Source organism: Plectropomus leopardus, chromosome 7 (assembly GCF_008729295.1).
Source record: "Plectropomus leopardus isolate mb chromosome 7, YSFRI_Pleo_2.0, whole genome shotgun sequence".
In the NCBI taxonomy this organism is placed as follows: domain Eukaryota; kingdom Metazoa; phylum Chordata; class Actinopteri; order Perciformes; family Serranidae; genus Plectropomus; species Plectropomus leopardus.
The window spans coordinates 32,314,017-32,385,479 of NC_056469.1; the positions used below are offsets into that span (position 1 = coordinate 32,314,017).

General features: G+C 37.9%; 5 protein-coding genes across 6 annotated transcripts; 1 reads left to right on the plus strand and 4 right to left on the minus strand.

Moving 5' to 3' along the window:
* Window positions 1-17: 17 nt before the first annotated feature.
* Window positions 18-11,417, minus strand: ankmy2a (ankyrin repeat and MYND domain containing 2a). The gene is made up of 10 exons (XM_042490113.1): window positions 11,200-11,417; window positions 10,680-10,744; window positions 8,607-8,745; window positions 8,385-8,483; window positions 7,231-7,391; window positions 5,904-6,118; window positions 4,415-4,550; window positions 3,571-3,699; window positions 2,638-2,767; window positions 18-965 (listed from the first exon to the last, which is right to left on the minus strand). The coding sequence occupies exons 1-10, from the start codon at window positions 11,264-11,266 to the stop codon at window positions 850-852; spliced, it is 1,257 nt and encodes a 418-aa protein (XP_042346047.1). The 5' UTR covers window positions 11,267-11,417; the 3' UTR covers window positions 18-849.
* A 1,012-nt stretch (window positions 11,418-12,429) lies between these two features.
* Window positions 12,430-21,702, minus strand: LOC121945680 (secretory phospholipase A2 receptor-like). The gene is made up of 9 exons (XM_042489979.1): window positions 21,645-21,702; window positions 21,191-21,229; window positions 19,918-20,289; window positions 18,696-18,945; window positions 15,920-16,008; window positions 14,816-15,178; window positions 14,397-14,741; window positions 13,147-13,235; window positions 12,430-12,741 (listed from the first exon to the last, which is right to left on the minus strand). Exons 2-9 carry the CDS (start codon window positions 21,225-21,227, stop codon window positions 12,643-12,645), a joined length of 1,644 nt encoding a protein of 547 aa, XP_042345913.1. The 5' UTR covers window positions 21,228-21,229; window positions 21,645-21,702; the 3' UTR covers window positions 12,430-12,642.
* A 1,429-nt stretch (window positions 21,703-23,131) lies between these two features.
* Window positions 23,132-27,187, minus strand: pkdc (protein kinase-like domain containing). Its single transcript, XM_042490258.1, has 3 exons — window positions 27,051-27,187; window positions 25,613-26,004; window positions 23,132-23,826 (listed from the first exon to the last, which is right to left on the minus strand). Exons 2-3 carry the CDS (start codon window positions 25,981-25,983, stop codon window positions 23,235-23,237), a joined length of 963 nt encoding a protein of 320 aa, XP_042346192.1. The 5' UTR covers window positions 25,984-26,004; window positions 27,051-27,187; the 3' UTR covers window positions 23,132-23,234.
* A 1,460-nt stretch (window positions 27,188-28,647) lies between these two features.
* Window positions 28,648-35,091, plus strand: herpud2 (HERPUD family member 2). The gene is made up of 9 exons (XM_042490924.1): window positions 28,648-28,731; window positions 29,608-30,019; window positions 30,943-31,020; window positions 31,670-31,777; window positions 32,478-32,635; window positions 32,749-32,874; window positions 33,020-33,355; window positions 33,966-34,077; window positions 34,217-35,091. Exons 2-9 carry the CDS (start codon window positions 29,873-29,875, stop codon window positions 34,397-34,399), a joined length of 1,248 nt encoding a protein of 415 aa, XP_042346858.1. The 5' UTR covers window positions 28,648-28,731; window positions 29,608-29,872; the 3' UTR covers window positions 34,400-35,091.
* A 7,346-nt stretch (window positions 35,092-42,437) lies between these two features.
* tbx20 (T-box transcription factor 20) lies at window positions 42,438-59,585 on the minus strand. 2 transcript variants are annotated; one of them, XM_042490859.1, is made up of 8 exons: window positions 59,173-59,585; window positions 57,760-57,997; window positions 56,446-56,610; window positions 54,875-54,983; window positions 51,684-51,842; window positions 50,452-50,528; window positions 47,662-47,774; window positions 42,438-46,861 (listed from the first exon to the last, which is right to left on the minus strand). In XM_042490859.1, exons 1-8 carry the CDS (start codon window positions 59,300-59,302, stop codon window positions 46,533-46,535), a joined length of 1,320 nt encoding a protein of 439 aa, XP_042346793.1. In that variant the 5' UTR covers window positions 59,303-59,585; the 3' UTR covers window positions 42,438-46,532. The 2 variants fall into 2 exon arrangements, with proteins under 2 accessions (XP_042346793.1, XP_042346792.1); XM_042490858.1 differs by having other exon boundaries at window positions 47,662-47,777.
* Window positions 59,586-71,463: the final 11,878 nt, after the last annotated feature.

Below are 71,463 nucleotides of genomic sequence, written 5' to 3' on the forward strand. Positions count from 1 at the left end.
GTCAGTATAGTCAGAGGGCACTTCGATGACGTTGGTCTTTATTTAATATGATGATGCTCCAGTTGTTTGACATATTGTAGATTAGAGTTCGGGACAAACAAGGTCTCCGTGGACCACGTCTCTGTCCGTTCAGGCTGCACAATAAAAGAAAAAACATCGACACCATCCTGCTAAAACTTTAAAAACAAATGTACTGGTCACGGTATTCTTGTGCTGTGTACGACGATGCTCGATCAACAAATGATGTTGCATTTCGGAAAACAAACTCATTCAGTTACAGTTTTGGAAATCCTGAGCATTAATGTCATCTTCATAATACACTAAAAATAAATTCATGTTTGTGTTTATATTTAAAAATATACATTTTTGGTCAACATTGTGCAGCCAACCGTTCACTCACAGTCTGCCATGACGTTATCAGTACAAAAAAAACCCAAAAAACAAAACACCCCAATCATAAATCAAGTATATTGCAAACAAACTACAGCTCTGGTTGGCTACACAGTCACGTCTCCCCCACACGCCGCTACAGTTTCTTAAGGCAGAATCATGTTCCATTATTGATGTGAACCTTCTTCACATGTTCCTCTACCACAAACACATCAGCCTACGCAACTTTTACATTCACATACAACGACATCATCTGGAAAATTAACAGAAAAAATGAGAAAAAAAGGTGATGGCTGTGGCACAAAGCTCCCCTCGTACGCGTCAGTGTCTCCCACCTCTGTGACAGTCTCAGGCCGATAATAAATATTCTCTCCTGCTGGACCAGTTCCTCGTCTGGCTTTCAGTCTCACTGCCAGTGGGTCGGTGGTGTGTGGACGTCTCCCGCTGGCTGACTGCTCCTCAGTTGTCAGCAGCCGGGATAGACGTGGCGTTTGAGGTTGAGGCGACCTCACTGTTGGTCTCCACTGAGAGCTCCTGCATGGAGTCTGTGGCCTCCTGCACGGCCTGACTGTCCTCTGAGATGCACAGACAACACGGTTAGGTCTCGCCTGCTTTTATGGGCAGGGTTAATAATGAACAACTTTCATGTCGTGTCATGATGATTTAATGAACTTCCTTCTGCAACCTGGACAAGAAATCGACTTGTCTGAAATTGTTATGTCATTTAAAATTCAGGCTTTGAAATCAGTACATTTTTCAGGCTTTTTTTTTTTGTTCAGTTTTCACGTTAAAAAACGAAAAGCAGATGTGGCTGAAAAAGGCTTTTAGATGAAATATTTATAAGTATTGTGCTTCTGACTTTACCTTTTCATTATCACCATACATTATTTACTTTATGTTGTTATCAAAAATGGACTTATGGATACTAATTGTACATTAGAGTGTATCTTGTAAGTATTTTTTTGTTTTTGCCGTGCTGTGTGATGACTGAATAAAAATACTACTACTAAACTACTAATACTACTACTACTACTACTACTACTACTAAAACTATAAAATATCGGCAACAGCCCGAAATAAACATTTCTGCTGATATGATAGACTGATCATGTGAAGCTTTAATTTTTGAGACTATAGTCAAAATAGGTCAAATGTGACCACCATCCAGTGTATTAGGATGAAATTTTTTGGTTTGTTTGAAAAAAATCACGACTAGAATCACCTCCTCGTGGTTGTATGCAACCTAAAACCAGTTTTGAGGTCACAGTGACCTTGACCTTTGACCGTCAAACACCAGATTCTTATTCTTATAATCTATTCTTGAGTACAAGCGGACATTTATGCCAAATTTGACATAACTCCCTCAAGTCGTTCAGTAGATATTATATCCACGAAAATGGGAAGGATTGAACGACTCCTGATGATATAATGCTTCCAGCTACAGCTATCACCGGCACGGACGCTTAAAAAAGCAGATCAATCAAAGATTTCTCCTGGATCAAATGTCGTCATGCACATCAAGTTATTTATGATATTTCTTGCTGTATGAGGAGATTGGTGACTCAAATTTTAAGTAAACACAGAAAAGAAAATGCCAATGAGAATAGAAAGTGCATGGGAAAAAAATCAGAAGAAAAGACAGAACATAGTAATAGGGATGATAACAACTAATCTTTTTTTTTTTTTTCACAAATGACGATGAATTGATTGTTAATTAATCGATAATAAAAGTACAATTTGCAATCCTACGTCAAAAATATGTCCCACAATTTCTTTAAGTACACAAAAAAAGATAAATGATTAAACTATAATGATTGCAATAAGACATTTATAAAAATCTGACTTTTAATGGATTTTAAAACTGTTTAATCCACTTTATAAAAACTTTTTATTCACCTCACTTTGATTTTACTTTTTCTTAAAAAAAAAAAAAAACTGAACCAAACACTGACCCCTTTTATACTCATTTACTAGATTTTCTTTTTCCAATTCAAAAATTGTTTGCTCGATGTGCAGTTTCAGAAATTTAAAGCTTTTAAGTTTATCAAAGTTAAATGAAGTTTTAGTTTTAACAGCCAAAACATCTTAAACGTGATAGTCCGTGATGGATGGTTGCAGCATCCAAAATGACCTCATTTTGGATGCTGCATGTCTTTCTTTGCCCTTTATTATATCATGTAAAATGTGTTTACTCTGCTGTCGTGTTTTATTCCCTGTCACATTTTGTCTGTGGGACAGCTGAAGTACCTTTGCTCTGCTGCATCCTCAGCTTGGCTGATTCTGCCTCTTGTTTCTCTCTCTGCTCTTGGAGCTTCTTGCAGACTTTCTTGTGGGTGAACCAGTGCATCTTTTGGCAGGCCTGGTCACAGTAGATCACCTGGTGCCAAAAATAAATAAAGTTGACTTTACATGTAACGTAATAATGAGATTATCTATCTATTTATAGCACGCACACACGCACGCATGGGTTTTTTAAAAAAAGCAAGACGTTGTAATTAATTAAAGCTCTGAAATAAGAGTACACATGAAAACCGGGAACGGGAACTAGGAACGGTACCATAAGTGAGCAGGCTAAAACCTACAGATAATACGTTTTTTTAAAAATGATAATAATAAAAAAATAAAATAAAATAATAATAATAAAAAATAATAAAAATTAATAAATATAATAATAATAATAATAATAAAATAATGCTAAAAATAATAATAAATAAATAAATAAATTTATTATTAATAATAATTCAAATAATAAAAAGAAAAAGAAGAAGAAATACAAATACTCTATATAGTAGGTAAAAGATAAATAGAAGAATAACAGCACAAAGTATAATCGATAAAAATGTTAAGAATAATAAAATAATATACCATGTAGTAAAGCAGACTAAAACATATAAATACATTTTAAATAAATAAATACATGCAGTTCAATTAAAAGCCAGACTAAAAAGTTACGTCTTGAGTTTGCTTTTAAAAATATCAACCTCCTCTGCTGCCCTCAGGTCTCTACACACTCTCTGTGTAATAATGCCCCATAAAATGTTTTAAAATTATAAATATTATCATTACTGCTCTGGAAGATCTTTCGTTTTTTACTGTTAAGAAGCTGCAGTATAACACTAAACTAAACTTTCAGCACATGTTGAAAAAACATTGATATATTGCATTCGTTTTGACGCTCACCATCTTACAGACGGAGCATCTCTTCTCGGCTCCCTTCTCTCCACAGGAAGTACAAAACTCTGCGTCCATGAAGCCGACCTGACCTGTGATGGCCTGAGTCAGCACTGACAGAGCTGTGGGGTCGTTACCCTGAAATGATGTAAAACAATTTTAAGTAAAGCAATTAAGCATTGCACAATGAAATGCTAATGCAAAAATTTTACATTACAATGAGAATAATTAAAAAATCAATGTAAAGTGAGTCTTAAGGAGGATTAGGGCCCAGTTAAAGAAAAAAAATTAATTTTGAGAATAAGGTCATAATATTACAAGAATTAAGTCCTAATTTAGAGAATAAAGTCATATTGTTGTAAGAAAAAAGTTGTATTATTTAAAGCAACAAAGTTGTAATATTATGAGAATAAAGTTGTAACAAAAAATATAGTCGTAACAACTGGGGACAATGGTTGCCAAGGAGGCTGGCTGTGCTCCCACCTGTTTCATAGTTTGCTGGCAATATGTTTTTTTTCCCATAATATAACGTCCCCTTTCTCGTAAAACTACTACTTTATTCTTGTAATATTAAAAGTTTTTTCTCATTATATTTTCTTAAATGTATTCTCAAAGTCTCAAAAAACAAAAACAAATGTCCCCCTCAATGTGGCCCTAAAACTCTGTCATTGAGAGGAGTTCTCAGTTCATAACAAAAACCCAAAACTTCTATTCAAGTCATCAAACACTGTAAAAACACTAAATCTACACTAAAGCACTCTAATCTAAACAAAGAGGATTAGTTTTCAGATCTACTGCTGCTCTACATAATCATCTCCCAATCAGCAATTTGTAATCATTCACTCAGACTCACGATCTCTACGGGGGCGATACTCCTCACCAGCTGCTGCAGCAGAGTGGCGTCACAGTACGGGAACTTGCGGATGCACTCTCTGAGAAACTTCTCTTGGTACACGGGGAAGCCATCGCTGTCCCGACCCTTCAGCAGACTGAAGGACGGGGATCAGACATTTTAAGAAACTTTTTTTTTTAATGGAAATGCAAATCACTGTTATCATGTTAAAAGAAACTCTAGAGCTACATGAAAACATTTTTGTAAGATTAATTATAATGCTGGGATTTAATGTGAAACTAAAAAAGCCCTGCAGGAGTGGACAGAGCTCAGGTCAGGCTTCCCACCCAGATAAACCCGCTTCATACAGGCGATAGACTGCGTTCCCAATGCCAGTAGCAGACCTGTGAACACAGCGCTGCAGCAGACGAGTCGGCCTTTCTGTCAGCCTTTATGTGTGTATGTGTGTGTGTGTGTGTGTGTGTGTGTGTGTGTGTGTGTGTGTGTCCACAGCAGAGTCATCTGACTCGGGTGTGAATGCCGATCATACACATTCCCACTGCATTAAAAGGCCTGATGTTGGTGGTTTTTAGTGCAGTGGGAACGAGGCTTTAATTTGGTCTTTAAGTTGAAATCATAGCTGCAATGACAATGAATCACATCATCACAACCCACTTAAACTGGTGCCAGAAGTAAAAATGGAGCTATCTGAGTGACAGTATTGAGAGAGACAGACACTCAAAAGACAATAAAACCTAACAAGCTCCTTTAAAAGTTGCTTGAAAATGTTAAAATGCTAAAATGAGAATTTATTTAACCTCTCACCACTTATTTTACACAGAAACTGCACAGAAAATGCAAACTAGTCACCCCTCCATTTTGATACATACTGCAGTTAACATTATTACTATAAACATTAAGAGATTCTTTCAAGTCAGACACACAGAGGGATATTTACAAAACCTGCCACAAATTACCATAAATGGTGCAAAAGTTCCCGTTATGCATTTTTATTTATTTATTTATTTATTTTGAAGGATATTTAACAAAACTGCAGATGGAAATTAGTTTATCTAATTATCATAAAGTGCAACTAAATAAGATCATATGTTGGGCTGCCAGTCTGGAAAAAAAAAGAAAAAAAGATTTTTTTGGAGCAAGGAAAATTAGTTCACAGCTTGATCTTTTCAGCTCAATTTTAAATATCAGCAAATTAGTTATGAAAAAGTAAGTAGGAGATTTTTAGAAAAACTTTTAAAACACCTTTAACAAAATTGTTTCTTGTGTCTGTCAGTCTGTAGTGATAATAAAGAACAGCAACTATATGTATTCATTTCCATTCCCAGAATTGGTGGTACTAAGTACGGTGTACTGGAGCAAAACCTTGAAGTGGTTCTTTTTTTGAAGAACCACTTCAAGGTTTCAAGGTCCCCCCCTGAAAAAACCAAATTTGTCTATTCACAGCCTGAAAAGTGTCATAAATCCTCATGAGCATCCCCAACGTTCTCACCTCTTGATAAGGCCGTCCAGTTTGTCCTCGCGGTCCTTGAGGAAGGACGCACACTTTCCCAGCACGCAGCTGATGTAGTGCATCTTCATGGCCAGCACCTCGTTCATGTCCTGCTGCTTAATGCACTTCTCACAGATGAGCTCCATCACCCGGCGGCATTTCTCCAGAGCCTCCACCTCCGCCACCAGGGGGTTCTCCTTCACCAGGATCACCATCTGCAAAACAACAGAGACTTATCAGGTCCCACTGATAACAGAAATTCCTGCTTTCAACAAAACAGCCCTTGAGATGGATTGGATTAACTTTATAATCCATTAGATACAACAACAACAACAACAACAACAACAACAACAACACATGAGACAAGTACAGTACAACATAAAACAATAAATACTAAAATAAATCAGGCATTGTCACTTAAGGAGTGCAAAAGTTCACCACAATAACAATAGTAAAATGCTAAAAGTATTCATACAACTGCCTCTGAAAATCAAAACTAAATAGATAAATTAATAAAAAATATTTATAATTAAATAATTAAAAGGAGTATTTGCTGTCATTTCATCGCAAAATCAAGCTTTTTTTCATACAGTGCTGTTGTTCCTAAACTCAATTGAGTATGTAACCTGCGACTAGTGATCATTGTAATAATCAATTACTGTATCACTTTAGTATAAAACATGTCAAAGATATTGAAAAGCACTTATTACACATTTCCACAGTAGAAACTGATTACATTTGTGAAAATAGATGGAGAAAATATACTCAAGGATTTCCAATTTTAGCTGCAGCTGTCAGGAGTTTTCTAATTCTTCTCCTGGATTAATAGCAGATCGACAGTGAAGTATAACTACTTATTCAATTGTACTCCAAACTACTGAACATTGTCATCTTCAAGATATTATTACAAAATATAAAATATAATCAGTTTGAAGCAGATCACATTTGATGCTTCGCTTTCTAAAACTCAACACAATTCCAAACATCTGATTTTCAGGATCATTGCAGCGCAAATGCTTCATTTGAAGATATTCATCATGAGACTCTGTCAATATACTTTTGTGCAGAGCACCTCTTTAAAATGTTGCATTTCCCTTTATTATATGCATTTTATACACTAATTTTAACTGTATTTTTATATGATCTCAATGTCTTTAGTTTTCCATCTTATGTTATGCATTCTTTGGATTCTATACAGAGTATTTCTGTGCTGCTAATATTCCACAGAGATGTCAGATGAGACAATAAGAGCACGGTTGAAGTAGGGAGCTGCTGTGCATATTTACTGCCTCGTTCAACCTGACGTTTCTCTCCAGCGGTGTCCTACCTTGACAGGGTTCAGGTTGGTGCTCATGATGACCTTATGGAGAGGTCCGGCCAGTTTTGGCGGCAGCTTGGGTTCCTTCTCCAAACCCTGGGGCTTTGTGTAATAATCCAGTCTGGCACGGGAGAAGAAGTTGTTGATCACTGTGACACAGTCGTGTTGCCCTGAGAACAGAGAAGAAGAGGCGGTTCATGTTTGAACAGGAATGGAAATTTTGTCACATAATAATAATTGAATATATATCACCTTTAAAATAAGAGTTTACAAAGTTTTTCGACAAACAAGGCGAAGCAGAAGCATGAAGGGTTTCTTGCAGAGACAACATAACTACAAAAGCCACACAATAATGCTGAACTGAGGCCGGACAAAATTTAAAGCAGAATTAAACACAAGAGGAACAAACTACAAAATAAAAATAACAACAACCCATACCAAAAAGGGTAAATACAAAGAATATTAGCTGAAAACACAGAAATAATAGCACTAGTAGAGATAAACAGCTCAAGACAGAATAAAATAATGGATTTAAGGTTCAATTTTATTGTTATTTCACTGTGTATTCGCATACACAGAATGAAAGAGAACCGTTTGGTCCTGTTTGAAAAAAACACGCCGGGGGGAAAGACGATGTAATCCAAGCATGTTAATTAAAAAAAATAAAGAAATTCAAGCAAAAATTTGTCGTCACTGCTCTTAAACTTGCAAGGCTGCATTCCCGTTTCTGCTCTGTTTGCCTTAAAATACACGATTATGCAAGTGTAAAATGTAGCCTCTTGATCATTCACACGAGAAAAGCAAATCATCCAAACGACAACTTCACCCCTCATTTGTATATCAATCACTCACTCTGTGTGACACTTTGAAATCATTAAGAAAATGAGGAGTCCAAAAACAGATTAAAATTTTAGCGAATTAAAGTCACTGGCGACTAAGTTTAACAACAATAAAAATAAATCAAAACATGTGTCTACCAACTCTCACAGAGCTAGTGCAGTGTAATCCAAGTCTCATTATTTTCATTTCGTTAAGGAACAAAGTTAGAGGATAAATGTTCCTGAATAACAAACATGTGCTGCACGATCCCTCGTCTTTGTGTGTACGTTGACACAAAGCTTGAGAACACTTGACCGTTGTATGAATGTCACAAACAGACGTACCGACAAAGGCAGCCATCTGTGCGGCCGTCCTCCCGACAGAGTTGACCACGTCTGTTTCTGCCCCCGCGTCCAACATCATCCACGTGATATCAGTCTTACCTACGGGAGCAGAGGAAGAGGAGTCACAGCACTTTTTAAAACACCAGACGAGACTTTTAATCTGTGATCTCTGTAAAGATGGACTCCAACATTTAAAATATTTACCGTTACATCACAACATACCTGACAGGCCTGCAAACATCAGCGCTGTGTAGCCATGCTCATGTTCATTGCAATTTACATCCGCTCCGTGTTGCAGCAGCAGCTTGCACATTTCTGCTTTTCCTTTGTAAGCAGCGTGCATGAGAGGAGTCATCCCATACTGTGCACGAGAAAAAAAAAGGCGACAATCAGTACATTTACATGCAGTTAGTCAAGCTGCAGTTACAGCTCAAATAGGCCATTTATTTGGAGTACTGTCCTTCTATCAGTATATAAGCACAAAGGAAGAATATATTTATTGATGGTAGTGTGTCCGACTTCTCCAGTCTTTGATATAGACTGAATCACTATCACAACTGTTTATTTACATTAACTTTGGGATAGAAAACCACAGCATCACATACATATAATCACTTTCTTGTGACTTTCTTATTCAAAATTAATATAAAATACTACATTTTCAAGTTTTTCTCCTTACCTAGGCCAAAATAAAAAAAAAAAAAACAACACCGATGGAGGCCAGTCCGGCGACAATCAGCATGCTCAGGACACATAGTCCAGTTAAAATTCAACTAATGTGTTTACGTGACAGAAAAGCCTGACTTCCAGTCGCATTATCTGGGTGTGTTAGTCCAATTTCAAGAAATTCAGTTTAGTCCAATTTCAGTGACACGTTAACATGTAATTTAAAAGTCCAGTTTTAGTCTGGCTAACAATAATTCAACTTTTTCTAAAGTCAAACGTACTGACCGTATGATCTACATGACAATTATACTTAAACATGAGGACAAACACACAGTTTCCGTCACTTGACAGAACATCTGTTTCAAACACCTGATTTTGACAGGCAGACAGAGAAGAGTGACAGACAGACAGAAGGGAGGACATGAAGGACGTCCTTCAAAGCCCTCCAGAGTGGCTCTTGTCCCACACATATGTCACTGAACAAATGAAGCTTGGCTAAAAGATCCATGTATGTCGAATCTTTATGTAACATAAGCACCTACAGATACTTTGAAGGACAAGCCTCGGTTTGTGCCTCTGATGCGTTCATCGTTTTGATATCTCACACTTTAAACTGATGATTACATTCAAGTTAGAGGTGCAAGTTGATTGGTAACTACTTATTCTTTGTTGATCCTATAATTTATTAGGTTTCAGTAGTTTTAGTTTTGCTTCCTGTGCAAATAAACTAAAATTCACTAAACAAACTAACTGGAAGTCATGCAAAATAACTCAGATGCATCATGATGACTACATCCTTGTTTTTTCCAGTTTATTCTTTGTGCAACTACTGTCCAAAATTAAAAAATAGTATTTGAACCAAAAATATAGATTACTGTATGTTATATTTTTACTTTTATGTCAAAGATCCCCCCTTCTTTTTATACATATTTAAACAACAAGAATATTATCTCAGAAATAGGTGGAAAAAAATAATGGAAACAAAATTAAATTTTTACATTTTTTTTCAGTTAACAAGCTAATAATCTTGTTACTTCCAAAAAACAAGAGCAGAATTGTTTTCTATTAAAAACATTGTTGTTATTTTGAGCTAATAATCAGATTAAACAGGAAAACTGTGATATTACAAGACTATTGTGTCTTTATGTTGGAAAAAAAAACAAGATCATAATTTTGTTTTTCATGAAAACATTTCTCATAATTCTGATGATTTTAATGTTATTAATTCTTTAAAATCTGAACTATTTCCTATTTAAGTGTTCTTGTTATTCTGAGCTAATAATTTAATTAAACAAACAAAAAATCTGTGGATCTGCAGGATTATTGTCTCTTTATGTTAGAAAAATCAAGATCAGATTTTTATTTTCCATGAAAACTTTTCTCATCATTCTGATATTTTGATCTTTCTAAGTCAGATAAAAACAGCAGAATTATTTTAATAGAAACTTTTCTCACACTTACGGGATGACAATCTAATTGATTCATAAAAACAGAGCAAATATGCATTCATTTTCTCAAGTGACTGCAATTCACTTGAGAAAATGAATGTAGGGAAAAAATAAGATAGAGAAACTAAGGCTATCATCTTATGTGTCAACCTGTTGAAGGAGTCAGAAATGCTCTGTTTACCTCATCCAAACAGTTGACCCGAACATCCTTACAGCCCAGCAGCCGCGAGGCCTCTTGAACATTTCCTAAGTGCATAAAAATCAGTGTTATTGCAGGAAAAAATACAACACCAATATTTACCAACAGTTTATGCAGCCCTGAGGAGTAAAAACATCTCTTTTAGACAACGCTATTAAAAGATTTGCTCATAAATTTGTCATTTTTAATTAGATTATTACATAATAAATACATAACATAAACACAGACCACTGAAATAACGTTATAAAACATGCATGTTATTCTGCAGATAGAGTTCATTGAGGTGGGCAGCTACACATGCTGTCAGCTAACGTTAGCCACTATCAAGCTTGGCAACAAATAATTGCTATGATTTAACACAACAGAGCAGTAAAAATATCAACCTGACATTATTACATTACATTCCGTAATATTTATAACGTAACTTATCAAACAAGCTAACGTGAGCTAGCCCCTGTGTGTGTTTTCAGTGGGATTAGCGTTAGCCGAAAAAGGGGCTTACCTGCAGTGATAACCTCAAACAACTCCTTTTCGGTTGAAGACAAGTCTCCCTTCTTCGGAGCAGACATGTCGGCGGCTAAAAGTTTGTAATTACACTACAGGGGCACAAATAAAACCACAAGTTGTAGGTTAAAAGTCTGCTTTCGGTGGTTGTAGCAGTCTGTGACACTGAGGCTCGCGCATGAAGACTAACCCAGTTTGAGCTGTCATGTGGAATGTACCACTGTGTCACTGCTGGCGGGGATGTACTAAGTTAAATCTTCCAAAGATTCTTACAATTTTGGCAGATAGTTTACAAGTATTTCAAAAATGATTAAACTTAAGACGTAATTGAAATATGTATCAAGATATGTCGTATATATACGGAGCAAAGACACAAAATTTGTACAATTTTATTAGATGTCCCCTGTTCTTTCGATGAAATAATCAGTTCCATAGAAGTCTAGAAAGTTCATTCAGAAGCGCTTCAGCGTGGTTGACAGGTGACGTACATTAACCCTTTGGGCCCGCTTTAATACTAAAATCAATAAATGAAAAATAAAATAATATAAATGAAATAATATCAAGCTTTAAAAATATTATACATTAATATTACGTTCGTAAATATAAAAATAAATATTCATTATTTTTCAGAGTTCTAACCCTTTAAATGTTCTTTTTTGTCATGATGCCTCGAAATGTTTGGATGAAAAAAGAAAACACACAAAACAAATGAATTATTTTCAATATACTTCAGGATAAGTAGATTCTTTTTATTATCACAGTCTGGGATATGTCACTCTTAGCAGAATCATTGATTTTTATACATTATTATTTTTGTATGGTTGTGAAATATGCACATGCTCTTTTCAAAATCAGGCTATGAAAATATTATAAATTAATATGATTTTCTACATTCATTGAGTTTATTTTTTAAACCAGCATCAGTCTAGATCATAAATTCATTCATTAATTTTCAGAACCTTTAAATGCCAGGTATTTGTTATGATGCCACTATGTTTTTAGAGAAATATATATATATATACAGTATATATATATATTATCATCTAAAATATATGTATATATATTTCAATGTACCTCATTCAAAGGGGATTATTTTGTGCATAAGTGTAAAACAGAAACTTCTATAATAATAATAATAATAATAATAATAATAATAATAATAATATAATAATAATTGAAATAATTGAAATTGTATTTGAAAAAAAAAGAAAAAAGATTAACAGGCAAGTAAAAGCTAAATGAGAATATGACATAAAATAGTGCAAGGGGGGGAATTGTGAAATGTGCTGTAAAACCCAAAGAAGAGCTAAATAAACGCTCAGTAAAGCTGGTACTCTTGGTTCTGAGTGCGTTTGTTACTGTGAACGTCATTACGATTTAAAACACATTTTACAAGTAAAACTTAGAGTTAAAAGTGTTTCTCTGATTCTTCTCTTTCTGTTTAGCCACTTCTGTTTGGTTCCTTGATAAAAACTTGTCCATCAGGTTGCTTTTTCCATGAAACATCATTCACACTCGTGTTACTCAGCAGCTGCTTGATCTGAGGAACAGAAGAGAAAATTAACAAATCAAAAGCAAAGATTAAAAGTGCAATAACAGGTTTTGTTGCTTTTTTTTTAATGAGAACATTGACAATGACAAAGATTTGTCTGCATTGGGTACTATTACTTTTAATACTTTTACTTTTATTTTTCTGATTATATTATACTTTTAAGTAACATTTCTCATGCAAGATTTTTACTTTCTATTTTCATTATTTTTTTAATTATTATTTTAGGATGCCTTTTGACATCAGGCGAGGGACAACCAATGAAAACTAGCTCCCCAGCTAACTCGGTTGCATTTACATTTTTTTTTTTTTTTTTTTAATGTGGATTAATGTACATTGTCCCTTATTAAATAAATAAATTACAAAATTACAAATTACTTGTGACATTTCACTTACTTGCTTCAGTAGGTCATCTGGCACTGTAGGGTCATTTAGATCCAGGTCTTCTGAGCTGAGTCTTATCTTAATTAAGCTCATAACGGGACCTGATATTAAAAAAAATAACACACACAAATACACAAACAAACACACATTTCAATAAATTCATCATGACAGCTCAACAAGGATAAACTCAGCTGTTGCTCTCAGCTGACTGTTCACTAAATCAGTGGTTTCCAATTGGTCCACACAGCTCCAGATTTTGTCCTAAGTTTAGTTCAAGGTCCACAAAAGAAAAATGACCATATATTCAGTTTTATTTCACAAAATGAATACAACAACTCGGCTTGGAACACGATGGAATAAAATATTTGCGAAAAATAAAATTAAATGACGTAAAACTTATTGAATAAACAGCACTGCAACCAAAAAAATGCATATTGTTGCTTCAAGATGAGTGACATAAAATCACTGCCACGGCGCATTAGGTTGATAAAACAAATCAAACTAATAACAGGGCAAGAAAATAGTAGGAAATGACACTTCAAAATAAAGGTCCTGTGCCAGAAATTTAAAAAAGTGTGTTGTTACAAAACTTGCTGTCCTTTCAGAGTGGACCCGCGACCAGCGGTGGAATGTGATAATGTAATGTAATGTAATAAAGTACATTTACTCAAGCACTGTACGAATTTGAGGTACTTACATGAGTGCTTTCTTTTTATGCCAATTTATACTTTTACTCCACTACTCAGAGGGAGATATTGTACTTTTTACCTCACTTAATGTATCTGATGGCTTGAGTTACTCTATAGATTAATATTTTTGCATACAAAAACATAAGGAGTTTATAAAATAGGATATTTGTTATAAATTAAACAGCTCACACAACTATAACTATTTTGATGACAGTCTCTTTTTTAAAATGTGATTTTGAATTTTGGGGTAGGTTTTTTTCATCTTTTTTTAAAAAAGCTTAGCCTTTTAACATCAGACAAGGGACTATTGATGAAAACTAGCTCCCCAGCTAACTCATTTACATTTAAATTTATCTAAATGTGCATTAACGTACCTTGTATTTTCTTAGATAAATAAATTGCAAAATTACAAATGATTTGCAACAGAGTGTTTTACCAAGGCGGTATTAGTACTTTTACTTAAGTAAAGGATCTGAATATTTCTTCCAACAGCTGGGAACCACTGTGCTTAAACTTGATTGAAGATTTTAGTAAAACAAAGCAGAAAAGGTGTCAAGGTAAAAAGTTACTCACCGTAACAGAGGAACGGATGTGCTTCATTACATGGCTGCTCTGTCCATCGATCAGACTCATGTTTTACCACAACAACACAGTCTTCTCCTGTAGTGCTAATAGTAGGTTGTTTGCCCGCTTTCCAGTATCTAAACGAAGAGTAAGTGCGGTCAGACCACACCATTGGGTCTCTGTAGACACCGAGCCACACCCTGAGGTCACCTGCTACCTCCCGGATGAACTGGTTTTCCATCTCGTTCCTCATACTGGCCAGGTCTGTGTGATTAGTCCTGCAGTAGTCTCGAGCACTAATCCAAGCCATCTTATTTGCAGTAAGAAGATACTGTTCACGACCATCTTTCTTTTCTAAAAATAAAAAGTAAATACATTAATCACAGTGTTTTTGTTGCTAAGCTGAAGTGTGAAAATGAATGACTCACCGTCAAAGCAAACTGAGTATCTCTTGTTGTAACAGAAACTTGTATACAGTTTCCCCTCTAGGAAATATCCACAGTTGTCAGTTGGTGTTTCGCCCCAAATCAAATAGTTTCGTTCTCCTTCCTTGTAGAAATGTTTGTCTGCCAGGGACCAGTGCCACTCCTGAGTTTCCCCTTGCTGTAGTCCGATCCACACCTTACTGTATTCCTCCCCAATAGCCGTCAGAGCTGCTCCCATCTCACCCATGTCATCTATGGTGGCCAGGTCGACATAGCTCTCTCTGCAGAAGCTCTGGGCTTCATACCAGCTTTTTGGAGTATTGACTAAGACGTATTGACGAACACATGAGGACGGAGGAAATAGTCCTGTTGGGGGAAATGGGAATGAATTAATGAATATTTGGCAATTATGAAAAACTGTAAGTGATAAAATGCTAAACTACAATGGAGGATTAGGGCCATGTTAAATCTTAATAGTGAAATGAATCGTTTTGTGGGGGTTTTAACGTTCACAAAAAATCTCCATTGATTTACAGACATTACTTTTCCAATGCGAGTCAATAGAAAAGGGGTTGGGGGCTTGGTTTTGTCATCATCTTGTTTTTTTTTTTTTGGCGCCAGAAGTGACCATATTGCACTTACTGAGGTTTGGATTGGAGAAGCTGAGGGCACTGTCATTCACAGCAGCCCGCTCTTGAATAAATATTACTTTAAGCCTTTTTTAAGCGTAAATGGGTGAGTTAGCCGATATAAAAAAAATCTGAGCATCAAACACTTAGTTTCCTGCATTCTGGCAATTTTTTTATGCACCAATTTGTGGTGGGAAGGTCTTTAATTTCTCAAAATAAATGTCCTCTGCTACTTTCAGGCTTTCACCTCCCCGTATCCAGTCCTGATACATGGTCAAAGGGACATACATGAGTGGTCCCTGGTATATTCTTTATTTTGTAAGGGTCCTTCCTTGGCTGAAAAAAGGATCAAGAACCTCTGATATACAATGAAAGGAAAGCAGTTAATAAGAAGTTGCGTTGAAACTGATGTGAACAGATTCTATCATGAGTTTTCAGTCTTGGAAATTCATTTTCCAAACCTAAAAAAAACACTGACCTGAGAGAAGCAGAAGTAGATGTACAATGCTTTCCATTGCCTTAATGAAGATCAGAAAAACTGTCGGAGAAAAGAAAAACAGTTTCATTCTTCATTCTGCAGAAAACACATCACAGCATATCAGTCGTCTATTTCTATCTCGGCAACATTTACAAATAGTGATCAAAAGACTGTTTTCGACAAGCTTTCCTACAAATATTCTTAAATTGTGTTTCCTGATGCGTGCTGTTAAAAGTTTCTTAAACCTCGGCTGTCTGAGTCACTGAAGACGATGTTAAAAGGGACCTTGCATATTTAAATATTTGTAAGTCATCCTTTATATTAGAAATACATGCATCAAAAATCAAACTGTTGTGCATGACACCGGTTCTCTTAAACTCATCCTAATGAATTTATGAAGTTCCTATAAGTTTTATGAAATGCAGGTCATTTACTATGAATGTCACTTGCATTATATTATGCTTAACGCGTTATGTTAACCCCTGATATTTTGATATACCACATGTTAATATGAGAGGAATATAGTGCAGACTTACCTCATGTTTGGCGAATCCTTATCTGTTTCGGGTACGTTTGCTCTATCTTTCTCAGCCCTTTTTGCGTCACAACGAATTTATTCAAATCTTTTCCACAGAACATAAGCATTTGTTTATCAATTTGGCTGAATTCAAATGTCAGACCTCAATACATCTACGGGAAGTCTGCAGGGATGTTGTGTAACTTAAAATTAATAAACAATCAGTCCACTCATGGAGGCTATATGGCATAATATTTATTTTTGATGGCATTAATTATTTTATTTGATACGACTCATTAACATGAAAAAATATAAAAGAAACCACAGGAAGAGCAAGAGGAAGGAGTTTGTTTACACAGTGTATCTTAGAGTTATTGTAGGATTAAACAAAAGGGCACAATCTTGCCAAAATGTATGTCATATGCATGAGCACAGCCAAAATTATCAAAAAATGAAGAAGGAAAAGCGCATAAAATGAGTAATGAAAACATTTTTGGAAGGTTAAAGTCTACACTTGTTTTAGCTCCATTCTCATCATTTTACACATGCATAAATAATAAATGTAAATTATTTTTGCATATTTAATAGGAGGTAGGAGATAGGAGTTTTTTTCTGCATCTTTACATACACTTAACCCTTGAAAGTCAGTTGCTGTTTTTGTTCTTCTCTTTTGGGGAATTTCAGCCAGTCTCTTTGATAAAAACTCTTCCATCAGACTGTTTTCTCCATTGTAGTTGAAGGTCATCACTGATATTTTTACTCAGCTCCAGCCTCATCTGGAAAACAGAACTCTTATACTTAATTGTGCCTGGTAAATTACGGTTTTATATATTTGAACAAACTGCATCTAAATATAAAGATCTGTAAGACTCACCAGCTCCAAGATGTGGTCTTGTATTGCAGGTTCATTGACATCCAACACTGAGTCCTTTAGGCTGATCTTCACTTTAAAGAACCTCACATTGGGCCCTTGATGGGGAGAAACACACGCACGCACACACACACACACACACACACACACACACACACACACACACACACACACACACACACACACACACACACACAATTCGGTTATTATGATTTCATGTCCATTCACCATCATTTTCATAATGAAACTAACCAGGGATGGACTGAACAGTTTGCAGCTTTGACGCTTCATTCATTATGCTGACATTTACATTACAAATCAACATTAAAATGCTGCACTGCTTACTTTTTTTGCATTCATTCTTTTATACTCTCGTATTTCTGCACAACCAAATCGCTAGAGAAAATTTTTTTGCATTGCACATTTCTGCAAACCACAAGTATGTTACATTTCTCATTATTTTGTAGAGGATATGTTTCTCAACAACACTGTGGTTTAGGTGTTGTCAGGTTTTGGGCAGAAAATTTGCATATTTCTCCACCATGTTACATATTCCATATATACGAGCGGAAGAGATAGACTTTTCACTCAGAGGTTAAACTGTAACTTCGGTTACATTGCAAAAAAAAACCAAAACATGTTTTGGCCTAAAATATTCTGGTTTTGTCACAGACATACAAAGCTTCATTTGAAAACTTTAATGGAACTAGACTAGACTTAAATTACCGTCTCATGGTTGTTTGCCTCAGCGAACCAGTAAAGTTGCACTTACAGTTTAGCAAGTGAACATTTGTGCCAAATTTGAAGAAATTCCCTCAAGATTCTTGATACTGTATATTGTGTTCACAAGAATGAGACAAACGAGGTCCCAGTGACCTTGACCTTTGACTGTTTAACCACCAAAATCTAATCAGTACATTTTTGAGTCCAGGTGGACGTTTGTGCCAAATTAGAAAAAAATTCTTGAGAGCTGTTCTTGAGATATTACGTTCACAATAACGGGACAGACAAGCTCACAGTGACCTTAACCTATGATCAGCATAATCAGTTCATCTTTGGGTCTTAGTGGACGTTTTTGCCAAATTTGAGGAAATTCCTTTAAGGCATTTTTGAAAGTGGGATGGACGGACAGCTCGAAAACACAATGCCTCTGACCACAGTTGTCATCGGTGTGAAGACATGAAAAAAAAAGACATTCAGTACAGCCCAAAAACTAACAGACACCGATTCCACAGTATAAAAAAGTTGTCGGCCAAAACAACAGAAACGAACTAAATAAGAAACGTTACTCACCGCAGTTACAGATGAACGGGTGTTTTTCTGTACACCGCCGCTCCCCCCATCGACCAAATTCACTCCTCAACAGAACGCCACAGCTTACGACAGACTTAGTGTAAACGCTCAGAGAAGCCTTCCAGTATCTCAGTGAGGAGTAAGTTCGGTCCGACCACTCCCAGTGGTCTCTGTAGAGGCCAACCCACACCGGCTGGTTACCGGCTACTTGCTGGAGGATCTGATACTCGGCATCGTTCCTCACGCTGGTCAGGTCTGTGTAGAATTGTCTGCAATAGTCTCGAGCAACGGTCCAACTCATTCTTACTGTGGTGAGAAAGTACTGATCTCTACCTTGTTCTTTGCCTAAAAGAAGAAAGTTTTATTGTTTTATTGATCCTGGACAAAGAGCTGGCCCTGACCCTCCTGGGGCCCTAAGCAAAGTACTGATAAGGGGCCCTCCTGCCTCACCTGAGAGCTAAGTAGAGCTTTGCCATTGCTGCACAATCACAACTAACAACATCGAGCTTCAACTAAAATCCTCCCTCCTTTCAAACAATATGCTCCACCTGATGGAATTAAAAAAACCTATGAAAGAGCACGGGGTGTAAACAAGCAATAATTATTGAATAGAATATTTTCTATCATACCAGTAATTTTATCAGCTGCATCCATTAAAATGGTCTCAACAAATTTCCTGTGATAAATTTTCAAACATTAAAATACTTTTTACTTTAGGCTTGAATTAATATTTTATGGTTACTTAAGTATTTTAGCGTTTTAACAATGATGAAACAAAATCAACTGCATTTATGTGATGCACTGTAGTTAAGTACAAGTTTGAGGAACTTTACTTAAGTATTTCTATTTAACCCAACTTACCTTTTACTTCACTACATTGTTTAACAGCTTTACGAGTTACTTTTAAGATTATAATTATATTATTATTTATCCACTATTAATTTTCATACATTTTTTAAAGCTAAACAAAATATTAAAACATGTGCTTGGATTAGCTAATAAACATATTGTCACAAAATGAAATTGCACTTAAGTCTTGCACTGCTCGTTTTTTAAATTCAACCACTGTTTTAATTTTTTTTGTGTTGGATTTTTTTGCTATTTTTTTTCTTTGTTTTGCTCTTTGATTTTTCGTTTGTGTTTGTGCTTATAAAACAGTTTTTTGCGTATTTTTGTGATTCTAAGTGTAAAACACTTTGTAAGTGCTATATAAAAAAAACTTTATAACTTTATTGTTGTTTGTTGTGTTTATTGTTGTGTGTGTGTGTGTGTGTGTGTGCGCTTGTGTGTGACGTCAGAGTAAAGTGAATGACTCACCATCAAAGCAAATTGAATATCGCAGGGTTGGGCAGCTAGCTGAATACAGCTTCCCGTTTTTGTAAAACACACAGTTGTCGTCTGTTTTCCACCCCCAAATAAAATAGTTTCGTTCTCCTTCCTTGTAGAAATGTTTGTCCGCCAGAGACCAGTGCCACCTCTTAAATGGCACCTTCTGAAGTCCGATCCAAGCTGCATCATAGTGTTTGTCCTCCACAGCTGTAAGAGCTGTTTCCATCTCTCCCATGTCGTGTATGGTGGCCAGGTCAAAACATTTCTCTCTGCAGAAGCTCTGGGCCTCATACCAGGTTTTTGCCATTCTGACTAAGATGTATTGACGCTGGGGCACACATGAGGACAGAGGACAAAGCCCTGTGGGAGAGACCCCATGGAGACACTTGTCAACTGATAAATATGTGCTGTAACGAAAACCTACAATTTCGGCCGAGGGACACAGTGAAAACATTATTCTCTTAGTCTGACAAATACTGTAAAACTTCAATTAAACGTCCAGTCCCTTTTACAAGCCGGGTGTGGCGTCGCATTTAGACAAATAAAGCCATGTGTCAATTAGAGGCTCGGCCCGGTTACCGTTCAGTTCATTTTTGTAAGTTCTTTGGATGTATAAACCTGTGTTAGTTGCTGCCTGCTCGAGATAATGTTAGTTTGCTGCTTAGATCACGCATACAAATATATGTTTAAATTTAATTAGTATGGACATGCTAGATATTATGTTAGCTTGGTACGATTCTCCATAATTTAATTATTAAGTTAATTTTACTGATACCATGGGCACCAAAAAACATGGTATTATCGGCATATCAAACAAGAAACATGCGAAAAAAATAAAAATATAAATAAATTTGTAGATGTAGAGGACTATTTTTTTAAAAGCGAAGGAAAAATGTCCAGTAAACTATATTCACAATTATTAATTAAAATTTATTTTACAAATTATTATATTTTTAAACATTTATTTTCAGGTTGTTTCCCAAATTTTATTTATTTTTTGTTTTTTGGCAAGTTTTCATGTAGTTTTTGGAGGAAAAAAAAGCCAGTTTGCCTTGGTTTCAAAGGGTTAAATAAATATTTCGATTGTATTTCCCATTTGTGCTGAACAACAGTTTTGTGTTAAAGGAATCAAAAGCTCGTCCCATATAGACACCTGTCCCAAAAAGCCTGTTGAGTTCAATGATTCTAACAAATAATAGCTCAAGCTATTAATTTTCTAAAAAGATTTCCAGTAAATATGATGTCGATGAACAGCACTGACCGTAAAGAAGAAGTACGAGATGTATGATCCCGTCCATATCTGTAGTGATGAGGGGGATAAAAATGGATTTTAATTGTTATACTTAAAAAAAAACGTCAATAATTCTTTAAATATTCCCAGTAAGATCCTAAACAGACGACTCGAAAATAGGGAGAAAACAGATTCTTTCTATCAATTCCACTTTCTGCTGTTTTCTCCCCCAATTTACTTTCCCCTGACACTAAAATAATCTTTTCTTCTTACATCTTACTCGACCCAGAGGATTTGTCCCTAAATCTTGTTGGTGTCGATACAAAACAACTGTTTCAGATTTTTGCAAGGACAGATGATGGACAAAATAAATATTGTCAAAAAGGTTATTAACAAACTTCCTCACGCTGATAAAATTAACACAAAAAAACACAGACAAGAATTTAATCTTGACAATGAATCATATGCTGGAAAACAGACTTACCTAATGTGGATTAGTTTGCTTGATGAGCTCCAAATGGTGAAAACTGATGAAGAACTCACTAGAAGGAAAAGAACAAAAAAAAGTTTAGTTCTGTCTTTGGATTTTTTGTGCTCCTTTTTGCTTTCTCGCTACACTCCTCTCTTATTCAAAGTTATTTAAAATGTCTGACCTTCATTCTTCAGTCATCACAGTTTAAAAGACTCGAGTCTTCCTCATCGCTTCAGAGCAATCACAGGGTGTGGTGTCACGGCTTGCTATTGAATTAGAATCTGTTTTTGCTAATCTTGCAAATGTTTGTTTGTATTCAAAAAAAAGACTGTGGGTCAAGAAATGCAAACTTTGTTCAAATCCATTTGAAAGGCAAATTAAAGATGGATCAACTTCCTCCAACTGCATAAACTCAGAAACCCAGCAAACATGCTGAATACTGTCTAAAAGCAGCTTCTCCCAACATCTGAGTCGGCCTTTTATGGTAAAAGTAGTGATGTTAAGATGATAAATTTGCATTTCTGTGAAATAAAAAGGATGAATATTGACTGTTGTTGCTACCAAAAGAAATTATATCAGTTACATTTTTTTACCATTTCTGAGACATTTTCAAAGTACTGTAATGGTAAATATTTGTTGAAATAATGCTAGAGCTGGCGAGATTAATAATTCCATGGTCACAAACTGATGTGTGTTGGTATGCTAAAATATTGCAACTATTATGACAGTAAATGTAACTTTGATTTTGTTTTCTCCTGGTTTACCATTACCATAAACAGCCATCTGAAGCATTTTTTAGAGAACTGTATTTAAAAAACTATGGGCTCTGTTAAAAACAAAAGAAAAAAACCCAAAACAAACAAACAAACAAAAAGAAATCACTGATTTTTGTTATTATAGCCCAAATGACAGATTCCATTGTTATTTTCATTGTGAGGACATTAAGGAGCTAAAAACTGGACATTATAAACTGAAATGATGGTTCCCTTAATGACCTCATAAACAAGTATTGATAAATTGATTTGTATTTTTTGGGACCCTAAAGGAAACCTTGATCGACATTAGTTATCTTGTGCTGCATTCAGATGCTTTCCAGCAGCTATCTGACACTTTAAAACCTGAGAAAATTGATTTTATTTATTTCAATAACATGGACCCACTTGGCAAAAGTTTCAGCACTTTTTCTTTTTTGTGTTTGTGTTTTATTGTTTTTCTTGCTAACTTTTGGGCCATGTCTTGTTAAGCTTCTTGTTGCATTCTCATCATGTTTTTAAAAAAAATTAAACCATTTTGCTCAGTTAAACTTAATTTGGGTTGGTTAAAACTCCAGTAACCTCTCTGTTCTCAGCATTATCATTTACAGTTTGATGATAATCAAATAAAATGTTTGGGAAAAATAAAATAAAATATATATTTTAAAATAAAAATAAAATTAATAATAATCTAATTACATTGTTATCTACGATGAAACAGCTGAAGTAAAAGAGAGCAAATCCTGATCCATTTCCACAGTCTTTTATTCATTTTCAGGTTTGTGTCGGTCACCTTCCAGCTACACACTCAGTTCTCTGGTTTTCTGAAGTTAAGATTTTTTGGGTCTGGTCACAGTTTCAGTTTGCGGAGAACCTCCTTGGTCAGCTTTTTACTGTAACGGTTGATCTTCCAGTGTCCAGGACTCCATCCCAGCAGGAAACGATGAAAATCTGTCCACGCAAACGCAAACATCTCCCTCCACTCTGTCTCCAGAGCAGCAAAGTCCACGTCTTTGCTCACAGCTTCCTTTAATTCAGTGAAGTAAAAATCCAGCAGGTCTGGTACTCTCTTTTCACACTCCCTCTCCTCCATGCAGCTTCCTAAAAAATACACAACGTCTTTCATCCCACAGCCTCCGCCGACATACTGGAAGTCTACGGCCGCCACATCCCATCCGCTCTGGGAGAAACAGAAGTTGGCTAGCTTGGCGTCTCCATGGACGACGGTCTTGAAGCGACATTCGTTGAGCGTCCTGTCGATGTCGCCGGCTGCTGCTTTAAGCTCGACGTCGTCCATGACCTCCAGCTCGTCCGGTCGGGTCTCCAGGTGCCAGTAGGTGCCGACAGGCCACAGGCCGCCTGGTGCCACGCCCAGGAAGAGAGCGTGAAAGTGAGCGAGCCAGCTGAGGCACGCCTTTATTTCTCTGTCCTTCACACTGGTCCTACAGAGAAACAACATTTTTATTAGGGCTTTAAAATAATACATTTTTCAATCGTGTTTTTTATTCCATTATTTTGCATAAAGAAACAGTTATGAAGTCCATATTGACAAAGTAATTCTTACCAGATTGTTTTGATTATGAATCAAATAAAAGCAAAAAACTGCATGGAACGAACATAAAGAGGGCAAGTCTGTAAAGGTGAGACCTCTGGGTACCCACAGAACCCATTTTCATCTGCATACCAAGAGGTCAGAGGTCAATGGACCCCTGTGAAATGGCCCATCAGCAAAATTTAACCTAGGAGCATTATTTACCCCCCGATCATATCAGTATCATAACTGTGGCTTTAAAACTCAGCCCAGTACCACCTCTAAAAGACAGGAAATGTCTGCCAGCGATTGACGTGATTTGAAAAATAAAAACGTGTGGCATCGCGATTACTGTGTTTACGCTGACAGCCATAATTTTTATTTATCCAGCATGAAAGTGCTTTATTCTCTCATCATGTATCACTTGTCTTCATGCCTAAAAAAACACAAAAAGATGCAAAAAAAACATGCAAAGTGATGACAGAGACACAAAATGACCACAAAGAGATCCAAAAGATTATAAAGAGACAAAAAGACCAAAAAGAGACACAAAACAACAACAACAAAGAGACACAAAGTGACGATATAAAGACTTAATAGACCACAAAAAGACATAAAACCACCATAGAAAGACTAAAAAGGTTACAAAGAGACAAAAAGACGACAAAGAAACACAAAACAAACATAAAGAGACTCAAAATCACCACCCCAAGAACGATGGCGAGTCTTTTACACGTCTGTGCTCGAGAGACAGCAAGCTCAATTTGCGGCAGCGGCACCTAACTGTGGCACCTCGTGTGGCACCCCCAGATGCTGCAGCTAGGTGCCGCTAGCAGTCGCAGCAGTCGCAGCAGATGCCACTGGTTGCCGAGACGTGCCGGGAGGTGCCAGGAGGTGCCGGGAGGTGCCAGTGCTTGTGCCACTGCACCTCCCGGCACCTCCGCCAAACTGCGGCACAAGCACTGGCACCTCGCGGCACCTCCTGGCAAGCAGTGGCACAAGCACTGTCACCTCCCGGCACCTCCGCCAAACCGCGGCACACGCACTGGCACCTCCCGGCACCTCCCGGCACCTCCGCCAAACCGCGGCACACGCACTGGCACCTTGCGGCACCTCCGCCAAACCGCGGCACACGCACTGGCACCTCGCGGCACCACCTGGCAAGCAGTGGCACAAGCACTGGCACCTCCCGGCACATCTCGGCAACCAGTGGCATCTGCTGCGACTGCTAGCAGCACCTAGCTGCGACATCTGGGGGTGCCACACGAGGTGCCACAGTTAGGTGCCGCTGCCGCAAATTGAGCCAGCCCCTGCTGCTGTGCTCAGGGACACTCCATTATGATCCGTTCATGTCTTAAGACCATTTTGTTGCAGATAACATTTACAAATATGATTGCACACATAAGTAAAAGAATAAAGTTATGAAATGGTCAAAATATCAAAAAATCTGAGATGAAAATTTTGTTTTCTTTCTGACTTGTCAAAAATCTTGTAGGTGGGACGTAATGCACAGGGAGATTTTTGCAATCATAAATCTTTACCAGAAATACAAAAAAAAAAAAAAACATAAATTTTTTCAAGCAAATGAAGAATGTAAGTGCATCATTTTCATTTTTGAATTTCTCCATTCCTTTGATGCACTAAACTTTGCAAAGCTACAGACAACCCATTATTTCGTACATTATGTGTGATCACACCTTCTCAGATCATAACCAGCCACGTCCAGATCCTCCAGCACGATCAGCATCTCGTCTCCATGGGAACAAGCAGCCAGGCAGGCGGGGATCCGACAGCTCTGATTGGTGGAGTAGTTCTGGTACCAGTGTGTCTCCACCTGGTAGGATCTCACTTTACGTGCGTGCGAGCGGTCCGTGTTCCAGCCTCCAGGGTGCTCGGCCTCCGCTGGAAACTTGACGTGTTTGACGACCACAGACGGCCGGTCGCAGCCCTCCAGGTGCAGCCGGACGATCTCCCCGTAACCGCTCCACAGCGTCTGGATGTTTGCACCGACACGCAGGGACGAAGCACCGCACGCCTGCAGGATGAGATCCTGGTGCTCCGGTTTCATCTCCAGTCAGAGCTGAACCAGCTGAAAGAGGAAAAACGATGTTTAAACATCTTTTATCAGCCAGTGGTGGAATGCAACTATGTACATTTACTCAAGTGCAAATTGAAGGTACTTTGACTTTACTACATCGCACTACGATGCACATATGAGGGGCAAAACACTAAGACTTTTCATACACATTTCCCAAAACACGACAACATTTAAGAAATGCCAAATCCTTTTAAGAAATGTTGTAGTGTTTTAGGAAATGTTTAGTTTTGGAAAATGTTTGCTTTGGGAAATGTTATTTGTTTTTTTATGTTTTGTTTCGGGTAATGTTTGGTTTCGGGATTATTTTTTAAATTTTTGGAATATTGTTCGCCAATAAGCTTTTTGTCTCAAATGTCGTTTGTATGATGAAAATGCACAAATTAAATTCATCTGTACTCACCACATCTGACTCATACCCTCAGGTAATGAAGAACAAACAAAAAGAAATGATCGGTTATCGGTATCTTTTGGGCCACGAGAAGCTGGAAATGATCAGTATCGGTTGAAATAATCATTATCTTGCATCACTGCTAAATACCCTCATAAACACAAAGCTGAAAACAGGCTTTTTTTCCCTTGTGGAAATCATGAAAAGTTGGGCTTTTGGACATGATCTTATGAAGGTCTTACAGACTATGATACACTGCTGATTAAACTACCCAACAGTATATAAAGGAGTTCAAATGAGCACAACTTTAAAGAGCAGGGAAATGCAACATACACAATAATACAGCTGTAATATTAATAAAAACATTAAATATAGTAGTAAAACACTGACAGGGAACACAGTACTGCAGTGAGTACTTTTGCTCCTCACACAGCCCACATTTTGCAGATAATACTTGGTTTTGAATTCAGGACTGTGGAATATTTTTACAGTCTAGTTAGTACTTTTGCTTCAGTAAAAGATGGGAATACTTCTCTCACTACTGGCAGCAGCAACAGTGTTAAATCTTCTTTAGGCCTGCACACATCTGGCATATAGATCATCTTGTTATCGCTTGTTTTGGTCTTTTATTTTGTAGTGTGTCATTTACCTTATTCACAAATGATCAAGCTTGCGTATCCAGACAGCAAAAGCAGGCCAAGATTATATACAAAGTGAGTAAAACTGTTTAAAATATGCCAAAAACACGGCAGAAACAGGATTCACATGCTTTATTTTACCCTCAGCTTCATGTCAGAATACAGGAAGTATTCTCTGCAGAAGTAGCCTCTGTTTGGTGCTTAAAGCTGCAGACATGAAATAAAGTAAACTGAATAAACATCACTGCTGCCTGCTGGACAGGAGGAGTACAACAGCAACAATTATTCCCTCTGATTGTGGCTCTGATCATTTTTGATAAGGTGATACTGAAACTACTGGAACTGAGTTATTTTGGTTCAGTCTGCTGATTTGACTCGTTTATTAACAAAGTCAACGGTGGGACCTGATATCGATATTTCCATTAAGAATGATGTCCATCGATCTGCTTAGAAATCATAAAAAAAAACCACATTCCTACAACTTAAGAACTTAACTAAGTGTCAAATAATTACTACATTTTTGGACACAGTAGCTGGTGCTAAATAATGCAGCTTATATTTTAATGGGGAGATATTTTGACAAGGCAATATTGTATCAGCACATGAGTGCCAATTATCAACTTTTATTACATAAAGGAGTAATAATTGCAAATTAAATTTTTGGTAGCCTAAAATAATAAAATTGATTGCTTTTTCAGCCAAATACCTACATTTTGTTGCAAAAAAAAAAAAGATTAAAGTAAGATTAACAGATATTTTATGTCATTCAATAAAACAGATGTTGATAAAGGTTTCTTTGGGGAAATAATTTGCAGTTGAAAAAAGATAGTAACACATATATGTTACATCAAAACTCAAATAATGCAAAATGTTTAAAATTGCTGTGATATTGTTTCTTGACTTAAGTAGTGATAATAAATAGGCTATATGATAATAATGTATTTAATAGGGGGATGTTCGTTTCTTTTTTTATTTAGAGTTTTTGGACGTTTTTTGTTCTTGAGCAGAATGAGAAGTTGACAAAAAGAGCTTAACTGGCAACTATTTTGATGGGCCATTTTCTTTTCTTTTCTTTTTTTTTTAATAATTTTGAGGTATTGGGAGTTATTCTTTATATTCTAAATAATTTTGTGTGTCTGTATTTTTTATAATTCTGAGTTTTGGGGTGTTTATTATTTGTATTTTTTAAATAGTTTTCAGTTTTGAGGGTGTTTTTATGTTTTTACAGATTATGAAGTCATTCACATAAATAAAAAAACTTATATTTTTACATAAATTTGAGTTTTTGATGTGGGTTTTTTTCTATTTTACTTTTAATTATTTTAGGGTTTGATGTGTTTTTTCTATTTTTAAAGAATATTTTTCAGTTTTTCTCTCTTCTCTCTCTCTCTTTTTGCGTTTAACTTTTTAAGCACTTTTTTCCTGATTATACTTACTTTTACTTGAGTAACATTTTAACATTTTTTGCTTTTAGTGGTTCTACTTGAGTAAAGTGAATACTTCCTCCACCACTGCAGTAACATTACAACAGAGTTAATTGTCTCTCTTACTTCCTTTTTTTTTTAATCGTATTTTTCCTCTGATCAGCTGTTTTGAGGATGATGACGTGTTTCCGGTCTCACACCCGACATTACAACAACAAGACAGGGAGCCGAGCAGAGGAGACGACGGTAACACAGCCGGAGCAAACAGGTACGAGAGGAAACATCTGTGATCGCTACAACCCGACTTCACATCGCTGAGTTTACGCCGTTAAACGTGCTGTCACCGCGGTCATCGGTTTCACGGATCCAACCGATTTATTTATTTATTTATTTTTAGCGAGCAGCAGCGAAGCTAACGTTAGCCGACGAGCTAACCCCGTTACCGTGAAGGGTAAAAAAACACAAACGGCGACATAAAAACACAGTTTCGTGCGTTTGTTTAGTGGTTTGTGAACATTATGGTTGTGCTGGTTAATGGCTGTGTTAGCTGTGGATCTGCTGGTTTATCTTGAGTTTGGCTGATTGACGGTTAATTAGTTGTTTTGACAGTTTACTGTACAGATGACGCAACTCGGCAGGTGTCAGGAAGTCTGACCGGAAACTCGTGACCCCAAAACAACAACAACAACAACAACAACACCATCTATTCTCTGTTTTCGTGCTTAAATGTTTTTGACAACACAATACAAAAGTATATCAATAGCTAAAGTGGAAAACCTTTATGTGCTATATGCTAGCTAAAGTAGTTAGCTCACCTGTCAGGTGGGAATCTTTCACGCCCTCCAGGAAATACACGGCGCCATGGTCCCTTTTTGATTAATTTACTGGTTTCAACTGGACTTAAGTCAGCACCTCCATCACATCCACCGTAGAGCTGTTTTAAATATATAACAAGAATAGACTCACATTTGCTTCCCGTTTAAACTGTAAGCTCGACCATAAATATGCAGAATGATACATAAAAACAGATTAATAAACATACATCACTGTCTGCACACAACTAAGAGCGACTGAGTCCACTTTGCACAAAAATAAATCCTCGAAACCCTCAAAGAAACCTACGCTCTTTCTCTTTCTTCACCAGAAATCCAAAAAGTCTCACCACAGAAGAATTCCCACTGATATCGTTGGAAAGCTCCTGCGTCGCCCGCAGATGAAGCAGATGTTGTAGAGGGGGAGCCACACCCCTCCACCCACAGCAGGGGCAGCGTTTGGAGTGTTTGTCGGAGCCCAGGATGGAGGGGATTTGAGGGGGCGCTCTCCTCAGGTGAGTCCTGAGTTGTGACACTTGAGCTCTCTTGAGCTGCGGTTCTTCAGAGCCCTCCCCCTCCCTGCTAGTAATATGAGCCATGGACTCCTGGGCAGTTGATAGTCCTGTAACCCTGGTCATCAAGGCCCCCAACCAGAAGTATGAAGACCAGACCATTAACTGCTTCCTCAACTGGACTGTGGAGAGGCTGAAGAGTCACATCTCCAACGTGTACCCCAGCAAGCCGGTAAGTCGCTCTCATGTTGGAAAGTTTTCTCTGTAGCCTTCGTTCTGACTCTTCAGCATTTTCCTCTGAGATACATGAAGTTTATCTTGTCGTAGAGTCTTAACTTAGAGATAAATACACAATATAAGTAATGTTCTGTTCTGCATCATCATTGTAGCGGTTCTTATCCTCGTCAGCACGTGTCCCGACTGTCATGGAAATGTAGATGTTCATATTTCCATTATACCTGAGCACTTTGATCCTTTGAAAGCTGAGCAAACTGGATTGAATTCTTTTAAAAACATGAGAGGAAGGCAGTGAACCGCGTCAGAAGAAATGACCTAAATAAAAGGAAGCAAAATTAGCCATAAGAAAAGAAACAGGGTGAAAGTTAAAAAAAATTAAATAATAGCAGACAATTATGTGAAAAGAAGTGCTTAAAAAATAATAATTCTGCAACATAACTTTTAATGAATATTTCTGATAATTATAAATGTAGTTTTCTGGATATTTTTGTCTAGTTTAAAAATAAATCTAAATCTGCTATGTCTTGCAATTTACAGAACAATTCTTGCCAAGTTGCCTTTTCAAAAATTTCCTGGTGTTTTTGCAAGAAATTCAACCAATTTTCTCCGAGTTTAAAAGTTTAAGTGCTTTTAAAATGTGTCTGAATGCAGCACAAGAAAATGATGCAGATCCATGTTTCAAAAAGTTAAGGCCATATCTGCGTTCTCTTAAAAGCGGAGGTTCATTCTTGACCTTGGAAACACTCATTGAGTCAGAGACACCCTGAACTGTTTACACTGTAAAGAAAAGCTTGTTTGGTGGGGGAGATAGTCACAGTCAGTGGCCTAAATGCACTCGTCTGTTGCTGTTTTAATAAATCCAAACACATTTTTGCTGCCTCACAGCGTCTTTACTGTCTGATCATTTCTTTGTTGTAGCTGTCCAAGGACCAGCGGCTGGTGTACTCAGGACGGCTTCTTCAAGACCACCTACAGCTCAGAGATGTGCTTAGAAAGGTAAGATGGCGCTGTGTATTTTTTGTGTGTGTGTGTGTGTGTGTGTGTGTGTTGAATGCATGAGCAAGTTCTGCATGGATAAAATGCAGTTTGGTGAAGAATGAGCCTTAAAAATATATATGTAATTATTTTACTTGTAATTGTTTCGTCTATAAAATAAATGAAGTTGTGAAAAATGCTTGTTAAAATTTTTCTAGTCCAAGTTGACGTCTTTAAATGTCTTGTCATCAAAAAAAACCCCAAAATCACCTTGATTTAATGTTTGACAGAAAAAAACGCATCAAACCCTGTTTGTGAAGCTGGGATCAGCAAATCTTTGGGGATTTTTGCTCACACACAGCTTGTTCGTGTGTGTGTGTGTGTGTGTGTGTGTGTGTGTGTGTGTGTGTGTGTGTGTGTGTGTGAACTGTGGGTGAACTGAAACAGCCTGCTGAGGAAACAATAGCAGATCTGATGCGTTTTAACAAAACAGAGTGAGCATTGTTTCTGAATTCTGGTCATTTCCACACTAATCCTTCCTCCCTCTCTCTCTCTCTTTCTCTCGTTTTGTCTCTGATCTGTTGCTGCCTTCACCTCCTCCTCCTCCTCCTCTTCCTCCCTCTCTTCCTCCCGTGTCTTTGGCTTGTGATCCGACCTCGGCGACCTGCAGCAGGATGAATATCACATGATGCATCTAGTGTGTACCTCTCACAGCCCCCCAGCCTCGCCCATGACTCGAAGCCCCTCCATGGCCAACTCCTCTGCTTCAGACTCCAGCGTGAGTACACACACACACACACACACACACACTCTTCACCCCTCCTTTAGGACTTAAACAATGTGTGTGTCACAGCTTTGTAGTTTGGCATTTAAGGCTTGTTGGAGGTTAGTTTATTCTTAGTCAAACATTTATAGGACCTGCTGAACCGTGATGACGTCCACTTTTTGATTTAGAGCTTTATATTTTGTACTCAGCTAAATCCCGAATATAAAAACATAAATAAACACACACTGTGGAGTCAAGATGTTGAGGTTTGTTCGGATTAAACCGGAAGTGAACTTTTACTTGAATTTATTCACCAAGCCTCTTTGAGTGTTTATTCACTACAAACAACCGTTTAAACAACTGTGCAGACATTAGCTGCAGGGATGCACTGACCCAGATACGATAAAATAATCATTAATAAGTCCTACAAGGAGGAAATTTGCATAATTACAGCTGCAAAGGGATATCAAAGTAAAGTATGTGCAAGATAAATAAAGCAAAAGTAATATTATTAACGGTACAAACAAGACGCAAAACTTAATGGTGAAAAAAGTATTTACACCAGTTGCACATGGATAATTAGACATTGTGATAAATTGAACGTTATGATATTGATGAATATGATATAGTCTGTTTTCTTTGTATTATATCAGAAAACAGCTCTACGCTCAGCTCAGGTTTTCTGATTGTCGATTTTCTTCTCGCTCCTCAGAGTTCAGACGGTGCCAGCTCCACCTCCGCCGCCACCACGCCCAGTCAGGACAGTCAGCCAGCTTCCTCCTCCTCTGTCCCAGGAAGTTATGATGGCCTGAGATATCGAGGCGGCTTCCCCCCGTACGACCCCCAGAGCCCCGCTGGTGTCCCTCAGTGGTAAGAAAGTCTCTGATAGAAAAACGTCCAAAAGCAGTTAAATGACGCTCTGTGGTGGACAAATCAGTCTGTTGCTGAATATATGACATAATAAATATGACATTTGTCCACAGGCCAGATGGAGCTCAGGTCCCTTTACAAGGCGGCCTTCCTGCCAACATGCCTGCTCACCCCATGTACATGCCCATGCAGATGCTGTGGTGGCAGCAGATGTACGCTCGACATTACTACATGCAATAGTAAGTTAAGAAAAAGTCAATAAATGGTCACAGCTGCTTCTTTATCATGATTATTATTAATAATAATGAGGACTTAGATTACCAGAGTGGGTTTTCTGTTGTATTTTCCTCTAAATATCTGATTCTTTTCACCTCCTCTCATCAGTCAAGCAGCTGTAGCCGCCTCTCAGCCTCCCACCGCCCCCCCTCCTTCCTCCCCCTCCTCCTCGCCTCTTCAACCCGCCCAGCCCAATGAGGCCGTGCAGCCCCCGCTGGGGCCCAACCCGGCCCCTAACCCTCTACCTGAGAACCAGCCGGCAAACCCCAACATCCAGATGAACGCGCAGGGCGGGGCCGTGTTGAACGACGACGAGCTGAACCGCGATTGGCTGGACTGGTTGTACACGGTGTCTCGTGCCGGCGTCCTGCTCAGCATCGTTTATTTCTACTCCTCGTTTAGCCGCTTCGTCATGGTGGTCGGCGCCATGCTGCTTGTCTACCTGTGAGTTAGCTCTGCTTTATTTTTACATATTTCTAACAGCTCTGACTGCTTTAATCCTTTGAAACCTGAGCAAATTCACCTGATTTCATCCAAAAACATGGGAGGAAGACCCCCAAAATTAGCAAATTAGTAAAAACTTAAAATTACCTAAAAATAAGCAAAAAAAAAAGAAAGCAAAAACAAACAAGGAAAGTACCTGAATAAAGTAATAAAAATTAAAAATATTCTATTGTCTGCAACATTTTTTTGAACAAATAATTCTTATAATCTGAATATAGGTTCTGGACACTTAACCTTTCTATATATTTTTATTTTCTATTACACTTTTTTTCTTTATTTCTCTCATATTTTTAAATTCATGTTCAGGTTGTCACTTTCTTACCTTTATTTCATATAATTTGCTAATTGCCAAGGGAAACTGATGTCCATCCAGGTTTCAAAGGGTTAATTTGTATTGGTTGATGACCAAAGTCAGCTTTTATGTTTTTTTGTTTTTTTTTCTGTAGGCAGAGTTTCACCTTTGAAACATGTCTCTGCATATGTGGATTTTAAAGATAAAAGCTTCATACCCAAATTTAAAAGTACGCTTATGTTTTTGTTTTTTTTCCAGGCATCAGGCAGGTTGGTTCCCCTTCAGGCCGGAGCAGCAGAACCTCAGAGGAGGAGAACGGGCCAGAGCTCCTCAGGAGGAAGCAGAGAGACACCAGGACATGCAGGAAATGGTGAGGTGGAGAATAGATAGTTATTGGTCAAATCTGAATTAGCATCAGTAGTTATGATCAGATTGTCATAATGTATCATTACATCTTCTATTTGTTCTGTCTTTGTGACCAAAACTGTCTCCCGTCATCTGTGTGACAGGAACGTTTGATGGACGAGGGGATGGAGGACGACGACAGCGGGGAGGAGGGAGGTGGAGGCCCTGACGACCAGGCTGCTGCTGCTGCTCTGCCCGAGCCGAGCTTCCTTACCACCGCGTGGTCCTTCATCAGCACCTTCTTCACCTCGCTCATCCCGGAGGGGCGGCCCCACCCGGCCAACTAGGCCGACGCTCCCCCTCTCATATCCTCCTCCCCTCCTGCCAGCAGGTACCGCTCTACAGAAGTATCACAGTCCCACCTTCATCTTTACTGCCCTAAATACCCCAAAACCATCTTCAGATGCCCCCATATGTACTAATCACAACCCCAGTCAGTCGGGTACAAACCTCCGACACGCTGCCAGCAAACGGACCGAATTTTAAAACAAGCTCCTCTGAGGTTTGAGCGCAGACGCAGAGTTCTGCAGGAGAGTAAGAGACTAAAGGAACATGTAGAAAGTCAATCTCACGTTGTTTTGATGGAGTTCAAATGCTCCAACAGTGAAAGTTGTTTTCGTGAATTCGTTGAGACGTGACGAAAGTGACGAAGGAGGAGGAGGAGGAGGAGCTGTCTTCCATTTTTAGCAGTGATAACTTCATGCTTTTTAAACTTTTCAATGATGGATGTGACTCAAAAAGAAAAAAATCATAAATCTCCCTGAAACGACGTGGAGACGTGAGTCCTAACAAACCATGAAAATCCACAACCCCAAAGACATTTTCATGTGTGCACATGACGCGCACAGAGACATTGCAGCTACTGAAGCACATTGTTTTCCCACTTTGTGTATTTGAACATTATTTACACATGTAAGTATATGCATCTTTAATTCCTGAATATATGCTTTTTTTGAATAAAAATATTGCTGCAGTTCAACTCGTCTGCTGTGTTTTACTTCCTGTCATTTTCGACTGCCTTTCCTCTGATGTCCTGCAGGTGGCGGCGTTCACACACGTATGAAGAAGAAATTGTCTTCATTCAACCTTCACTTTCACTTTGAATCTAATTCTTTAAGTTTAGTTAGTTTAAATCTGTTTGTACATAAACCCAGAATTATTTGTAACATTGTCTGTCATGTCCCATTTTATAGTTGTTTCCTGCGTCTGTGACATTGTGTCTTTGTGATCGCTTAAAATATCTCATGTCGTATGATTATAGTAATATTAATAGTAATAATACAATATAGTAATTTACAAATTAAAGCCGGTTAGATTGTTTCATATGTCATAAAACCCAGATTGCTGACTAAATGCTGACTAAGACGTAACGCTTTAACTGCAACATTATGTTGAGAGGTGACAGATCATAAAATGGTCTTTTATAAAAAGCTTCCCACAATGTTACATGAGAACAAAGTAGGAACATTTTCAAAGCAACTTTCAGAAATTGTTTTTGAGGACTGAGATTACAGACCTTCCTTTGTTTTAGATGAAAATTTAATGTGAAATGTTAACAATAAAAGAAAACATTTTGAAGTGTATTGAGAATATTGTCCAAATTTTAAGAACATTCTGGGAACCAAAGGAAAACTTGCTGATGAAAATGTTACTAAAACAGTCAGTGGTTGCATTGTATCGACAGCTACACGATTATTTCTCTGCAGCTTTATTCACCTTTTTTAGTCCCACTAGCAGAGTGTCTTTGGGGATCTTAATAGACGTTTGTTCCTAATGTCGATCCAGACTAAAATATCTCAACGACCACCACGTTTGATCCAGACGTTCAGGGTGCCCAGAGCATGAATCTTGTTGGTGATGCTGTCACTTTTCTTCTAGGATGAATCATGAGGTCAAATTTTTATGTGTCAAAAACTTTGGTTTACAAGCTGCAAAAAAACTAACATCCCCATCAGCCAGTGCTAATGTTTCATTGACTTTCACCCGCTGAAGACTGCTGGGTGTTTGTCTGCAGATCGTAGTGACCTTCAGTTAAACAGCTCACACATTTTGCTCAGACTTTATAAAGTTTATTTTGTGTCCTTGAGTTTTAAAATCGTCTTGATGAGAGTTTGGATTTTGTCCCCGCTGGATGTTAAAGTTAAACATGTGCAGACTCTGACACTTCCCTCACTGACAGAGAGGTGAGCGGGGAAGCAGCTCAGACAGCGATGCACTTCAGAGAGTCCTCCAAAACCCCCTAATCAAATGACCATGGATTTTTGTGTAGTTGGTCGTAGAAGGCCCAATTAATTATGCATGACAGCGGCTTGACGGCCATTTGATTTTGTTACGCTTGCCCCCTCCGAGCCGCCGATCCAATCAGGTTAGGATCCCCCCACCTCGCTCTCTCCCTCTCTGGGGTTAGACTTCTCTTATCGGAGGGAGAGATTTCTTTAAGAGGGTGTTTGGGGGCTTGTAGGACATTTCATCATCATAATAAGTCCTTGTTATGCAGACGGCTCTCTCCTGTTTCTCTGCTATCAGGCCTCGTTGTCTTTGGACGGGCAGCAGTTGGGCTGGACACATGCCACAGAGATAGAGGGACTTTATTAAGTAAACAGAGAGAAGATGGGGAGGGGAGATAGAGAGAGTGACACCTGTGAGGGCGGGATGGTGATGCAGCACAGCACCTGCTCTCAGTCAAAGTGCCCGCACTGAGCGTGTGCAGGAAAAGTTTCATGTTAGGAGGAGAACGTGTCCGGTGTCTCTGAGCGGACTGATATTGAGTTACTGTGTGTTAAACATAAGTAAAAAGAAAAATGCAGAACCGAAATGCTAAATGCATGTTTGAGTGAATTAAAACAGTCACACTAAGAAATACCTTTTCAAAAAATTATACAACATTATAGACCGTAGAATATGGTAACACATAACATCATGCATCAACTTAGAAAAAATATTCCTTGTATAATGCATCGTAAAAAATGCAAGTCAATGTAATATAATAGAAATCTTGAAGTTGAAATAATTCCATACAATAAACATAAAAAATTAAAAAGATACAAAAATTTGTAAAATAAATAAGTAAAAAAGGTAGAAAAAACAAACAAAAACAAATCAACAACAACAACAAATTGTCAATGTTATGTTATAAAAATATGAAAATAAAAGTAACTTTATTAATAAGAAAATAAACAAACAAATTGAATATAAAAAATAAACAAAAGTCTAGCACATAAGTTTAGAATAGAGCGAGGGAGATTCTTGTTTTGGGGATTTTGGGGTCTTGTTGATGATATAAGTTCAATGGGCAGCTTCTGGGGCTCCACTTGAGGCTGACTTCAAAACAGAGTCAATCCCCATAAACCTCAATGTTAAAATGCACAACTTTACAGAAAAAAAGTTTTTTTTTTGGTCTCTTAAACTAATTTCCACATTTATGATAATTGCACTGGGGCTGAATTATTTCATAACCGACCTGTTTACGTTTTATGACGGCATAAAGGTATTCATAATTAAAGTCAGAGGTTATTTAACTAAAAATTAGGGGCAAAACCCAGAGAGGAGAAAAAGGATGCGTCGCTGTCCACAAAGTTTAATTGCTTTGAACGCACATAACAACTGAATTTTTGCAGCCTGACAGTTTTAGGGCAAAAATATGATTTTTGGAAAGTGAGCAGGACATGTCCTTTCCCCTGATGGGAGTTAGGCTCCTGAGAGTTAAAGTCATATTTATATCAGCCTAAAAACTCCAGTATGGCTCCAGTACAGATTCAGACGCGTGTCAGAGGTAATATTTTGCAACATGTTAAGTGGATTTTCTTGGCTGTGACACTGAAAGGAAAACTTGCATTTTTTGGCCAGCGTAGTCTTTCAACTCATTACTGTCAAAAACACATATGTTTACGATAATGTTTGTGATAAATACAATTATGCTGTGATTTGATTCCAAAATGTAGCTGCATTCACATCAAAACAGTATTTTGCATAAGCTGAAAGTTCAGATTTGAAGTTTTTTTTCAAGTTGCACAGAGTTTGCAGCCATATAATACCCCTACTGAGTATGATGTTAATATTCTATAAATAATTAAGGTCCCTTGAGCTAAATTTTATATGTGATAGAAGACGTTTTGGATCAAATGACTACTTGTAACGTGAAAGCGGTCGCTTGTAGTTTTGCTCCAACAGACAGTATTTCAACTGACTGCAGTTGTTCTCAACAGACTGTTTTAGCATCTTTTAGCTTTTTTCCCCCTTATTTTAAGACCTGCAACAACCACGGTTTTGATCCAGTCTTATCAAACTGTATGTTTTTCTGATTTTAGGACATTTCTCTGAATTTAGGACATTTCTGAGATTTTAGGACATTTCTAGGATGTTAACACATTTCTAGGATTAGGGGCTTAGCCAGAGCCTCCGCCGGGGTGCGGAGGATCATCCACTGGAACCACAAGACCTATTTTGATGCTGTTTTTTTTCACTCTGGCACCTTATATATACCAAAAGCACAAAAACCAAGTTCCCAATGTGAATCACTTTTTTTTTATTGTGAATCAGAAAATGGTTGGAGGGCCACTCTGCACCGAATCAGGTGCCATAAGTTGAGTATCACTGATGTAGATTGATAAATAGCACTACAGGTAAAATAACTTTTTGATTTTTGGGGTGAACTGTCTTTTTAATGGCATAACTTATCAACTTTTTAGGCTCCCTTGAATACCAGAAGTTATCTGACAGCAGCCATAATTTCAGACCACACTGGGTCTTCGAAACATTTGATAAAAACCCAAATTTTCAAACTGAAATCCAACAGTTTGCGGGCAGGGAGTAAAATTAGCGTCAGGAGGTCCTGTCGTCTCTGTTTGTCCTCGAGCAACTTTGCTTTCAAGGTGTATTTCCTCTAAAACGATTGCCCGCTGTTTGCCAACAGGTTTCACATTTCACCACAAACTCTCCCGCGTCCTCTGTCTTCCCTGAAGCACTCTGTGGCCTGTTTGTTAAAAGCGCTTTATCGCTAAATTTGACTTGGCACGTCTTGTCAGGACAGACTGCGGCTGATGAGACTCTTGACCTGCAGATAAAACATCCATTAAGTTGGCTTGTCTGGGCCCATTCTGCGCTCTTTCCCTATTAGCATATTGTTAGCCATTTGCAAGACGGGAGCAGCAATGGATACACACTGCCGTTGTGCAGCCAGTCACCACGCCATAAAGAACCACCTCTCACTCTGCTGCTGTGCTAAATGACGTCTCCGACATTGTAATGCTCGCCGGCTGTCCTCCGCCAGACGATTCAAACGACCGCTAAAAGCCCGGGGGGAAGGAAAAAAAGGGCCAAAATGCAAAATTGATGGAAATGACATTAGATTCAGCTCATGCTCCTCACTGTGTAAATTATGCCCCAAAATGGACTCTCTGGCCCGACTGCTGGCTCCAATTTGTTAGGCCATACCTCACGGTGGCTCGTCTTGCCCTTCCCCTCTCCCTTTAATCCAATCAGAGCCACACTGGATGTTATTTATTTGTTTATTTATTTATTTTCGAAGGATGTAACCGATTCTTATCAGGGCAGAAGTGGGGCCTTCTTCCTGGTGAAACGGTGACTAACGTCCAGCCATCGATCCGTCAGTTCGTCTGCGGTGGCGGGTGATGCTTCTGGTGATAGACGGCAGAGTGTGTGTGTGTATGTGTGTGTGTGTGTGTTTCTATGTATCAGTGTGTACTGGAGTCAACAGTGCAGATATGGCTGTGTTTTTCAATGCGCACACTGTGATTATTAATGATTTTTGCTCCATTTTTCATCCATGACTGAACATTTTGGGACCCATTCAAACATCAACATGCAGTAATGTTTGTGGTCATAAAAGCTTCGGCAAACTGCCTAAAATGTAGATCTACAACACTCCCATTTGAGGATACTTCTTATGCAGGTCTATTAGATTTAAAGAACATTATGATTTATGATCTTAGAGCCTGATTTAATAATTTAACAACTCCTCAGAGATTCTGAGTGGATGTTTTTGGCCTCATTTAGTTCATAATTCATGAAGTCATTTTTGGCAAGACTCTCTTTAACCTTCTAAAGCTTTCTTTACATGTGACATCTTCATTTTAAGGTCAAAGGCAGCTGATAGGGGCCTTATTTTTTTAAACAGTTCTTGCTCATTTATAGTAGAAACACATTCTCACCTCAAACTCGTCAAAACTGACACCTACTCAGTGGCTCTAAATGTCAAACTATGACGCTCTATGCATCATCCAGCATCAGTTTTGGATGTTGAGGGACTGCGTGTCAGTTTATGCTCCTTATAAGCATTGTGTTTTTTCAAAATATACTTCAGTTTTTATAGGAAATGCACACTTTCTATTTGTTAAATGCATGCGATGTCTTCAAAATACATTTTGAACGTACATAAAAAACTTTTTTTTTTTTAGGTTTTCTTCCTTTAATTTAGGTAACAAAAGTACATAGGTTTAGAAATCACAATTTGACTTAAAATAAGTTACTAATATAATGTGATATCATTTGACATAAGTTGCATGTGAAACATGTCACTGCCTCTACAAACTGACTGACTCTAGGTTTTACATGGAAAAAACAGCAGCCTCCTGGGTGAAGTCTGGAGTTTGATCTATCTGCCCTTTGCAGACTTTCTCAGTCTTTCTGAGACTGAGAAAAAAAAAGCGAAAAAAAAAGGTGTCAGTATGATTTGTGTGGAGCGCTCTCAAAGTTAACCAAGAGAAATGTAAAACACCTGAACTGCATTTCAAGTGTTGTATCAATGAGTCTGATTGCTCATGTCAGTGTGACGTTACAGTTTTTTTCTTTTTAGTAAATTGGCAAAAATGTGGAGTTAAATAAAGTGAAACTTAAAAGTGAGAGTCTGAATTTCTGAATGCACTATGTGTTTTTTTTAGTAGGTAGATGAAAAGTAATGTGGAAACCCATGAATATGATGAGAGGTTGTGCAGAAAACTGACATGTAAGGTTCAGTGCATCTCCGAAGATCTTTAAAACATTTTTTGCACAAAGATGAAAGACAAAGAGTTCACCGTCAATATCTCTGCTAATATGATCAGAAAAAGTGATGCTTTAACTTGTGATCTTTCATTGGGCAACTAATAACTGTATGAGGTTTGATGTGCTGCTATGATCAAATCAGAACAATTTCATAGCTCTGATAGTTTTCACATTTTCCGGTAGCAAGAAATAAGTTCTCACAATTTTAGTGTCTTTGGCAGATGTTTTGTTTTTCATCTCAATATTTAAGGAAAAAAAATACTGTGAATATTTACTGAAAGATGTAACACTTCACAACATGTCTGGATTATGTCGTGGATACAGATTATGGCTGTTTTTTTGCTGGTGTAAATTCAGAGCATTCAGAGCGCATTCAAACCCCTTCACTTTCTTCTCCTTGCCTTATGTAGACAGGTGTGTGTGTGTGTGTGTGTGCGTGTGTGTGTGTGTGTGTGTGTGTGTGTGTGTGCATGCGTGTGTCCAATTAGTCAAATCAACCACAGCTGGACTACACTCAAGCTGTAGCAAGCAGCTCAGAGTTAATCAAGAGAAAAGGGAAACACCTGAGCTGAAAGCTGAGTCTGAGCACTTCAAATTTCAATGTGATATTTCAGTTTTTGGTTTTTTTTGTATAAACTGGCAAAAATGGGTCATTGTTTAACAACAAAAATAATTTAAATGATTTTTGGATTTTTTTCTTACTACACAGATGAACAATTAATTGGAAACCTATGAGGTTGTGCAGAATATCTGTATATGTATATATATACTGTCTGTAACTTCTCTGCAGCTCTGAATTTTAAAATTGCACAATTTGCAAAACCAAGTCTGTAAAAGTTATTTAAACTCATCATGTATCTGATGGCTCATTTTAAACAGTTTCAGATTAATATTCCTGCTAATATGATCTGAAAACATCTGGAGGTTTAACTTGTAAAATAAAAAAATAATGCAGGTGGCAGGTAATAAACCACCTGACCACTAGATGGTGCTGTAGGATGCTGGTTATAGAGAAGGCTGTTAAAATCAATATGAAGCTTCAGAAACTGAACAGTGCTTCTTTACATTTCATATTTCATCCCATAAACTCTAAACTAGAAGATTCAGAATTCTCTGAATGACTTGCATGGGAAAAAGATAATAAATTAAAGAGATATTACACTGGACTCGATGAACTGTTGGGTGACACAGAATCCTAAATAAATATCTGTTTTCAGTTGTTTTTAAACGATTTCATGATTTCATTTATTTCTGAGATTCTGTGATTCATAAAGAGAGAAACGTGAACACAATGCCAGACAGTGAAAACAACAACTCAAAGAGTTTTGGTGATGATATATATTTCTCAAGGTTTACAAATAACTATTTTTTTTAAATGCGGCATAGTACATTACACATTATTTCCAGAGAGCAAAATAAATATATTGCACTTAAAAATCATCAAAACACAACCTCGTCAGGTGTCGTATTCATGTTATGGCATACAAAAGAAAACGTATTTTAATAAGAGATCATTCTTTCAGTGGTAAGTCGGGACTGTGCGTAAGGTTCAAAAGAATAAAACAAGTGTTTTACATTTACATAGATGGAAATCAACATTAAGTTCATGTTTTCACACAAAGCTCAGGTTGGACATCAGCAAAGGACTGAGATTTGATTTCCAAACTGAAGACAAAGGGTCAAAATACAAGATGTTTTGTCTCTCCTCAGTAAACAGATAAGATAAAATGAACTGCTTGCACATGAGCGATATGCAAGGGGTCAGAACATTATGTTTATGTCCATTTTAAACTGCAACAGGCTTCATATGATGTACAAATATGATGTACATTTTCAGTGTCATCCATTACTTGTGAATTTTGCCCCCATATAAATGTCTTCATTGTCCATCACACACACCTGAATCTACTTAGAGCGCCGCTTTTGATGAATCTGAATGTTGCTCTCATGATGCAAAGAGCTGAAATATTTCATGATGTTTTTTTTATTTTGTGCATAAAACAGCCTCACTGCAAAAAGTCCAAAACCAAAACCTGTCACTCTGTCAAATACTGTACCCTTAAAAGTCACATTTAAAGCCGTTTTTCGTACATTGCAACTTGAATCAGTGATTTTCTAGAACAGTCTCTATCATGAAACGCGAAACTTCAGTGACATTTAAACTGAGGCTGCAGCTGGTTTATATTAGATGAATGCTACTGTGTTAGTAGACTTAAGAAAACTGCATTTGTAGTAGAACTTGATCAATACAGGATTTTTCAAGGCTGCAACAGATATTAATATTTAGTTAAAAAAAATCAGATAATGTGATATCAGTCAATTTATAAATAATCAGTTGGTCAACCATCAGGTGTTTTGATAATAATGAACAGTTTCAGTCATTTTTGAAGCACTTAATGTTTCTCAGATATTATATTCTTTACTGCAGTTTGTTGTCATTTATCAGCCGATATAAACACAAACACCAATATATCGGCAATAAGCTAAATCTGTTAGTGTTTAGGATTTTTGGACACCAGCAACATGATAAGATGGAGAGTGTTTGCAGTGGAGCTCCTGTATTACAACTGCATCTTCATAGCAAAATCATTTACTAGTCATCAGTTACGATTTCATCTATCGTCATACTTTTAAAATAAAAGTACGAGCTGCCATTTTTATGCACCTGCACTGATAATGAGTGTGAGTCCACTCCAGCTGCTTCCAGCTTCTTCCTTCCTGCATGTTTTCAATCAGACAGCAGCAGAGAGCCATTTTTTCCAGGTGTGGACGCCCTGTCGACACGCGCCGATGCAGCCATGAATCAGCTCAGTAACACCTGCTTTACACTGGCTGCTCGAGGGCTGCAGCCAGCAGACTGCGACTGAAAACACTGTGATGTTTCTGTGCGGAAGCTGCTGTCTGTTTGCAATGAAAAATATGAAGTCACACAGCTGTTTCCCTTCAAAATGTTTCTGAGAAGATTATAATGCATAATCAGTGAGTTCACTTTCTGCAAGTGGAGACAGATTTACGAGGGCCGCTGTTATGGACACCGTGAATTAAAATATGACGTTGATGATTTGAACTCAACATGTTTTGTGGTTGATTTTCTCTTCGTTAAAGCCCGGTCACACCAGTAAGGGACACAGAAACGTGCATTTTGTCTTTGCAAAATAGTATTTTAACAGTCCGTTTGCACAATAGACCAGTGCTTTGTCACGCACCCAAGCATGTTATACTGACACCAAAGACACTGTGACGTGGTATAAAAAGCAAAAACACCACACAGCGCATGATGGAGGGGAGGAAGATGGGTCAAACACAACCGGACTTTCATCCACTAGACTGCTGTTTGTGTCTTGTGTGATGCCAACAGTCAATGTGGTTTTAACATAACATTAAGCATAGAAAAATGTCAATATTTGATGACCATAGGGGAAGAACAGGTTGTTTTTATAGGTTTGGAGACCTCAGGGCGACTAATTGGAGTAATTAATGAGCTGGCAAGTGAACGGCAAACGTGCTAACATCAGTCAGTCAGAGTAACTCTACAGGACAGTTTACTCCCTCTGACCTTTGTTTTGATTTTACATCATATCATTCGAGAAGAGCAACAAAAAGCTCCAATAGTTAGATTGCTCTCTAACTGTCAGTGAAGTAGCCTCGTGGCTATGCTGCCAAAACAGAGTTTAATCAAAAGACATATTTTATCATCCAGTTCCTGCCTCGTAACAGTTTGAAATCCGTTCCTCTTTTGCGAAGCTGTTAATACCCCAACAGAGGTGTTTAAATATAAAGCACCAACGATTCTCCCACTCTCCGTTCTTGCAAAGATTAACATCATCTACAACAGGGCTGGATATCGTTTAAAAAAAGTACCATTGAAATGAGTAAAGTTAACCAAAACCTATAATACTTCTTGTCTTCTACTTAGTTCAAATGCCATCATGTAAATGGAAGAGTTAATTTATGTAAAATGCCACCATAACAAAACCTTTAAACATTTTGTTGGCATCTCGGCTCGCTGAATTGTCACCTTGACTTCGTCACGCAGACTATATGGTTGAAGCTGCTGCAGTAGTGAGCCATACGCGTCGCATTAATTTTTAGAACACGTGCAGTGATTGGCTGCGAGTAAAACCACACAATTTTTTTTTTTTTTTCGAGATCAAATGCATGTATCAATGGACTAATGATAGCCAGCCCAAGAATACAACAGCAGGAATTTGCATTTTGGAAGTTAAACCCCGGCCCCCGAAGGAAGGCGGCCAAGTTTTTTACAGTGGCCACTCACAATATTACAGCAAAAAAAAAAAATGGACCACCATTATAAATGAGATGCCTATTACAATGTTGACAGGACACATGGTACTGCAAACAAGGTCAATTATAGATCTTTTTTGATCCATGAAACTTTGAGTCGAGAAAAGCGATTCAAAGCTGGAGAATCTCTAATGCGCATATTCAGTAAATAAACCCAGAGGCTAAAAACTTTCTGCTTCAGGCGAGCAACTCCATTCGCATGAATAGGCACCACCTCGACATCTGTAATCTATGTAATATTATAAATCTACAGTTCAACCCCAGGTCAAAAAGTTGTGTGGACTTATTTTATCCCAGTTTACTAAACTGAATAAACTTTGCTGCAGAATGTGCTGGTGCGACCGGGCTTTTAAAGAATGCAAAGCACCTTCAACACCTGTTGCAAGTTCGAGCTTATTCATATTATTCCATATAAAGTTTACCCAGCGTGTTTGTCTACTGCGGTCAGCATGCGTCCTATGATTCTTCTTTTTTTTTGCACTCTACAGTGAGAATTTTCCTACGAGTAAATGTTGCATTTTCATCTTTGTACAATAACACGTGTTTCTGACATTATTTTCAGCGTTAAGTCTGAACTGTACATATGGCTGACTAGAAAACAGGAGAGCTGAGAAATGCTGAACTGTTCACAGACTCAGACCGAACCGAGTCAAAACATACTGCAGCAACAGATGAGTCTCTCCAAAACTTTTAGTTTGAAGGATCACTCAGCAGCCTGCCGTCTTTAAAGCCTCGGTGGAGACCCTGTGAGGACGTTCGGGTCTTCTAAATGTCGCTGAAATGAGTTAAAGTTTAGGATCCACTTTCTGTTCTTCAAGGGCCGAGACCAAACATGCTCCTTGTATCGTCTCACATTTATAGTTCATATTGAGGTGTTTGTACACTGTCACTGAAATTGTTCTGCTGATGTGTCCGCAGGTCCTGAAGAGGCGCCACAGTCTTTCCTTTTTCTGGATTAGCCGTCAGTGAGCCATATCCTCTTCACCTCCGTCACTGCAGACGAACTATTTACAAATACGAGGGGGAAAGATACAAACAGGATGAGGAGTGATGAGCCGGAGCGGAAAAATAACTGGTTCGGGGATCAGGCTGAAGATCCTTCCCAGGACGGAGTCATACAAAGGGCGTCATGACCGTGGAGGAGTGGCGGAGTCCCTGGATGGCAGCGTAGGGCCCCTGCTGGAAGTAGTGGTGGTAACGAGGCATGTGGAAGGACGGGAAGGACGGCCCGCTGCCCTGCATGGTTCCAGCCAGAGCGGTGGGCGTCAGCGGCATGCCCAGCCGGCTGTAGGGGGGCAGGGAGCCCTGGATGGGGTGGGGCAGGGAGGTGGCGCCGGTGCTCATGGCCGATAGGGACTGTGGGTGCTGGAAGCCGGAGAAGCCGGACGTGGTGGTGACCCAGGAGCTCAGGGAGAGGTTATCTGAGGCGGTGAACGCCGAGCCTGCAGGAGAGGCAACATCAGGTCATACAAACTTAGGTTAAAGGATAGAGCTGCTAGTATCCTTCATTTTTTTATGCCGTCAACAAATCCAAAGGAAAAAACAAAACAAACTTCCACTTCATCTGTACCACAGAGCTCCAGTGTTATCCAAGAATACACACACTGTGGTTTATTTTAAGCCCATCACACAAATGTCGTCCTGCTGCCAGAAATACTCAATAGAGCATCAAATGTGTGTTAATCTGCAGCTGAAAATAGTCCCCAAAAATGCACTGTTTCCTTTCATTAGAGAAGAGATTGCTGAAAACTGCTGTTTAAGGAAATGACTGGTAGCCCGAATCTAAAGATTTATTTTCTCCAGTCGGATCCAACAGGCTTGGAAATGAGTGCCAGCATGTGAGAAAGGTTTGAAAGATAATCAGCTCATCTTTAACCCTTAGAGACTGTTTGGTGCATTTTAAGCACTTTGCATTCTTCATTTTTTGATAATTGTGGCTATGTTCATGCAGAGGGCATAAATCTTAGCAAGATTGTGTATTTTTGTTTAATCTTTGAATTTTCAGCTGACATTTTTAAAATAAAATGAATATTATTATATTATATTATATATAAATACTATTTTGATTTATGTATAATATTTTTTTAAGCTTGACTGTGATACAGTGTGATATTAAAGTGGGTCCAGAAAAACATCTGCCTCCGATATTAAGTTCTCATTTTGTTCTTTTTTCGTAGGTTCCCTCTGACGTCCTGCATCATCTGTGCTGACACGATGTGTTGTGGGTGTGTCGGCCGCTCACCTCTGGTGTGTGCGGTGTGTCCGTCCTCGCTCAGGTTCTCCTCGTCCCCGGCGTAGGTTCGGATCGGCGACCGGGCGTACGAGTGCTTGTGGATCAGATTCTCAACACTTTCCCTGCAGCAAAAGCCGAAGAGAAAACCCCAAAATAAATCTCTTTTTTTCACATTTCAGGTATTTAGATTCAGAATATACTTCTTATCTGATGTGACTTCCCATATTGCTTAAGAATATTTGCAAAAAAAAAAAACATTAACAAAACAAACATTTTACACTAAAAGTAAAACATCTTTTTTCAGTGTTGCACTGAAATCTGTGACCTGTTAAATTCAGTGACTTTTATTTTACATTTAGGCCTTTAAATAGGCATCAACAACTGACAACAGAACACAAATAACACAAAATAGAAAAGAAAAAATAAGTCCACACAACAGAAAAATTTTAAGCCTTAAATTTAATATAATAAGAATAAGTTAAACAATTAATTAACCAATTTAAAGAAAGTAACAAAAACAAAAGATGGAAAGAGAGAAAAATAATGATTAAAAGTTTTAAGGTTAGAAGATTAATAGTATTTGACTATAGACATTTACAAACAGTAAAGGTTAAATTATTTATGAAAAATGTAACTTGAATTGATTAAATTTGGACCTGAACATATTATTAGGATTAATGTGTTTGAATAGAAGATTAAATTTGGGGATTTAGTACAGGGGGAACAAATACACGCTCTACTTTTGTTTCTAAATATCTACATACTTTTATCCACAAATTTAAAAAACACATTTTCTTCAATTATCATTTTAAAAACCATTTTAAACACATTACACTGACTCAAGTTTTCACAGGGTCCCATACTTTGATAATTGTTATTACAGGTCTACCTGTGTGAATCACTTGTCAATAACTGATTAATACATTTTCAAGGTTAACCCTTTAACATCACAGATTTTGTTTACTAAATATGTCCCTGTTGCATGTTTTCTTGCATTCATGTAAGATTTTTTCTTAATTGTCTAAAAGTATGTGCTCTCATGTTTATGTGGATTGTGCATGTAGATTTTGGTGTGTGTGTGTGTGTTGTTTGTATGCTCACTATCCCACAAAGTGCATTAGCTCATTTGAGTCTTGTCAGATCGCACTTCTCAAACACAGTGACACAAATTGTTGGGGGAGGCAGTGAGCACGTGTGTGTGTGTGTGTGTGTGTGTGTGTGTGTGTGTGTGTGTGTGTGTGGATGGGTGTGTGTGGGTGGGTGTGTGTGGGTGGGTGGACAGGCAAGTGGTCTGCATCATGAGAGCCATGCGTCCACATTAGCCGCCCCCCCTCCTCCCTCTGCAGCCCCCGCCCCTCCAATTAGGTTAGGAAAGTGCAATATCTGTCAGCAGAGGAGTACAAATGTGTGTGTTTTTATCAGCGTCGGGCCCCTCCGGCGCAGAGGCCGCAGCAAACTCCCACAATGCACGGCAGAGCAGGGGGGAGGCGAGGGGGGGGCGGGGGGGCATGCTGGTTTCAATCAGTCACTGCAGCCAATTGAATTACAGTGTGTTTTAGTGCAGTGGCCGACTCCAGACTAATGTGATTTCTGCAGCTCCCCGAAGATCAATTGATCAGGTCTAATTCACAGCCCTCAAAAAGAGAAGGACAGAGGAGGAGGAGGAGGGAGGGGGGTGTCTGGCTCAGACTGGGACATCTCTGGTTTGGGATGTTTGATTGAGGGAAATGGGCAGATGGTTTGATTTTGTCAGCTGATTTTGGCCCAAGTGCCGGAATCAGGAATTACGAGAAGTGTATGTTTTGGCAGCGTCCATAAAAATCCTTTGTACAGGGATTTGTAACTGTAAGTGTGTGTGTGTGTTTGTCAGGCATCTTTCTCATGCACAATATAGTAAAATACATAAAAGCAAGAATATAACCAAACTTTCTCAAACCTCTCCTCGAGCACCACCAGCTAAATTTGAATCAGCTGTGTTGGAGCAGGGAGAAACGTAAAACACGCAGGACTAACAGCCCTCGTGGAGAGGTTTGGGAAATGCTGTAATAAACAATAAAACTACAGCATTTGGGTAAGAAAGAAAGAAAGAAAGAAAGAGAAAGAATGAAAGAAAAATAGAGAGATAACAACAAAGGTAAACAAGAAGATCTAAAGACACGACTAAGTGAGAAAAAAGATGAGATACACAAGATTGAGAGAAAGAGAGAAAGAAAAAGTATGAAGGAATGAATTTAAAAAAGAGGAGAGAGAACAATGTTAAGAAGGAAGCAAGACAAGGTAAAAAGACAAGAAGAACACAGGAAAGAAAAAAGAAAAAAGGAGGAAAATAAAAATAACAAATTATGAATAACATTAAGAAAAAAACAATGAAAGACAAGAAAAGAAGAAGAAGAAAGGGAAAACAAAAGACTCAGAAAGAAGACAAGAAAGATGAAATGAAGAATAAACCAGAAAGGATGATTGATGCAAAAAAGCAAGGACAGTAATGTAAAAATGGAAGATCAGAATAAAAAGACACGCTTTTTAATAGCAGGGAAGCAAAGACAAGGAAAGCAGGAGAAAAAAAGAAAAGAAAAAGAAAAAGATCGTTTAAAAAGCTTGTTACATTAAATTTCTTGTGACACAACCAGAATTTAACAGTGTAGCGTCTGTATTTACTGATGAACAGCAGGATATCTAACACACACACACACACACACACACACACACACACACACACACACACACACACACACTCCTCCCTCCCTGAGTATCTCAGCGTTGGTAAACAAACAGTGCAGGACCCAGAATCCCCTGTACCTCTCCATGTCTGTCAGCCGTGACGAGTCTCTGAAACCTTTGGCGAATGGGTTGCTGTCGATCTTCAGTTTGGTGATCTGGAAACAGAAAATAGAGTTTTTAATTCAACAGCAGAGTTTATTTACAGATTTTGTCTCTTCTCACGCTTCAACGTGCTCCGTCCTGCAGCGCCGCTCTCAACTCTAAATACACGATAAATCTCAGGATTTAAAGATAATCATATTTATTAATGCAGACATCCTGATGTTTTTAATTATTATTTTTTATCCCAATCCTAATCTAAGTCCTTTAATAATGGCTGCCTGTGGTGGCATGTAGACAAGACACAAGTACTGTGCATAAGTATGATTTTTACCTGGGTATTTCCATTTTATGTTACTTTATACTTTTACTCCACCACATTTATTTAACTTTCTTTACTATACAGGTTCATTTTATTGATGCAAAAAATGAATTAAATTAAATATAATGCATTATAATAGATTAAACCACATAAGAGTACATAAAGTAAATAAATTCAGCTCCACATTTACCAGGAAGCAACATTTAAGTGAAACATATTAATGCATCAAAATTATAATACAGGGATATATATTTTCTTAAAATGGTCTATTTTGCATTATGAGTACTCGTACTTTTTGGTACTATAAGTACAGTTTCGTGCTTTTGGTAAAGTTTTTAATGCAGGACTTGTAATGGAGTATTTTCACACTGTGATGATACTATTTTTTCATCAGTAAGAATATTAAAGAATAATACTGATTTCACAACTTGTATTTACCAAAAATGTTGTATTTACCTGATTAATTATGTGTCTAAAATATTTAAAGAATAGTTGTAGTCTGCATGAGTTATTCAGATATTCAATTTGGTGCTTCTGTTTCAGGGGATTTCATAGTATCCTTGTTTGTGTTTTGTGCTGTTCATTAAACTGTTCAGTATTAAATTTCATTTCAGGTTTAAAAGCTGCTCTGGAGCTTCTGTATAGTATCACATGATCTTTCTAAAACTTTAGGAAGATCGTGCAGTGAACTTTTTATTTCAGTTTGGTGGAAATTTGAAAAATGGAAATTTGAACTGGACAAACTTCATCTGTCAATAAAGATACAATCAAAAGCTCCAGAACAGCTGCTAAATGGAGCCTGCAGCTGTTTTACTGTTTTAAAATTTCACAGGAGGCAGCAGCAGAAGATGAAGGGTTAATGCTTATTGGTCAGCCGCCAATCACTCACCAGCTGGTTCTGGTAGGCCGTGACGGCGGTGAAGACGGTCTCTACGAAAACGAAGGTTCGGAACTCCTCAGACTTGAGGTTGAGCAGCGAGGCGGTGTGATCCTTCTTCTTGATGATGTGGACCCGCGGCTGGTACTTGTGCATGGAGTTGAGGATGATCTGCAGAAGACAAGCAGAGCGCGAATCAGCGATGATCAATGAGGAATGAGCAGCTTAAACCTTCAGACTGTGAGGAGGGAAATGACACACAGACCTGCGTCAGACAGGGACTGAGGAGGGTGGAAAAAGGCTGTAACTATGAGACATCTTCTTGGGCTCTGGGAAATTATGGAGGGCATTTTTGCAATGATCTGGCATTTTAAAGACTAAATGGTTTGAAAAAAACCCTCAAATTTTACATAAATTAAGTTAGCAATCTCAACTTAAAACACATCTTATTGAACTTGCACATTCAGTTGGATCCCTATCCACCATTTATCCAGTCACACTAAACTTTTGTACATATGATTTTATAGACTGTAAATTTGTCCTCCTAATTTCATTGATCTTTTGTTATTTTTATATATCTACCTTATAAGGTGACCTTGAGTGTTTTGAAACGCACCTACAAATAAACTGTATTCTTCTTCTTCTTCTGATTATTATTATTACTATGTTTTACTCATAAGTTTGTTCCATATAATCTACCAAAAACAAAAGAGTAACCTCAACCATGCCACTATTTTAACATATAGATATATTTTTAAAAAATTAAATCACTCCAAAATGATGATAATGGGAACATGTACAACTTCATTACAAGTAGGCAAACTTCATCTGCTAATGAAGCTCATGTAATATGATTAAAAGCTCCAAAATAGTTACTAAATGGAGGTTGCATGCAGATAGTTTTCTCAATTTGCTTGGAAATATCTAAAAATATGTATTTTATTTACCAGAAAAACCTCTTGAGATTAAAAATCTCTTTTTCAAGAGTGTCCTGGCCAAGACAGGCAGCAATAAAAGCTACAGACAGACAGCATGGAACAAAAATACAAAATCAATATTACACAGCTCCAAAACAAATAATAAAAAACACAAAAAGAACATAAAATGAAGTTACCGCAAGGAAGGACTAAAAAGTATGTTCATGGATGCTATAAGTAAACCATAAAAACAGGACAATTAAAAGACCAGCTAAGATTCACCCTGATGTCGGCATGTAGAAGGGGACACACAAAAAGTCCTGCAACAGAGCCTTGAAATGGCCTAGAGGAACCAGTGACTGCAAATTTAAGTCTTTCTGCAGAAGATTCAACATATATGGAGCTGCAAACATAAAGGCTCTTTTGCCAAAATCTGTTCGAAACCTTTAGACAATAAGAACAAGTACTGTGAATGCAGAGCATAGCCATTTTCAATGTTGTGCTTAATGCAGACACACAGATATGCTGGAAGTAGGCCAAGAACAGCTTTATAAATAAGACAATGCTGCTGAAATATAGGAATAATAGTAATAAGTTCAAAATTAACCTATAAATAAAAATCGAAATAAATATAAAACATGGGAAATGGGAAATTAAAGACATTTTTTCACTGAGAATAATGCCTCAGTTGATTCTGGCTTATATATTGTGAAATGGAAAGCCTTCACATCCAGACATGCTCGCCAGATTGAAAGGGGAAAAAAAGAACTGAGCTCATGAACTGACAAAGAGAGACCAAGATGGGAATAAAAAGACGGAGGGAGGGATGGAGGGAGCAGAGAGAGAGAGTGTGAACAGATAAAGTTGTTAACACTGCAGCAGCTGCAGGTGAGAGTTTTCCTCTACAGTCATTGCTGTCTGGCTGCAGCCCAGGAAACAGTAGAGCTGTATTTATCTTCTCAAACACCGGCTCATGATGATAAATATAACGTGAAATACACGTGTGTGTGCAGAATTTTGTTATTTTATAAGACGATATCATAGGTGGTAAAGAATGCACTGTTACGTTTGATACAATAGGATACACCATGTACATTAGCCTACTTTTAATTTGCCATTGAGGCAGATTGACAAAGTTTTTAAAAAGTCCTGGTTATATGCATATTTTTAATTAAATACTGCTTCTCTTACTATTTAGCGTTTCTTTCTTTTTTCAAAATAATTCACCCATAGAGCTGCTCGTTTTTCTCGATGCTGTTGTACATTTTAGAGTGTATTTATTTTGGATACAGTGATGCTTCATTGTGTATTACTTCCAGGTGTCATTCCCGTTTAAACTTGCAGCTTCATCATCAAATGATGATGATTACACTGATTTAGAGGTGGGAAAGCTATCTCTTGAGATGGTCTCTTTTTCATAGGCTGTATATATATATATATATATAATTTCATCTCAAAACAAGCAGCTGTAGTATAATTGTTTTACCTTATAATTGAAAAAACATAATCAAACCTACTCTTTTACATTTTACAAACTACAACCCTATTCACTACAGGTATTACTGCAAATGTTTACATTTTTAAGCTACACATAAATAAATTAGAATTAGAATAATCATATACATGAGTTTTAGTTTTATGTGGTTACTTACATACTTCCTAAACACTCACACACACACACACACACACACACACACTTTAAGATAATAATTACCTTGTTTCCCAGGCTGTGTCTCACTGTTGGCTAATTCATGAATAAATGTTTTTTTCGGTTGTGAAATGTGTTTCTGCTCTCTGCTGGTGTTTTGCATGAAGCCTTCAGTGAAAGGAGGATTAAAGGAGCAATTTGCTCTCGTCAGGAGGATAATTATAATGTCACAGCGGCTTTTAAACCTGACAGAGACAGAAAAAGCTTTTCATAAAAGCTCTGTAAGACTTTCTAACATTTCAGCAGAATCAACTTATAACATGTTTTATGTGCAGTTTGCTCAATAACAAGAAATATTCTTAGTCTTATTGTTAGACTTAATAACTTCCAAAACTAAACCATTGTCTTTAAAAATACTTTTTAATTTGGTGAGTCATTTTTTTAGGCTGTAAGCATGGCTATTTAAAAACGTTATCAAGCTAAAGTTAGCCTTTCTTTTTGAGATTTAGTATTGTTTTTTCACCTGTGTTGTTGCTAGCTTACAGCATTTATTAACCTCGCGATAATGTGCTTAACCACGTGACGTGTTTTGTTTTGGCGTCTCGAGACAACAGAGGAATAAAGTAAGGTGTGCTCACGTGTCCGTGTTGGTCCAGTTCGTTGTTTGTCAGTTTGACTTTCTCGAAGGAAACCATTTGCTTCATGAGCTGCTCTCCGGTGAACGGTGAGTCCGGGTGGACGTACAACCTGCAGAGACCAAGAAGAACAGCTGTGATTGGCTGAGAGGCGAACGTTCGATACCCAATCAAAACTACTAGAAAATTATGAGTCGCTTAGCAACCGCGTTCCATCCGGTTCCATCTGTTCATTAGTTTTTAAAGATATTTTAGGCTTTTTCAAAATGAGAGAGCAAGTTTTTACTAAAATTAATGAAAAATAGTTTATATATAATTTTGAGCATGTGGGTTTATGTATATTTTTAATTAACTGCAGTATAGGTTTAAATGAATAAGGAAGCTCGTTAATTAAAATCCAATGATTTATGGAGAAGGGTGAGATTAAATAAGTTTTTACTTCCTTTTCGAATATGTATATCAAGCAAATCATATTTCGCTTTATGTTTTTCATTGTCTGTAAATGTTTTTATGTATATCTGCTTATGTATAATAATTTCTCCATTTCTTTTTTTTTTTTTGCATGTTAGAAATAAATCAGATCAATTCAATTCTCTGCCTTTGCATTTAATACACACACACACACACACACACACACACACACACACACACACACACACACACAAACCAAAACAAAACAAACAAAATTTCTCAGTCATTGCTTCCTGGTCATGACATCTATTTTCGATTTGATTAAGCACATTTATTGCTTTGTGTATGCTGGATATTGTATAATTTGAAATGCATGCACGGCCATCTCGGGAATTTTGAAATATAAGCTGCGGCCTATATGAGGTCGTGAGTCCAAGTCCCTTTATATAACCCCACCCAGACCTAAACACGCGACCCTCTTTTTAAAATGTGTTTATTTTTTGAAAAGTTTCTGTGAAAAAAAAGTCTTGCTCATTTTTGCTGGGTTAAAAATGGCAATACATAAGTATAAAAACTCCAATCAGCACATAACATACCCATCGAGTTTACCTTAGATTGTAGCTTTCCATAGTCTCCGAATTCTCTGATTTTTTTCTTTTTGTCGAGGACATGACCTCACTGTCATTGCCTGGATGCATGGCATAGTGAGTAATGTTAAAAAATACAGCTTCAGCTGGCCTATTGCTTGAATTGACATCTTCATGACATCAATCAGCGTGGCCTGAAAGTTCCCAGATGCTTCCTGCTTCAGATTAAATTATTTCATCGCTCTCCATTACGGATGTGGCCTCACGCAGCTCTTTGGTCTCAACATTTTTTTTCTTCACGAGTTGTTGATGATGTTCAATTTAAAAAAAAACGAAAGCTACTCCCACAGTCTATATCACATTTTCACAACAGTTAGTGGTGTAAAGGTAAGACTGGTCCGTTTGTCAGCACTAAACTCCGCACACTATCAACATCTAATCCCGCAGATGAATACCGTGTCTGTCAGACAACATAAACAAAATAAAGACATTATATAATGTGTCTCTGAGGGTTTATTCTTTGTTCAGGAGTGCAGGTGTGTGTGTGTGTGTGTGTGTGTGTGTGTGTGTGTGTACCTGGCGGGCAGAGGAGGGTCGGCCTTACCGGCCACCAGCCAGGAGGAGCGGTGATAGGCGTACCGGTACCGCTTATTATCCACCGGGACGATGTCCATCAACACGATGTACTTAGAGTCCTGGTCCACCCCGGAGAAAGAGACCCGGATGGTGGGAAACATCCTCCTGATGGAGAAGCGGCAGGAGATTTATTATTACTGTCACCGTTAGCCTATTAATCGTAGCCTATTTGCCTATTTGGTCAAGTGTGTATGCCGTTTTGTGGCATTATCGCATTGTATTATTTGTTACAGTATCAACTATTATTTTTTATTTTATTTTTAATACCGTATAGTAGCCTATAGTATAGCGTCCTCTCAGAAAAGAAAATTCCTACCATGCATTGTCAGAATGGTCTATATTTTTGCAGTGTCTTGGATTTATGTATTTTTTGTATTCAGTTATATGCATATTTTAAGATTTTGTGGGAATACAATTCCGAATGTGAAAAAGTAGCATATATGCAGTCCCCTATTCTATTTTTTTTTAAAAAAATTGTTTTCTTAAAAAAAAATCAAATGACTTCAGTCTCAAAATAATGGAATGATCCAATCAAACACCCATTGCAAATACACTGTAGGTTGCTAAAACGGAGTGACCTTATTGTGCTCAGGAGCTGCAGTCCGGCTTTATATCTTGCATTTAGCCTATAGGCCACGTTTTGCAGAAATATGTTATATAACTTAATGGAGAAAAAATACCCTGTGTGTATGCCTAATATGGCCCTAACATAGCTTACAGCTTGTTTTTCTGTCAGGTAAAAACACCAGACTAAGATAAACTCTGTCTCTGTGTCTGCAGCTCACTGTTTGGATCGCTGCACTGTCTGAGGAAAAAAAACACAGAGAACTGCAGCTGCAGCTATTTTTTTAAACCTGCAAACTGAAAATTTGAAAGTGACCCTGAAAACAATAAAAGGGTTATAATTGTGTTCCTTTTTTCTTTTATTTGTGATACCTTTAAACGAAAAACGGGGCTACAATGTGTCTGTTAAAGCAAGAGTAAATTGCTGTTTTGTTTTGTTTGTTTGTTTGTTTGTTTAGATTTTATCACCTATACATTAGCTGACATTATCATCCAGCAATCCTATTTCATCTAATGCAAGCGTTTTATTATTATTATTATTATTATTATTATTATTATTATTATTATTATTATTATTTATGGATATTCATTTTGTTGCGATTAAGTTATCTTGTATGGGACTGTAGATAACAACAAATAATACATAATAATAATTATAATAAAATAGCCTAAATAAAGAGGGCGGTTTACCTTCCGGACTTGGTGATGATCATCTCGGTGCCGAGCTCGTGAAATTTGTCCCACAGCTCTTTGGTCTCCAAGCTGCACGAGATCTTCGCCATCTCCTCGCTAGGGATGCCGGGATTGGTGGGGATGAGCGGCTCCGTGCACACCGCGGGCGCGCTCCCGCCGAAGTCCCCGTGCCCATCCAAGGAAGACAGGTCGGCCAGAGACTGCTGGTTGCACGAGGACTTTTCCACGAATTGCTCTTTAAAAGTAAAAGTAATAATGATCAAAAATCGCAAACAGAGAAATAAAGGAAGAGTGAGGAGGATTTAATTTAACTGAATTTCATTATCGTCACCAGTGACAGCAGCAGCTCCGTGTCATCAAGGAAGATAACATGCTGCTAAAGTCAGTGAGTCTGCATATATGTTACATCTAAAAAGCCTATTGGCTGACACATTTTTTAAAAAACTTTCTTTAATTGTTATCATTATTATGACGAGATTATCCAGATTGTTAAACATACATCTTCTTGGTAATGGGAAATAAAAGGCAATAACATTTTATCCCAGTCGTTTAATATGTGGTATTTAATTCCATAAAACATGTTTGTCGTTAAGAGAAAATAAAACACTTTTTACTATTTCGCTCAATTTAGATATAAAAAGCAAAATGAATAATTGTATTTTTTTTAAAAACGAGCTGCTCTGCCAGTGTTTTGTTCACTTTTAATTTGTTATATATGTATTTATTTGCATAATCAGCAAACAAATTTAAATTTAGCTCAGCACGAGGAGTGGACATTTGTTTGTCAAAACTGAGACTCTTTGCAAATTGAAAGAGTAAAATTATACATAAATTGCTTCTAAGAAATTAAATAAAATTCAGATGATCCCCATCACGGTTCAACCATAACACTTCAGTCATTTCTCCTTTATGAATTACAAGACATTTCCACATATTGTTTTTAATCACAGTTATTAAAAAGTTACAATTGAGTGATAATTTATTCTTAACAAGACTCAAATTTAAACACTTACGCATGAAGTCTCGCCTAAATATAGTTTTATTTGTTAAATTCCGAGGACGTTGATGATGTTTACTGTCAGCTTGTTTATAATTATTTATCTAGGCCTATTTACTGCAGATATTATAAAGCCATGACCGTTCGCTTTTTTTTTTTTTTTTTACCTCGCTGTCAATTTATCTTTATTTATCGCCATTATTTTGTTTTTGTTCTCATCTTTTAACACTTGTAGGTTGTACTGCCTTTCTGTTTTTCTCTGCTGCTGCAGCATCTATATTTCATCACTTTCCTCACCGAATCTGGGGATTTTTGAGCAAAACAAACTTCAATCTTACGCACCAACCCATCTGTAAAAAACCCAACCTAAGTTTTCTATGTCATTTCCCGGTCCGGCCTTCTGCCATCCTTACCGAGAGGCTTGATGGTGTTCTCCTCCGTCTCCTTGTCCTTATTGGGCTTGCCGCTTGACATCAGGGCGGCTATGGAGAACGCATTGGCCCGGGACGAGAGCTGCGGTTTCGGGGATGACGTGTACTCCATGTCGGTGAAAAAGCGTGGACACAAAATATTCCCTCTTAGATAAGAAAAAAAAAGAAAAATACGGATAAAAAATTCCTCCAGAGACGCTCAGGTCCGGCTTCTTTTAGCTCCAAGAAAAAAAAAAGAAAATGATGCACAGTTTGTCCTCGCTCTTTGCGCACGATCTGCTCAGATACTCGCCACTTTGGAAATACTTATCAGTGCCGGGCTGCGAGTCCTGTTGGCTGCATGGTGAAAGGAGCAGGAGGCGGACTGACTCCACTGACTTGTGCGCGTCCTGCGGTGCCAGAAATGAGGCCGGCTGCTGTTTGGGAAGCTCCAGTCCGGTTCACCCTCCCCTTATAATTCCTCACTGCCCTCCAATCACTGCCTCTGCTTCCACGTCACACTCCCGCTGTCCCACCGCGGCTCTGATACCCAGCAGCCAATTAAAAAACCTGGAGCTGTCAGGGTTTTTTTTATTCATGGTAATAATAACATGACTTCATGCAGTCTGGGGGTGATGACAGTGGGAAATGACAAACACATGGTGAGGAAAATATAATTCTTTGCACTCACTGCACAAAATTATGAAGGGGGCGGGTGAAAAGTGAAATGTACTTTGTGTTTGTAGCCCTTTAAAGGACCCCTGGAGGGCCCCAGACCACATGTTGGGAAACCCATAATGTCAACAGCAGAGCTGTTTGCCCAAGATGGTGCAATTTGATAATTAATGGCAGCAGCATGGTGATGATAAAAGCATCACAAACACTCACACACACACACACATTTTCATTTTTGTAAGGTGCCACATAGACTTCAGTATCATCTGTTGAATAAAAATACAAAATCATAAATCTGCTCGTGAGTCACAAACATTAAAAAAACAAAAACTAAAAGTTGATTCAAATTAACTGACAGTGTACAAGATTTTGAATCAAAAACGCTCCTTGCTACTGCAAACAATGTTTATATCCTAAAATATAAAATATTAACTCCAGTTCTGTTTGGAACGTGCGCATTTTAATGCAGTTTAATGTTTTCTGTCATAAATACTAGCTGCCACTTTTATTATTTCAAAAATGGTGTAAAAGAAAAGTTATATTTCTGCTGCTGTTACTTTATGACGCTGTTGCTTTATATTTTCTTTATATTTTACATTCACTTTCCTGCACACACTGGGGTCAATTTAGGGCTCAATAATTTGTGCACCTGAGCCAACATAATAATAAAAGATTTTTATGCCACCTAAGTCAACATGATGGGGACATTTTGCTTTACATAAAAGAACAAAAAATGTTTTAAAAACCTCTTGTCTGAGGATTAAACAAAGAATGGGACACACTTTCTTCACTTATTTATTTATTTATCAAACACTAAAAGGTACAGTAGAAACTGTACCTTTTAGTGTTTGTCCCAAAGCAAGGATGCCATTTAAAAAAAATCCCATTTCCATCTTTGTTTAAAGTAGAACAAGTGAAAAGAGTACAAGCATGGACTTTGCTTTGCTTTTTGCCCTCATTATGTGGTGTGTGAGACCCCTCAGCAACTGTGAAAAATGCCTTTACAACACAACACACACACACTCACACACACACTCACACACACTCACACACACAGACACACACACAGGGACCTTATTGAGTGCAGGAGCAGCAGTCTTGGGTTAATCCGTTCTGTGACACACACCAGTGAGCCCCTAATCTTTAACACACACACACACACACACACACACACACACACACACACACACACAGCTCTCACGTGACAAAAGGAAATGCACATTATTTCCGTGAGGACTGTAGTAACAGCACTAATTGCTCTAACAGGAGAAGTGTGTTTTCATGTTGACCACAGAGCGGCCTGCAGTCTGTTCTGCAGGTTTTCCTCCTGTTATCATCTTGTTATTTTAGTCACTCATTCAGTTTTGTATCAAAGAAACAGAAAGAATTCGAGACAAATTAAATAAATCTTTTTTTTCTATTATTATTTCCTTTGCTTTTAACTTGATAGTGACTGAATCCTGTCTAGACGTCACCTCTTCTTCTTTATCAAGACAAAATGTTTTTTCTCCCTCAGCAGGACGGATAGGCTCTGCCTGGTTTACAAATGAGAGACTATACTTTCACCACAGAGTCCATCTTAAAAACACAGGTTAGCATTTAAAAGCTTTACCAAAAACATGTATTCCAAAGTGATCGGCAGGGGTGTAGCACCAAATTCTGGGCCCTGTGAATAAGCAGTCTCTGTGGGACCCCAAGCCTTTCCTCTCTTAATCCATGAATCTCTCATGCACCTTTTTCTAATATTAACATTTTTACAAAGTCAGTTCGGTTTCATTCCCTTTCTTTTCCGTTTTTCTTCTTTCGGTACACAGTTTTCCCTTTCCCCTGAAAAGCAGCATAATCAGTCTCTCCACAAATCCTAAACTGCAGGGGTGGACTAAAACATTTTGCGCCTCAAAGACATGAGAAGAGTCACAGAGACCTTTTACTGTTTTTTTTTTTTAAATACAAAGTTAAGTCTTTCAACCAACTTATTCAGCCAATATTAATTTATTAATGGCACGGATTATTGAGAAAAAACAAAACCATAGCCAACTTTTCATTCCTGGTTTTTCTAAGGGTCATCTGTCCGACTCTTCCCCTGACTATAACACCGCTGGCAGGGTTGATGACACTTTATGTTGTTTTCACAGTAAATCTAAACCTATGTTTTATGCTGAGACAGAAGCTTTTGAGGAGCACCTGAATGCATGTTTCCAAAACGCTGACTTCAGAATTTCTCCAAAGGTGTCAGCCCATTTGTGTGTGTGTGTGTGAGTGTGTGTGTCTGCAGAGAGCAGGATCATCCTCAATGTCACTCCCTCTCTCCTCTCTCACATAAACACAGCAGAGCCGGAGCTCGGCGGAGCAGCTAAACCCATTAGGAGACTCCTGAATGCAAATCCTGCTTCTGCAGATATTTAATAAGAGACCTGCGCCGGCAAATTAGATTACGTTTGCAATTGCCAGTGGATAATGTGCTAAAAGCTTTCCCACTTAAGCGTTACTCCTTACTGAATATTATTCACACTTTGAGGGGCCGGTGCAGCCTTAAAGAAACAGCCAGCCTCAGAGTGAACTGAGGGAGACAGATGGTGGTGAGTTTGGCTGCTTTTCACAGCTGAACACTGCATGAGTCACACATCAAAATTGGGCAATTTGAGGATTAATAGTTTCCCTGTTTTGGAGGTTGACTAATTATTGATGGTTCACAGCCAGCTGACTCAAATATATGGGTGGGGCTGAGAATGGTTGAAAAAAACTTCAATAACCACAAATAAGTTGGCTCATGTGATCCACATACACATGTAATCCTCTGAAGTTCAAACTAATTTTGGTTGATTTACCTTAACGATATAATCTGTTATTATGACAATCCAGACAATAGTGTTTTTAAATATTTAATGAATTTTCTTACATTTTTCATTCACAAACAAGTCAGCTCCTACGTTTATATCTTTCCTCCTGGAACTGAAAGCTATCCTTAAATCAGTCAGCTTAATTAATAATTATAAAAGCTTTTGGAAAATGATGCCACTTTCTTCCTTGAATCCTTGAACTGAATGTGTGTATTTGTATTTTTGTACCATGTATTTAGTCCTGAGTTGTTATTGTTCTCAAAATTCATCCAGATAAGAATAGTATTATGTCTAAATGTGATATCAGTTCAGATAACTGAACTTGCTGCTGATTTAGAGCAAGAAATTTGGCAGATTGAGGCAGATAACTGTGCTTATTTCAGGATAAAGACACCAGTATAAACATAGATTCACTTATATTCAAAGAAGGTGAAATAGTTTTCTGTCATGAAAAGATCAATAAAAGTGATAAATACTTATTTGTTCTGACAGATTTTGCAAGGTGTCACTTGCAGGCTCATGTGTCTGAAATAGAATTGAAAAAACATGTCTTTTTGAGGTCGTGTAAATTTTGAAAGAAAAAAGCTGCGTTTAGAGTGGATTAAATGATGTGTAACATTAGACATGTATGTTTTAGTGTGTGCTGCACCTCCTGCCACACATCAGTATTTGTCAGCTGCTGCAGATAACAGGATAGGTGACGGCTCACCACACCGAGAGCACACGCGCAGCACTCAGGGATATGACGGTGAAACCATCTGAACAATTATTCCTCAGGATAAATGGCTGCGGCGTGAAAAGGTCAGCAACAAATGACGCCAATTCCCCTCAGAGTGGAATCTGAGGAAAAATAATCGCCCCGTGATTGAATTGCATCCTGGGACATTTGAGCCACAATAATGAAATGGCTGTTGTTGTGACCCGACCCCATCACCTCCCTGACTTTTTTTTTTTTTTACCAGATTACAGAGCAGGAAGCAGGGGCGACTATTTGCCTACAGGAACAGGTTTAATATATGTGCATAGGTTTGTTTTGTCAATGTAAATCCCCCATTATCACACACGCTTGTGCATATTACATGTCAGCGTTCACCTGCAGGGCTGACGGGGCCACAGAGGGGAAGTATCTGAGAGGACTGATTTGTAATATCCCTCTTTAAAGCTGTTGTTTAGTCACACTGGTGGCTGAGATCTTATAAAATTTTATTCAGAATACAACTGTCTGAGGTCCTGCTGCTTCCTCTTTTTAACTGGCTATAGCTAATTGGTAAAAAGTGGTCACTTTAATTGCTAATGGTCTCTTTTGCTTGTGTATGTGTGTTTAAATTGAATATGTACACTTTGTTTACACTGCACACTGTGGGTTAATTTAGACTGAAGATATCTGCACTGAAACTTTGACTTCTGCACAACTGTACAGTTCCTCTATTGCACCTTATGTACATACATTTTGTGTTTGCTATTGATTGATTACTTACTCAATGTTAATTGGACTGTGTAACTGGGATAGTTGTCCATATCATAGCGGGTTGTACACAAAAATTGGGAAATGCTCATTTAGACTGAGAATATATATATAGCTTAAAGGTAGGAATCACTAAATACATTATGTCAAAAGGCTGGAGTGTGATTTTATGAATATTTATTTATGCATGCCTTTATATTGGATTTTAATTATGATGTGTTTTTATCAATCAATCAGCCCTTTATTCCAGACTCAGGGTTCATATAAAAAAATTTAAAAAAACATCAAAACATCACATACAATAAATAAAATAAAATCATGTCATAACATAACTGAGACAACTACACCAGTGTCTCCACAGCTGGGACTGGTGACGTGTTGTGTTTTATGTCGGATAGAGCTACAATTATTTCATTCTCAGAGCCACCAAGCCGGCAGATAAATTTATACATGAGGTTCCTTAAAACAGCTTGGAGGGTATTAACTCCTGCAGACACAAACTCTTCACTGGCACTACACGACCTAGGTCTCTGGAGTAATATTCTCATGGCGTTATCATAAGTCACCTGCAATCTCTGTAAAGGTGTCTTTTTGTACATAGACCACAAGTGGGCAGTATAAAGTGGTGTACAATACGCTCTGAACAAAGACATCTTCACTTCATTTGAACACATACCAAATTTACGTGAGAGAATGTTTGCCTGTGCGTACATCATCCGGCACTGCCTCTGAATATCATCATCATCTGCTATTTTTGCTGTTATGAAATGTCCAAGATACTTTACCTTATCACATACATCAAGATTGTTATCAGACAGCTTGAAGACAGGGAATTTTATCCTCTTTGGATCAACAGATCATGACACTCCTATTAGCATTGTATTTGATGTCATGCTCCATACCATATACAGAGCAACCAGTAAGGAGCTGTTGGGGGCCAGTGCTAGATGGACTAAGGACCACAAGATCATCTGCATACATAATATGATTCACGAGAATATCACCAATCATGCATCCAGTAATACATGCTTTTAGTTGACTTAACAGATCATCAATATATACATTAAAAAGAACTTGGGACAAAATTTCCCCTTGTCTCCCACTATTACCAATCAGAAATGTGGATGAAATACAGCTGCCCCATTTTACACACATAGTCTGGAGGGCATACCAGTGCACCAAAATTCTTACAATATATTCAGGAACCCCTTTTTGATCCAGTTTAAAAAACAACTTTACATCATTCACACGATCAAAGGCTTTAGAAGCATCAATAAAACACATAAGGACTGAAGAATTTTGACCCCTATACTTGTTAAAGGCCAGTGCCATGTTTAGCTTTGAAACCAAACTGGTTGTCTGTGAATAAAGTAATTTAATCCATCTAACATAATTCTCTCCAGGACTTTCGGTAGAACGCTAGCTAAAGCAATGGGTCTGTAGTTACTACTTACTTTACCAGCTTTGTCTTTAATGACAGCTACAGACTTGTTCCAGCCAGGATGGAGGTTTTGTGACTTATTCTTGTGTTTGTAGTTGGGTTTACTGTTTACAGTTGATATCATTGCACAAAATTGCATCCTTAAAGAGATTCATTTTATGTATCTATCTGTATATGCATAATAGGCTAGCATATCTTCACTAGTGAGTGGGCCTCCGACACAGCACGGGTCTCCAACACAGTGTGGGCATCGTGGATCTCCCAAACAGTGAGGGTCTTCACTGTCACCGTGGATCTCCGACCAAGCGCAGGTCTCCGCATGCACCACGGATCTCCAGTGGCACTGCGGATCTCCGCATGCACCGCAGGTCTCCACTGGCACCGCAGGTCTCAGCAAATAGTCCAACAGTTTGAGAACGTTTCTCAACCAACAATTACAAGGAATTTAGGGATTTCATCGTCTGGAGTCCGTAATGTCATCAAAAGATTGAGAGAATCTGGAGAAATCTCTGCACATAAGCAGCAAGGTTGAAAACCAACATTAAATGCCCCTGTCTGTGACGTTGTGTCAAAGAGGAAAAGGACCATCCAGACTATTATCAGTGCAAGGTTCAAAAGTCAGCACCTGTGATGGCATGGGGATGTGTTGGTGCCCATGGCATGAGTAACTTGCACATCTGTGAAGGGGATGTAACACAGTGGTAAACATGCCCCTGTCCCAGCTTTTTTAGAATGTGTTGCAGGCATAAAATTCAAATTGAGTAAATATTTGCCAAAAAACAATAAGGTTTATCAGTTTGGACATTAAATATCTTGTCTTTGTAGTGCATTCAATTGAATATAGGCTGAAAAGGATTTGCAAATCATTGTATTCTGTTTTTATTTACTTTTTACACGTCCCAACTTCATTGGAATTGGGGTTTGTAATTGTTGTGAGTTAATATAATATAAAATACCCCTAAATATCTTCAGTTCACCGTTTCCAGCCAACAGAATGAAGTCTCCCAGCTAAAGTTACATGGTTTATAGATTAAGTTAGATGTACTGATGCATTCATTAGTATTCAGTTTTACATGTTTTTATCTGTTGCTACATAACTCAGAGTTTCTAATATGACTTTCTATTGTTGTTAACGGGATCAACTACAGCATCAGTGTTTGCCAGTAAAACAATATTCCTGCAGAGAAGCAGTGGTGATGTTTTCCCTTTATTACAGAAACAGATCGTATCAGATCAAACTTTAGCCGACATGACAAAGCTTTGATCTGAAGCACGTCTTCACCAACGTGGACTCTTATTCACCTGCTGTTGACCACAGTAAATCAGCGCGCACACACCACACACACACACACACACACACACACACACACACACACACACACACACACACACCCTCCCGCCCCTCTAGAGCTCGAGGCATGCAGTGGTCGGTCTGTTGCCTCCGTTCATATGACTAATTAGACCAGCTTTCACACTGGGCCGTTCCTTTTGATGCTGATCCCTGGTGCTAATTGCTGCGTCAGTCCCGGCCACAGTCAGGTTAAGTTCAAATGCAGGACCGACGTCTCCACTCACCCCCACAGTCTCTCTCACCCCCGACAGACCCCCCCCATCCACCTCTACTCATCTCCCCCATGAAGAGCTTTAACAAACTGGTCTGTCACAAAATGCTTCACAGAGAGGAGCAGTGGAAGAGAATACTGACAAGAGTGTCAAAAAAACCAAAAGTGTGTGTTTTTATAGTTTCTTCCTCATATTTATTTTAAATTTCTGAGCAACTTTAACTTTTTGTAACAGCTTTTGAAAGCAAATCTTTGGGAGAAGTTAAAGAGGAGATGGTTGCTTTGATTGGGTATGACTTTGACCTATCACCTCTTCAGTGCATTTTGGCATCAACAAAGTGGACAGTGCAGGGGACATTCACAATGGCAATTTAATTAGAATATTCTTACATCTAGCAAGAAAGACTGTTTTCAAAGGCTGGATCTATAAAGACACACCAGCACTGACTGATTGTTACAAGGAATTTTTGAGGATACTTCCCTTGGAAAGGCTAACCTCTACCCTTTGGGGCAATTTTGAGAGTTTCACTAAAATATGGGGGCCAGTTTTAAACATGGAGCACCCCTCTGGACTGGACTTGGCTTGACCTAATTAGAAAACATGAGAACCAAAGAATGTAACCTTACCAGTGTGGTGGTATTTGTGTGTTTGTTTTTTTGTTTTGTTTTGTTTGTCTTATGTGTGTTTGTGTGTTTTGTATGAAAGATATAATTCATTCGTGTTCAAAATCCAAAATTATGATAAAAATGGTTCTCTACATGGAAATGTAAGCATGAACCTCAATAAATACATTCACACATTTATTCCAAAGACACCTATCATTTATCCAAGTGTAATCTAGTTAAATTAGTTAAATTATAATTTAACTAAATTTATTTAAATTTATAAATGTGTCTAATTTTTCTTTCGATAATTATTTAAACACATTTTACTCAGTTCCACTCAACAGCTTTGTTTAACTATGAGGACATTGCAACATTACTCTAGTACAGGGGCCAATAAAGTTTTAAAAGAAACATTTTTGACCAAAATTATTTTAAAAACCCGCCTGGGGTCGCAAAACATTTTTTAACCTTATAGTTAATATATCACAGCCTATTAGGTCTAAATAAGTCTGTCAACATTATTTGTCTAAATAAGTATATATTGATATGTGTGGATACTCTACAGTGGGCTATTCATGATTATTTGGCACTTTAACTTTCTAGAGTTGGCAATTAAAGCAAACAAATCTTTTTACACACTGTTAAATTCTCTATGTTCCTCCAAGACTTTTAGATTTGTAGTACATAATGAGCCTAGAAAGGGAAACTCAAGACAAGCTACTGTCATTGAAGTTTGGCAAAATTTAGAAGGAATGGTGCCAGGCCATAGACATATGACACAAATTTTAGTTAAGTTTAATTTAATTATTCAGTGGGTTTTCTAAAAGTGTTGTCAAAGCCACTAGAAGACACTAGAGAGGGGCTCCAGAGCCACAGGTTGCCTACCCCTGCTCTAGTAGGATACGAAAGACGTGGATTGGATTCAGACTACTTTTAGCCTTTCATGAGAAAATGCATCCCCATTAACAATTTCAGACGCATGATTTGTGACATGCTGATAGGTGCCAACAAAGAGGGCAGAACAACCACAGTGTTACCCATCAAAAACCTGACTTAAGTTTTTTTTTAACACAATGTTGTCCTGCAAGGCATTGCATTGACCAAATACTGTGTGCACATGCAAACAAGTTTTAAGTAAACAGCCGACAGCTTAATATGTTTACCTCACGATCATGGTGACAAAAGATTAAATTAATGCCACCATGAATACAATCCTGTCTGTGAGAATTAAAAACATCTCTGCAGTGTTTGGTAGCCTTTGTATTTAAGAATCTGTTACTTAAACTGGAATGCCTAAATTGTTTTCTTAGTTGAAGCCACACATCCTCACCAACAGGCCCCTATGTTGTTTTAACGAAGGCTGTTTGCTGTTTTTGGTCTGAATGTCGCTGAAACCATTGTGTTAAAGAGTAAAAGATCAAAGTGTCATTGTCATAACTGAAAACTATAAAATCCACCCACGTCATTTTGACTGGATCAGTAAGTGAGCCAAAATATCAAGACTTGATTTACTACAAAAACGTTGTATTTTTATCCTTATTTTCTGTTAAGGATTGTCAGATGCACAGCTGCAGGACTGACTCTGACTTTTGGATTAAAGAGCAGGTTTCCTTAACTTCCCTCCCCCCTAAGCCTCACCCCTTCCTCCCCCTGAAACTTTGTTTTGCCCAAACTCAATGGGATTACAGTGGGTCTTGGTGAAGGATAGGTCAAATGAAAAGAAAAAGGGAGGAGGAGGAGGAAGAGGCGGAGGGGGACAGGATGTGATGGATCAGGGGACTGATGAGCCTCAAACACTGTGATACTGTGAGATGGAGCCCTGAGAGAGAGTTAAGAGAGGAGACGTCATTTCACTCTGCAGCCACTTTATATTTTTTAAAGAACTCCATTGTGCTGCCAACTGTTTTCCAAAAGCCCAAGATCTTAGATCGATTTCCGACGTTCCAGGAAGCCATTGATCTCAATACGTACAGGAAATCAACTTGCAATTTGCAGCCAACATTGGATGTAATCCAGAATTTTGCAGGATTGTCTACGTCTTGTTCTCTTGTACAGCAGTAAGGTTTTTATACTGTGGGACAGAGGAGGAGGTGGGGAAAGAGTGTCTTTTAAATTTGATGTAGTCGAAAGCAGAATAAAGTCTTAAAGTACTTTGGAAACTGAGCAAATTGGTTTGATTTCTTTTAAAAGCAGAAGGCATTGAGGGCAACATCAACTTAACAAGGCATGGCCCAAAAATTAGAAAAAAACAAAAGCATGTTAAAAAAGATACAGGAAAATGACTATAGCAAAACTGTTATTATAAAATTACTCTAATTATTGATATAGTTTTCTAGATATTTTCTCTGATTTTTTCGGAAATTTTTCTTATAATCCTCCTTTAAAAAAAAAAAAAAAAAACATTTAGATAATTTGTCTTGTTACTAATTTCTTGCCTTTATGCAATATTTCTTGCCATGTTGGTCATTTTGCTTTTTCCCAATGTTTTCAAAAGAAATCACACCCATTTGCTCAAAGATTCAAAACACTTGTGAAAGGTGTCTGAACACAGCACAAGAAAACTGATTTTGATCCAGATTTCAAAGGATTAACATCTAAAAACTTAATTCTGTTGGATTTTGTTGACTTTTGCATGAAATGTCTGTAAACACGTCAAATGTCTCAGAGCCTGACAGTGTTTGGCGTCCGTCCTCCTCGCCCCTCACCCATCCGCCCTGTCTGTCTTGACACGACTATTGGACATTCAGCTGGTCAAACAAGTGTTAGATCTTTAAATGGGAATGTTTGACTCCTCACTGCTTCTGAATAATTGAGGAGCTCGGTGGTTAAAAAAGGACAAATTAATGCACATCTACAGGCTCTCTGCGGTGCGTCCTGAGAGAGCGTGACAGACTCCGACAGCGAGAGGCTCACAACACGCTTACTGCAACACCCAAACCCTTTTTGCAGCATTGCACGGACAACCTGGAGATTTTAGCGGCAGGGGGTGGTGCTAAAAGCTAACGGAGGGTCTTTAGAAATACACCCCTCCACCCGGCAGCCTCCTTGTACATCTCTTTAAGGAGGAGTGCTGTAATTGTGTTGTGATTCTGCAGACCGGATCGACCCCGTCGACCCCCAGGGAGGCTGTTTCTGAGACGTGCCAAGAGTCACATCTCTAAATATGGCCAGAGCGAGGAGGGGGAGTCATCTGTGCATGTTAGACTGTGGACTTCACCTCCGTGTCCTTCTATTAGTTTGACCTCAACTTCAGAACTCCACACTTCAGCTCCACAGATTTTCACTTTGGCAAGGAGAGAGAAGGAGGTCGGCTCGCAGGAAGCTTCACACCAAGGCTGCAAAGTCAAATTCAAGGTCACTGAATGACTTAGAAAGACTTTTTCACCTTTGCTAGGAAAAATATATATTAATGAAAAATTGATTTTTAAAAAAATCATCCCCTCGAGGAAAATGAAAAATATCTTTCTTTTGTATAACAACTTTTCAGCATTTTCACATTTATCAATGAATTATTTTTAAAAAAAGTATTTAATATATACCCCCAAGAGAAATGCAAAATTTGTTTAACAATAATATTTTTTTGGGCTTTTTCACCCATATTGAATAGTTGTTAGAGAAGAGATTGGAAATGTGGGGACTGTGAGGTGTGACAGGCAACAAAACCCACCGGCTTGAATTAAACAAGCGATGTTGCAGTTAGGCTAA

Coding starts and splice junctions, on each gene's coding strand:
- herpud2 (XM_042490924.1), top strand. CDS start 29,873: ATGGACTCCTGGGCAGTTGATAGTCCTGTAACCCTGGTCATCAAGGCC. Junction 30,020..30,942: donor ACGTGTACCCCAGCAAGCCG/GTAAGTCGCTCT, acceptor TCTTTGTTGTAG/CTGTCCAAGGACCAGCGGCT. Junction 34,078..34,216: donor ACCAGGACATGCAGGAAATG/GTGAGGTGGAGA, acceptor TCTGTGTGACAG/GAACGTTTGATGGACGAGGG.
- ankmy2a (XM_042490113.1), bottom strand. CDS start 11,266: ATGTCTGCTCCGAAGAAGGGAGACTTGTCTTCAACCGAAAAGGAGTTG. Junction 7,392..8,384: donor ACAGATGGCTGCCTTTGTCG/GTACGTCTGTTT, acceptor CTCTGTTCTCAG/GGCAACACGACTGTGTCACA. Junction 3,700..4,414: donor GTATCGCCCCCGTAGAGATC/GTGAGTCTGAGT, acceptor ACATCATTTCAG/GGTAACGACCCCACAGCTCT.
- tbx20 (XM_042490858.1), bottom strand. CDS start 59,302: ATGGAGTACACGTCATCCCCGAAACCGCAGCTCTCGTCCCGGGCCAAT. Junction 54,984..56,445: donor GACCCTCCTCTGCCCGCCAG/GTACACACACAC, acceptor TGGTCTCTGCAG/GTTGTACGTCCACCCGGACT. Junction 47,778..50,451: donor CGGCTGACAGACATGGAGAG/GTACAGGGGATT, acceptor CGGCTTTTGCTG/CAGGGAAAGTGTTGAGAATC.
- pkdc (XM_042490258.1), bottom strand. CDS start 25,983: ATGAAACCGGAGCACCAGGATCTCATCCTGCAGGCGTGCGGTGCTTCG. Junction 23,827..25,612: donor GCTGGTTATGATCTGAGAAG/GTGTGATCACAC, acceptor GTTTCTCTGTAG/GACCAGTGTGAAGGACAGAG.
- LOC121945680 (XM_042489979.1), bottom strand. CDS start 21,227: ATGGACGGGATCATACATCTCGTACTTCTTCTTTACG. Junction 16,009..18,695: donor TCTCTGAGCGTTTACACTAA/GTCTGTCGTAAG, acceptor TGCAGAATGAAG/AATGAAACTGTTTTTCTTTT. Junction 14,742..14,815: donor ATACTCAGTTTGCTTTGACG/GTGAGTCATTCA, acceptor TTTTATTTTTAG/AAAAGAAAGATGGTCGTGAA.